The sequence below is a fragment of the Mesoplodon densirostris genome, chromosome 2 (genome assembly GCF_025265405.1).
Source record: "Mesoplodon densirostris isolate mMesDen1 chromosome 2, mMesDen1 primary haplotype, whole genome shotgun sequence".
Lineage (NCBI taxonomy): Eukaryota > Metazoa > Chordata > Mammalia > Artiodactyla > Ziphiidae > Mesoplodon > Mesoplodon densirostris.
Genome location: NC_082662.1, coordinates 183,497,589 through 183,569,677, shown reverse-complemented (window position 1 = coordinate 183,569,677; position 72,089 = coordinate 183,497,589).

Sequence of the window (72,089 nt, the reverse complement as noted above, 5' to 3'; positions counted from 1 at the left end):
AAAATGAATCTGTGAGATTCTGTTTGGTCTATCTGTTAGGTTTGAAAGGGATTTGCCCTCCATTAGTCCCTAAGTAAAGTGGCTTGTGTTGGAAGGCATATGCTTCCCAAAGGGTCAGACCCTCCACAGGGATTCCTTCCCCTACTTCTTTCCCTACCTCTACTGGAGATAACCTGTTTCTTGATTGCCCCACAAAGTTTCCAGGGAAAAAGCATCATGTACCCCACATTCGGCCAGTTAAAGCAAGAGTCATAAGCTTCCACAAGCACCTAGATTACTTGGAGACTGAGTTCTTACTGGTCAGGGACTACCTCTTCAAAGTCAACATTACCTAATATCTTTTTACTAATCATCTTTCAGTGTTTCTATAGAATGTGGATTGAGGAATGTGTATTCTGCTTTGTCTCTGAGTATATGCTTGCAGTTAGTACATTGCTCTTTGGTATAAAGATAATGAAGAACACCTTAGAAAGAGCCTCCTAATAGGCAATAAGAGGCCTAGTGTAAGGATGCTATTACACTCACTTCAGTGTTCTTTGTTAGAGTATTCTTTTAATAAGGTGCTTTTTAGTTTTGGAATTTGGAAATAATTTTCTTCCTTTGAAGATGTGATTTGAGATTTATTTCAAAGCCACTGTGAATCATGCATCTGAGCAAGATCTCCTTTTTATCTGACAGCTGGAAATCAGAATCCAGTTTGTAGATTCCCCCAATAGTGAGGATAAAGGATTTTATGATATGCATATTTATATCTGTCCCTTATTTGGCTATACTCAGCGGCCATGGCTCACGGGCCTAGCCGCTCCGCAGCATGTGGGATCTTCCTGGACAGGGGCACGAACCCATGTCCCCTGCATCGGCAGGCGGACTCTCAACTACTGCGCCACCAGGGAAGCCCTATTTTGTGTTTTTAAGCTGTCAATTTATTTTGAGAACAAAGTGTGATTTAACTTAAGGAATTAATAACTTTATAAAATTATTTTGATGCTTCATGTTTGTCACTTGCTAGTATCCCTGGTGTGGGAATGTGTGGGAATTTGTACCAAGCTCAAATTATTTCTTCCATAAATCCTAAAACCACTACTGTAATGCATGTACTATACCTGTTCTAGTATATGCATATTCTTTGTGCATATAGTACAGAGAACAAATAAGATCAGAAGCATATATACTCCAGCTACCTGTCACAGAACCACAGGTCTTTCTATTGAAGTTGGAACAAAACAAATATTTTTGGAGGGGAATAACAGCAGACAGCTAAGATAAGGTCTCACAAGGGGTATGTTTTATTGTGAACATTTTCAAGGAGCTGATTCCCAAACTTATTTGTACACAAAGGTTTCTTATTGTATCCAGAAGCAATTGAGTCAAGAGGACAAATTCACCTTAAAATATATAAAAGGACAAATGCATAAGCCAAAATGTAAATGTATTAAATATATAGTTGTCATACTGATTATAAATGTACTAACTTATAAATTTAAACAAAATAATTCTGGTAATCTTCTCAAGCTAAAAACGAATTAAATGCCTAAAAAAGTTTCCCTTATATTGTCAGCATCACTCTTTTTTTTTTTTTTTTTTTTTTTTTTTTTTGCGGTACGCGGGCCTCTCACTGTTGTGGCCTCTCCCGTTGCTGAGCACAGGCTCCGGATGCGCAGGCTCAGTGGCCATGGCTCATGGGCCTAGCCACTCCGTGGCATGTGGGATCTTCCCGGACCAGGGCTCGAACCTGCATCCCCTGCATTCGCAGGCAGATTCTTAACCACTGCACCACCAGGGAAGCCCTGTCAGCATCACTCTTGACATATAAATTTGACCTTCATCTTGAGTGTGCTGGTTTGTATTCATATAGGCCATAACATAACCTCTCTGAACATTTCCTGGATATTGTTCTCTGAGTAGCCTGGTTACTACCATTGACCTTATCTGGAGAGATTAAGACTGTTTGGTTACAAGTAAAGCCACTAGGGATATTTAAACAAAAAAGGAGGCGAGGGATAGATATGCTACTAGATTTCAGAAAAAAAATAAAACCAGGAAATACAGTTCTAGCTAGACCAGCTATACTAAAATTGAGATCTCATTTCCAAATTTTGCTAAAGAAGGGGTTCAGTGTCCATTTAGGTCACCTTAACTATGGGTAGGGAAGAGTCATGTGGTCCAAAGTGTAATCATATGGAGGATTAAAAAAAAATACTCATTCTTAGACTGTTTAATCAGAACAGTGGGGCTAGAGTTAAAAAGAGGTATGTCCAATATAAATGTTTGGAAATCATACTCATATTGGGGAAAACTGAACCTGTAAGAAGTCATGAGATGGTCATTGGAGATAAATATAATTGTAGGTAAATTAACATGTGATTTTTAATGTAAAACTAAGATTGATCTATAGTGCCTAGGAGTTTTAAAGTGAATTTTATTGAGATCTTATTTACATACGATAAAACATACCCATTTAAAATGTGAAACTAGTTTTAATAAATGTGACACCTGCTTCTACTGTGAATACATGTCCGTCATCCATTAAAAGTTCTTTCTTACAAACAGTAACCTCCTTCAAAACCTGGCATGAGGCAAGTTCTGACCTGCTTTCTTTTATTAAAATTTTGTTTTTCTTCTAGTACTTTATATCAACACTTTCATATACTATGCATTCTTTTGAGAGTCTGTATTTACTCAGTACAAATTTTTGACATTCATCCATGCTGATATATGGATCAGTAGTTTTTTCCTTAATTGCTGAGTAGTATCATCGTGTGGATGATACCAGAACTATTTATCCATTCTCCTATTGATAGGCGGTTTGGTTGTTTCTAGTTTTGAGTTACTCATGTTTTTGTAAAGTCTTTGTGTGGGCATATGTTTTTAATTCCCTGTGTTAATAACTAGGTGTCTTATGGTAAAAATAACTTTGTTTAAATATATAAGAAACTGATATACTATTTCACAAAGTGGCTGCCTTATTTTATATCCCACCAGCAAAGTGTGAGTATTATAGTTGCTGCGTATTCTCACCAATAATTCATATGGTCAGTTTTTTTTTAATTTTAGATACTGTGATGAGTGTCTAGTGATACTGCATTTTTATTTTATTTTTTTTGTTTTTTTTGCGCTACACGGGCCTCTCACTGTTGTGGCCTCTCCCGTTGCGGAGCACAGGCTCCGGATGCGCAGCCTCAGCAGCCATGGCTTATGGGCCTAGCTGCTCCACGGCATGTGGGATCTTCCTGGACCGGGGCATGAACCCATATCCCCTGCATCGGCAGGTGGACTCTCAACCACTGCACCACCAGGGAAGCCCCTGCATTATGATTTTAATGTACATTTCTTTAATAGATAATATTATCAGTCATACTTTAATGTGCTTATTGACCATTCATATGTTTTGTTTTTGAAATATCTGTTCAAATATTGTGTGCATTGACTTGTAAAAGTTATTTATGTATGAAGGATACATCTGTTTTGATAGATATATTTGAGTGAAGATTTCTATGGATCTTATTTGGCTTGTATTTTTATTTTCTTAGCAGTGTCTTTTAAAGACCAGAAGTGTTTGATTTTGATGAAGTCCTATTCATTATTTTTTTTATAATGATTCATCTTCTATGTGTGACATTTAAGAAATCATTTCCTATGCCTAAGATCTCAAATATTTTCTTCTATTATTTTTCTTTCCAGAACAGAGATTCTCAACCTCAGCCTCACTGACATTTTGGGCCAGATATTCTAAGTTGGATTTTCTCTAGACATTGTCAAATACCTGTCAGGGGGCAGGGGCACAATTGGCCCCTGTTGAGAACCACTGTCCTAGAAGTTCTACAGTTTTAGCTTTTTATTTAGGTCTGTGATCCATTTTGGGAGAATATCTGTGTTTAATTTCAAGATAAGGATTGAGGCCTCTTTTTTTCATATGGATAAACAGTTGTTTAGGAACTTTAAAACATGGAAAAGACTGTCCTTTACCATGGAATTGCCTTGGCACCCGTGTCAAAAAACAACTGACCATATACATGTGGATCTAATTCTGGATGCCCTGTTTTGTTCCATTGATACATATGTCTGTCTTTAACACCAGTACTACACTGGTTTGATTATTGTACTTTTAAAATGAGTTCAAATCAGGTGGTAAAAGTTTTCCAACTCTATTCTTCTTTTAAGAGTTGTTTTGGCTATTCTTGTTCTTTGCATTTTTATATGCACTTTAGAATCAGATTGTCAATTTATACTTCCTCCCCTCAAAAAAATCCCTGTTGGAATTATGCTCCACATTGCACTGAATCTATGGGTCAGCCTTGGGAGACTTGATACCTTAACAATATTTAGTCTTCCAATTCATGAACATGGTGTATTTCTCCATTTAATATAGGCTTTAAAATTTCTTTCTTCTAGCAATATTTCGTCGTTTTTTTTTTTTTTTTTTTTACAGATCTTGCACCTATGGTTAGCTGGTTAAATCTACTTGTAATTATTCCATGTTTTTGGCATTTTAAATTTCAACAGTTTTTGATTAATCTATAGAAATATAATTATTTTATGTATACTTCATAATTTTGAACCTCTTTAAATTCACATATTAGTTCTAGTAACTCTTTATAAATTCCTTAGGATGGTCTATCAGCACAGTCTTACCATATGCAAATAAAAACATTCTGCTTTCCTTTGTAGTCTGTATAGCTTTTGTTTCTTTTTCTTGCCTTATTGCAATGACTAGAATATCTATGGTGCATAGTTGTTTTTTTTTTCTTTTTTTTTTTTCCCAACTCAAACCTGAGTTCTTGAATACCAATCTAATTGACTGTTTTAGACTAAAGAAAATGGTCTGATGTGGATTTCCTAATAATACTCCTTTATGGCCTGCAATAAATGATAGCAATTTGATATGTAAAGAAGAAAGAACTTGCCCTTTCCTTCATTCATACACAATTGAATGGCCAGACAAAATATCTTAAGAAATATGTGGCTAGTCTTTTAGGTAAGAGGACAGGCTGTTGAGGCTCATTACTTAACTTTGGTGAAATTATACAGTAGTCTGCTATGAGACAAGGACCTTATTTGCCCTTTGTACCATTGTATCTTTGTTACTTAGAATAATGCTTGGCACAAATGGAAATTAAATAAATATTTGTTGACTAAAGCAATTACTAGGGTCTCTGAGTTGAACATCATTCAGAAAGAATGGGTAAGGATGTCTGACTTAAATATGCAGTCATTATTTCAACATAATTTTGTAAACAAATAAAAGGCACTGTAGTAGGTAAGTTCATTCTTAAAACAGTTCCATGACCACACAGGTACAAAGAGAGTACCCTTTATATATTCTTTCTGTGCGTTATATTTTAAAGCTGTGAAAATGTTTTAAAACATGAGAGGGCATGAGTGTAGAAAATTGATAGTCTCTAGACCGATTATGAAAGGGTTTCATAACTCAGCAGTGAGGCACAAGCTTAGCTGATAAGATAAACTAAAAAAGCTGGGAACTAAAGGTCAAACTGTTTAGGCAGAAATAGTCCCAAAGATGCAGGTTCCAGGAGGCCTTTGAACAGAACGCCACAGAGATATGAGAAGTTGAAAACGATGAAGATAAAAGTACTGCCCAAAGGAAGTGGAATAAATAAATGTGTACAGGGCTTCCCTGGTGGCGCAGTGGTTGAGAGTCCGCCTGCCGATGCAGGGGACACGGGTTCGTGCCCTGGTCTGGGAAGATCCCACATGCCGCGGAGCGGCTGGGCCCGTGAGCCATGGTTACTGAGCCTGCGCATCCGGAGCCTGTGCTCTGCAACGGGAGAGGCCACAACAGTTGAGAGGCCCGCGTACTGCAAAAAAAATAATAATAAATAAATAAAATAAAGAATAATAAAAAAAAATAAAAATAAAAAAATAAATGTGTACAATGAAGAACAGCAAGTCAGGAGAAATTTTTTGAACTGTGTTTAATCTGCTGTTTTATTTGTTGTTGACATGGGAGTATGTAAGAATGCTTTAGTATACTTACATATGGTGCTTTATAACAACTCATTATTTGGTTTATATAGATTTGTTATATTAATGCAGTGTAGGCCTTTTTGCCACATGATACTTTCTGTCTGTTCTACAGACCATTTGCTCACATTAAAAGAAGTTGATAAAATGAACTGTCATTAAAATAATAGATGTGCCATATTTGATGACTCTCTTCAAAATGTTGACAATTCTTCAAGCCTGGAATGGGTAAATGGAGATTCGTTGTACTTCTAACTTTTGTATATTTATACAAGTTTTCAAAATATTTAAAAATGATTCCCTGCAAGTCTTTCAATCATTCATTCTATAACTATTTAGGGAGTACCTGCTCTGTGACTCACTGGCACTAATATATGAAGTGGAGATAGAGCAGTGAACAAAACTGTCTTCTTTCATGAATCCATTCCCAGGGAAATAGACAACAGATACACAAATTAATATGGAATGTAAGGTTATACAGATGAGTGTTGAAAAAACATGAAGCATATGGGGCATAAAATAATACTGGACACTCTTAAATCAAATAAACTCTAATGAGATGATTTTGGTATAGCCACCTGGGAGATAGTTCAGCTATTTCTTAAAAACATAAACATAACTTTTATCACATGTTCTAGCGATTGCATTCCCTAATATTTACTCAAATGAGTTGAAAACTTGTGTCCACACAAAAACCTGCACACAGATATTAATAGCAGTTTTACTCATAGTTGCCAAAGCTTAGAAGCAGCTAGAATGTCCTGTAGTAGATGATGAACAAATTGTAATAGACTCATACAATGGAATATTATTCAGTGATAAAGAGAAATGAGCTGTCAAGCAACAAAAAGACATGGAGGAACCTTAAATGCATAGTACGAGGTGAAAGAAGCCAATCTAAAAAGGCTACATACTATATAATACCAACATATGTGAATCTGGAAAAGGCAAAACTCTGTAGATGGTAAATGATCAGTGGTTGCCAGGGGTTCAGGGTTGAATAGGTGGAGCACAGGAGGTTTTTAGGGCAGTGAAATTATTTTGTGTGATATTATAATGGTGGATATATGTCTTTATACATCTGTCAAAGCCCACAGAACATACAACACAAAGAATGATTCCTAGTGTAAACTGTGGACTTAATAATAATGTATCAGTATTGACTCATCCATTATAAAAGATGTACCACACTAATGCAAGGTAGTAATAAGGGGTGGGATGAGGGGGCACATGGGAACTCTATACATTCCAGTCTATTTTTTTGTAAAGCTAAAGTGCTCTGAAAGAGAAAGCCTGTTAATTTTTGTATGAGGCCATGAAATCATATACTCACCTGATTTAATATAGCCAGTATGTTCTCAGATTTAAAATAACTCACAAAGTCATTGCCAGAATTCAAAAAGATCTGCATGAGCCATCTCCTGGCTGTATCGGATACCATGTCCCACCTCTCCTTTTCTACCTCTCCTTGTTTTAATGCCTCTTAAGCCATACTGGCCTTTTTGCCTTTTCTAAACAAATCAACCCTGTGCTTCCTCAGGGCCTTTGTCTCTGCTACTCCTCCTACCTGGAATTCTCTTGTCTTTTTATTTGCATGAGCTTCTTTATTTCATGCATGCCTCCACCCCAAATCATCTCATTATAGTTTCCTTGATTTAAAAGAGCATCCAGTATCATTTTATCCGCCATCTGCTCCATGTCTTTTTCACTAGTATGTATGATATTATATTTCACATTAATTCACGTATGTATTGTCTATTTCCCTAAGAAGGGATTCATGACAGAAAACACTGTTTTGTTCACTGCTCTTTCTCCACTTCATAGAATAGTGACAGTCGGTCACATACCAGGTGCTCCCTTAGTGTTTGACACACCATAAGAGGTTTCAAAATTACCTATTATGCATTTTAAAAAGAGGACAGAAAGAAAAGGGAGCTAAGGAAAGGTGATCAAAAAGAGAGGTAGAGTAATAGTCTACATGCCTACCCCACATGCATTTCATTATGAAACATAGTGTTGCATTTTACTTTTAGGTCTATGTTGTATTTTTTTTTTAACATCTTTATTGGAGTATAATTGGTTACAATGCTGTGTCAGTTTCTGCTTTATAACAAAGTGAATCAATTATACATATACATATATCTCCATATCTCTTCCGTCTTGCGTCTCCCTCCCTCCCATCCTCCCTATCCCACCTCTCTAGGTGGTCAGAAAGCACCGAGCTGATCTCCCTGTGCTATATGGCTGCTTCCCACTAGCTGTCGGTTTTACATTTGAGTGTATATATGTCCATGCCACTATCTCCCTTCGTCCCAGCTTACCCTTCCCCCTCCCCATGTCCTCAAGTCCATTCCCTAGTAGGTCTACGTCTTTATTCCCGTCCTGCCCCTAAGTGATTCATGACCATTTTTTTTTTAGATTCCGTATATTGCATTAGCATACGGTATTTTTCTCTTTCTGACTTACTTCACTCTGTATGACAGACTCTAGATCCATCCACCTCACTACAAATAACTCAATTTCATTTCTTTTTAGGCTGAGTAATATTCCATTGTATATATGTGCCACATCTTCTTTATCTATTCATCTGTTGATGGACACTTAGGTTGCTTCCATGTCCTGGTTATTGTAAATAGAGCTGCAGTGAACATTTTGGTACATGACTCTTTTTGAATTATGGTTTTCTCAGGGTATATGCCCAGTAGTGGGATTGCTGGGTCGTATGGTAGTTCTATTTTCAGTTTTTTAAGGAACCTCCATACTGTTCCCCATAGTGGCTGTATCAATTTACATTCCCACCAACAGTGCAAGAGGGTTTCCTTTTCTCCACACCCTCTCCAGCATTTACTGTTTGTAGACTTTTTGATGATGGCCATTCTGACCAGTGTGAGCTGATATCTCATTGTAGTTTTGACTTGCATTTCTCTAATGATTAATGATGTTGAGCATTCTTTCATGTGTTTGTTGGCAATCTGTATATCTTCTTTGGAGAAATGTCTATTTAGGTCTTCAACCCATTTTTGGATTGGGTTGTTTGGTTTTTTGATATTGAGCTGCATGAGCTGCTTGTAAATTTTGGAGATTAATGCTTTGTCAGTTGCTTCATTTGCAAATATTTTCTTGCATTCTGAGGGTTGTCTTTTCATCTTGTTTATGGTGTCCTTTGCTGTGCAAAAGCTTTTAAGCTTCATTAGGTCCCATTTGTTTATTTTTGTTTTTATTTCCATTTCTCTAGGAGGTGGGTCAAAAAGGATCTTGCTGTGATTTATGTCAAACAGTGTTCTTCCTATGTTTTCCTCTAAGAGTTTGATAGTTTCTGGCCTTACATTTAGGTCTTTAATCCCTTTTGAGTTTATTTTTGTGTAGGGTGTTAGAGAGTGTTCTAATTTTATTCTTTTACATGTAGCTGTCCAGTTTGCCCAGCACCACTTATTGAAGATGCTGTCTTTTCTCCATTGTGTTTTGTTGCCTCCTTTATCAAAAATAAGGTGACTGGTCTTCCCTGGTGGCGCAGTTGTTGAGAGTCGGCCTGCTGATGCAGGGGACACGGGTTTGTGTCCCGGTTCAGGAAGATCCCACATGCCGCGGAGCGGCTGGGCCCGTGAGCCATGGCCGCTGATCCTGTGCGTCCAGAGCCTGTGCCCCGCAACGGGAGAGGCCACAACAGTGAAAGGCCCGCTTACCGCAAAAAAACCCAAAAAACAAAAAATAAGGTGACTGTGTGTGCGTGGGTTTATCTCTGGGCTTTCTATCCTGTTCCATTGATCTGTATTTCTGTTTTTGTGCCAGTACCATACTGTCTTGATTACTGTAGCTTTGTAGTATAATCTGAAGTCAGGGATCCTGATTCCTGCAGCTCTGTTTTTCTTTCTCAAGATTGCCTTGGCTATTTGGGGTCTTTTTTGTTTCCATACAAATTGTGAAATTTTTTGTTCTAGTTCTGTAAAAAATCCCATTGGTAATTTGATAGGGATTGCATTGAATCTGTAGGTTGCTTTGGGTAGTATACTCATTTTCACAATGTTGCTTCTTCCAATCCAAGAACATGGTATATCTTTCTATTTATTTTTATCATCTTTAATTTCTTTCATCACTGTCTTATAGTTTTCTGCATACAGGTCTTTTTTCTCCTAAGTATGTTTATTCCCAGGTATTTTATTCTTTTTGTTGCAATGGTAAATGGGAGTGTTTCCTTAATTTCACTGTCAGATTTTTCATCATTAGTTTATAGGAATGCAAGACATTTCTGTGCATTAATATTGTATCCTGCTACTTTACCAAATTAATTGATTAGCTCTGGTAGTTTTCTGGTAGCATCTTTAGGATTCTCTATGTATAGTATCATGTCATCTGCAAACAGTGACAGCTTTACTTCTTCTTTTCTGATTTGGAATCCTTTTATTTCTTTTTCTTCTGATTACTGTGGCTAAAATTTCCAAAACATTGTTGAATAATAGTGGTGAGAGTGGGCATCCTTTTCTTGTTCCTGATCTTAGAGGAAATGGTTTCAGTTTTTCACCATTGAGGATGATGTTGGCTGGGGGTGTGTCATATGTGGCCTTTATTATGTTGAAGTAAGTTGCCGCTATGCCTACTTTCTGGAGGGTTTTTATCATAAATGGCTGTTGAATTTTGTCAAAAGCTTTTTCCGCATCTATTGAGATGATCATATGGTTTTTCTCCTTCAGTTTGTTAAAATGGTGTATCACATTGATTGATTTGCATATATTGTAGAATCCTTGCATTCCTGGGATAAACCCCACTTGATCATAGTGTATGATCCTTTTAATGTGCTGTTGGATTCTGTTCGCTAGTATTTTGTTGAGGATTTTTGCATCTATGTTCATCAGTGATATTGGTCTGTAGTTTTCTTTTTTTGTGACATCTTTGTCTGGCTTTGGTATCAGGGTGTTGGTGGCCTCGTAGAATGAGCTGGGAGTGTTCCTCCCTCTGCTATATTTTGGAAGAGTTTGAGAAGGATGGGTGTTAGCTCTTCTCTAAATGTTTGATAGAATTTGCCTGTGAAGCCATCCTGTCCTGGGCTTTTGTTTGTTGGAAGATTTTTAATCACAATTTCAATTTCAGTGCTTGTGATTTGTCTGTTTATATTTTCTGCTTCTTCCTGGTTCAGTCTTGGAAGGTTGTGCATTTCTAAGAATTTGTCCATTTCTTCCAGGTTGTCCATTTTATTGGCATAGAGTTGCTTGTAGTAATCTCTCATGATCCTTTGTATTTCTGCAGTGTCAGTTGTTACTTCTCCTTTTTCAGTTCTAATTCTATTGATATGAGTCTTCTTCCTTTTTTTCTTGAGGAGTCTGGCTAATGGTTTAACAATTTTGTTTATCTTCTCAAAGAACAAGCTTTTAGTTTTATTGATCTCTGCTATTGTTTCCTTCATTTCTTTTTCATTTATTTTTGATCTGATCTTTATGATTTCCTTCCTTATGCTAACTTTGGGTTATTTTTGTTTTTCTTTCTCTAATTGCTTTAGGTGTAAGGTTAGATTTTTTATTTGAGGTGTTTCTTGTTTCTTGAGGTAGGATTGTATTACTAAAAACTTCCCTCTTAGAACTGCTTTTGCTGCATCCCATAGGTTTAGGGTCGTTGTGTTTTCATTGTCATTTGTTTCTAGATATTTTTTGATTTCCTCTTTGGTTTCTTTAGTGATCTCTTGGTTATTAAGTAGTTTATTGTTTAGCCTCCATGTGTTTGTGTTTTTTACGTTTTTTTCCCTGTAATTGCTTTCTAATCTCATAGCATTGTGGTCAGAAAAGATACTTGATACAATTTCAATTTTCTTAAATTTACCAAGGCTTGACTTGTGACTCATGATATGATCTATCCTGGAGAATTTTCCATGAGCACTTGAGAAGAAAATGTATTCTGTTGTTTTTGGAAGGAATGTCCTGTACATATCAGTTAAGTCCATCTTGTTTAATGTATCATTTAAAACTTGTTTTTCCTTATTTATTTTCATTTTGGATGATCTATCCATTGGTGAAAGTGGGGTGTTAAAGTCCCCTACTATGATTGTGTTACTGTCGATTTCCCCTTTTATGGCTGTTAGTATTTGCCTTATGTATTGAAGTGCTCCTGTGTTGGTTGCATAGATATTTACAATTGTTATATCTTCTTCTTGGCTTGATCCCTTGATCCTTATGTAGTGTCGTCCTTTGTCTCTTGTAATAGTCTTTATTTTAAAGTCTATTTTGTGTGATATGAGAATTGCTACTCCAGCTTGCTTTTGATTTCCATTTGCATGGAATATCTTTTTCCATCCCCTCACTTTCAGTCTGCATGTGTCCCTATGTCTGAAGTTGGTCTCTTATAGATAGCATATAAAAGGGTCTTGTTTTTGTATCCATTCAGTCAGTCTATGTTTTTTGGTTGGAGCATTTAGTCTATTTACATTTAAGGTAATTATCGATATGTGTGTTCTTATGACCATTTTCTTAAATGTTTTGTGTTTGTTATTGCAGGTCTTTTTCTTCTCTTTTGTTTCCTTCCTAGAGAAGTTCCTTTAGCATTTGTTGTAAGGGTGGTTTGGTGGTGCTGAATTCTCTTAGCTTTTGCTTGTCTGTAAAGGTTTTAATTTCTCTGTCGAATCTGAATGAGATTCTTGTTGGGTAGAGTAATCTTGGTTGTAGGTTTTTCCCTTTCATCCCTTTAAATATGTCCTGCCACTCCCTTCTGGCTTGCAGAGTTTCTACTGAAAGATCAGCTGTTAACCTTATGGGGATTCCCTTGTATGTTATTTGTTGTTTTTCCCTTGCTGCTTTTAATATTTTTTCTTTGTATTTAATTTTTGATAGTTTTAGTAATATGTATCTTGGTGTGTTTATCCTTGCATTTATCCTCTATGGGACTCTCTTGCTTCCTGTACTTGATTAACTATTTCCTTTCCCATATTAGGGAAAATTTCAACTATAATCTCTTCAAATATTTTCTCAGTCCCTTTTTTTTTCTCATCTTCTTCTGGGACCCCTGTAATTTGAATGTTGGTGCATTTAATGTTGTCCCAGAGGTCTCTGAGAATGTCCTCAATTCTTTTCATTCTTTTTTCTTTATTCTGCTCTGCAGTAGTTATTTCCAGTATTTTATTTTCCAGGTCACTTATGTGTTCTTTTGCCTCAGTTATTCTGCTATCGATTCCTTCTAGAGAATATTTAATTTCATTTATTGTGTTGTTCATCATTGTTTGTTTGCTCTTTAGTTCTTCTAGGTCCTTGTGAAACATTTCTTGTAGTTTCTCCATTCTGTTTCCAAGATTTTGGATCATCTTTACTATCATTATTCTGAATTATTTTTCAGGCATACTGCCAATTTCCTCTTCATTTGTTTGGTCTGGTGGGTTTTTACCTTGCTCCTTCATCTGATGTGTGTTTGTCTTCTTATTTTGCTTAACTTAATGTGTTTGGGCCCCCTTTCGCAGGCTGCAGGTTCGTAATTCCCGTTGTTTTTGGTGTCTGCCCCCAGTGGGTAAGGCTGTTTCAGTGAGTTGTATAGGCTTCCTGGTGGAGGGAACTGGTGCCTGTGTTCTGGTGGATGAGGCTGGATCTTATCTTTCTTGTGGGAAGGTCCACATCTGGTGGTGTGTTTTGGGGTTTCTGTGATTTTAGGCAGCCTCTCTGCTAGTGGATGGGGTTGTGTTCCTGTCTTGCTAGTTGTTTGTCATAGGGTGTCCAGCACTGTAGCTTGCTGGCAGTTTATTGGAGCTGGGTCTTGGTGTTGAGATGGAGATCTCTGGGAGATTTTCACAGTTTGATATTACTTGGAGCTGGGAGGTCTCTGGTGGACAATGTCCTGAACTCGGCTCTCTCACCTCAGAGGTAACAGGCTTGATGCCTGGGTGGAGCACCAAGACCCTGTTACCCACACAAAAAAAGACAAAAAGGAAAATATATATATATTGTTGCTCCCAAAGTCCTCCGCCTCAATTTGGGATGATTCGTTGTCTATTCAGATATTCCACAGATGCAGGTACATCAAGTTGATTGTGGAGATTTAATCCATTGCTTCTGAGGCTGCTGGGAGAGATTTCCCTTTCTCTTCTGTGTTTGCACAGCTCCCAGGGTTCAGCTTTGGATTTGGACCCGCCTCTGCGTGTAGGTCGCCTGAGGGCGTCTGTTCTTCTCTCAGACAGGATGGGGTTAAAGGAGCAGCTGATTTGGGGGCTCTGGCTCTCTCAGGCTGGGGGGAGGGAGGGGCACGGATGCGGGGCGAGCCTGCGGCGGCAGAGGCTGGCAGGACGTTGCACCAGCCCGAGGCGCGCTGTGAGCTCTCCAGGGGAAGTTGTCCCTGGATCCCGGGACCCTGGCAGTGGCGGGCTGCACAATCTCCGGAAGGGAGGTGTGGAGAGTGACCTGTGCTCGCACACAGGCTTCTTGGTGGCGGCAGCAGCAGCCTTAGCGTCTCATGCCCGTCTCTGGGGTCCGCGCTGATCGCCGCGGCTCACGCCCGTCTCTGGAGCTCCTTTAAGTGGTGCTCTTAATCCCCTCTCCTCGCACACCAGGAAACAACGAGGGAAGAAAAAGTCTCTTGTCTCTTCATCAGGTCCAGACCTTTTCCCCGACTCCCTCCCGGCCAGCCGTGGCGCACTAGCCCCCTGCAGGCTGTGTTCATGCAGCCAACCCCAGTCCTCTCCTTACGCTCCGACTGAAGCCCGAGCCTCAGCTCCTAGCCCCGCCTGCCCCGGCGGGTGAGCAGACAAGCCTCTCGGGCTGGTCAGTGCCGGTCGGCACCAATCCTCTGTGTGGGAATCTCTCCGCTTTGCCCTCCACACCCCTGTTGCTGTGCTCTCCTCCGCGGCTCCGAAGCTTCCCCCCGCCACCACCCGCAGTCTCTGCCCGCGAAGGGCCTTCCTAGTGTGTGGAAACCTTTCCTCCTTCAAGGCTCCCTCCCACTGGTGCAGGTCCCGTCCCTATCCTTTTGTCTCTGTTTATTCTTTTTTCTTTTTCCCTACCCAGGTACGTGGGGGAGTTTCTTGCCTTTTGGGAGGTCTGAGGTCTTCTGCCAGTGTTCAGTGCGTTCTGTAGGGGGTGTTCCACATGTAGATGTATTTCTGACGTATTTGTGGGGAGGAAGGTGATCTCCGTGTCTTACTCTTCAGCCATATTGAAGCTCCTCCTCCTATGTTGTATTTTGACTTAATCTTTGTAAAAGATGTTAGATCTCTGTCTAGATCTGCTTTCTTCAATAACTTTTAGCAGCTTTGTAACAAACATGTAGAGAAAGTATGTAGAATGGGAAGAACAGAAGCAGGGAAACCATTCTGGAGTCTTTTGAAGTCATCAATGAACAAGAAAATGAAGACTTGAGTAGAGGGCAATGGTGGACTTTATAAGAGGTTGTTGTATTTCAGATATTTTGAAGTTCGAGTCAGTAAGCTTTCATGTGGAATAGATACGGGAACTGAGTAAAAAGAACAGAAGAAAGTCAAAGTTCTGTGTCTGGGCAACTGTGTGAATAGTGGGGCTGTTATTCAAAATGGAGAGCACTGGACAAATAATGTTTTCTTGTGGAGAGGTGATGTCATAGAAATCAAGATCTTTTTTTTTTTTTTTTTTTTTTGTGGTACGCGGGCCTCTCACTGTTTTGGACTCTCCCGTCATGGAGCACAGGCTCCGGACGCGCAGGCCTAGTGGCCATGGCTCACGGGCCAAGCCGCTCCACGGCATATGGGATCCTCCCAGACCAGGGCACGAACCCGTGTCCCCTGCATCGGCAGGCAGACCCTCAACCACTGTGCCACCAGGGAAGCCCTGAAGATCAGTTTTGACATGTCATTTTTCAGGTTTCTATTTAAGTATCCAATTAGAAATGTCAGTGGTGAAATTGGCCTATGAGAGACCTCAGGGGAAAATATCAGTTTGGTAATTGTCAGTATGTAGGTGGTGTTTGAGGCCTAGAGACTAGGATGAATGTACCAACAGAGTGACTGCAGAAATAAAGAAAAAGAAATCCTGGAAGCCTGGGTGCACCAGCATTTAGAGTTCAGCTGAAAGTGGTGAATCTACAACTAGAGACTGAAAGACAGTTGCCAGAGCCTTAAGGGGAAATAGGAAGGGGAGTGGGGAATATGTTTTCAAGAAGAAGTGAACAACTGTGTCAAATCCTTTTGAATTGAGAAAAATAAAAACTGAGGACTGACCATCAGATTTGGCAGCATAAATATTGCTGGTGGCTCTCATGGGAGAAGCATTAGAGAGATGGGGATGATGTTGGAATAGGTTCAGGGGATAATGGGAGGGGTAACAGTGCAAAGAGTTGGTTTCCCAGAGCTCTTTCAGGGAGTTCTGGGGGCAGGGGGAAACAGGGTCAGGTATAGGAAATATTAGAGTCATTCACAGTTTTGGAACAACTGGATTTGCTCTTACTATAGAAAATACATTGAGACAAATTACCTCACATACTAACGTATCATAAAGTCACACACACACACACACACACACACACACACAAATTCTACTGCCTTCCTCTTGGTGCCCCCGCCCACCCCCGAGCCCCTGCGTTATCCCATAAAGTCATATTTCATTTGACTCCAGAAACAAATGAATTACCAACAGGTGAATTTTATTAGATACTGTTATCACATGGCAGCATTCGGCACTTCCAATGGATTGTACAGACTATCATCTCTTTTGTGCTCCTCTTAACTTTATAAATCTGTTCATATATTGTCCCTTATTCTGAATGGCACTTTTTATTTATACACACTTGTCTCTTGCTATAAAAGTATGTGGAAAGATTAAGTGGGAATATTTCTGGGACCTAAGACCCTAATATTTGAATCCTCTCCTGGAATGGTTGTCTGCCTGCAACTTGGGACTTTCTCCAGAGGGATATATGTACAGAGGACAAAGCTATACAAAGGGATGTGTTATTACTAGTGACTGTTTTGGCTCCACAGACCCCAAAGCAGTTTTCAGTTGAGCTCAGGGTTAGAAAGTGGCCCTAAGACCTAAAACTAAAATAGATCAAGCATTATCTTTTATGCTTTCTTTCTAATTTCTCACCCATATCTCGGCCTCTGTATCTTTCAATTCTGATTAGGAAAAAAGAGAGTTTGAGAAGACCACATCGAGGGGAAAACAAACAGAAGGAAGCCAAGGGCAAAAGAGTTTTGTCTTGTGTAGGCTTTTTAAAACTACAAGGCCCTTAACAATATAGTCTAGTTAATAGTCCTTAGACTTTACCAAGCCCAAACGCAAACTCCTTTCCTTCTTGGAGATGGTGGGTGATGGCAGGGAAGGAGCTGTGTGCTTTCTGTTGCCAGTAGCACCATGAAACTGTGAAGTACTCAAGAGCAGAGACCAAATCCTCATTGCTTCCCCAAAAGAATGGCACTTTCTATTCTGCTGTCTATAATTTCAGCAGATTAATGATCATATACAGGCATACCTTGTTTATTTGCACGTCACTTTACTGAGCTTTGCAGATACTGCTTTTTTTACAGATTGATGGTTTGTGGCAACCCTGTGTTTAGCAAGTCTATCAGCACCATTTTCCCAACAGCATTTGTTCACTTTGAGTCTCACGTTTTGTTAATTCTCCCAATATTTCAAACTTTTCTGTTATTATTATATTTTTTATTGTTTGTGAACAGTGATCTTTGATGTTACTATTGTAATTATTTTGGCATTATATAACAATAAAGTATTCTTTAAGGTATGTACTTTTTTTAGACATAATGCTATTTCACACTTAGTAGACTATAGTATAGTATAAGTATAACTTTTATCTGCACTGAGAAACCAAAACATTCATGTGACTGTTTTATTGCAGTATTTGTTTTATTGCAGTCTGGAACTGAACCTGTAATGTCTCCAGTCTGCCTGTTCATATTTTTAATTGATTAAAATTTCAAAAAAGGTATTTACCAATTAATTATGATTATTTTCTTTACATGAAGATATCTTATATCTTATATCTTATATAATCTTTTTTGGAAATACAAGGGTAGCATTTCAGAAATATATATTGTTATCAAGATCTTATGTCAGCACTTTCAGTTGGTTCTGTACATGAATGTTTTATTAGCATTGGAAAATTGGTATTCCATTATTCTTATTAAAAGCTGCTTTCAATTAAAAAATGAGACAAAAGTCTAGAGATGGGGTAAAATAAATCTTGGATTTCTTAAGTCTTTGATAGATTTCATTGTTAGTAATATCTACTTTTTATAAGTAGTTAATAGATTATTTTGACACTATATTCAAAATTTTGGTCTTAGTATATCTTTTAAGTGTTATGAAAGGCACTCATTTTAAGCATGTTGAGATGTATTTATAAACAATAAATTCAAATGTATTTATATCAACAATAATAATAGCATAATTTAAATCTCAGTGTTACTCTTTTTCTAACGGTTCCAGCCTCTTTGCCAAATATCAAGAAACATATGTGTGCATGTGTTTATGACTTGACCACAGATGTTTGGCCTGCACTTTGGCAAATGTGGATATTTATAAATAAATATTTTCAATTTGTATTTTGATGTAAAATATTGTTCCTCAGCTAGGATGTTGGAAATATGTATATAAGCCAAATATTGGAGATATATATATATATATATTTTTTAAATATAATATATATTTAAAATACACATATACCTGCACACATTATTTAGCTTACTAGTTTGCAAATTATTAAAAGATGTTTGTATCTATATTGATAAAATGGCCTTTAATTTTTATTGTTATGGTGTCTTTGATTAGTTCTGATCTTGAGTTATGTACAGCATGAGTTAGGGAATATTCCGTTTCTTCCTATTGATTGGAAGAGTTTATATAATATTGGAACAATCTGTTCTGTGAAAGTTTTTTAGAAGTAGATTGAAAGCCATATGTGCCTGCTGTTTTCTTTTTGGGAACATTTTTAACCAGTGCTTTATTTGCCTAGGCTCCTAATAATAGCTTTTATATCTTTGTGTATCTGAAGTAATGACCTGTCTTTCAATCCTCTTATTAGTTATACATACCTCTTTATTTTTCTCTTTTTAAATGGCAAGAAAGAAGAAGTATTATTTAGTAAATGACAGTGAAATTCACATTGCATCAAAGATATGTTGCCTCAAAAGAGGGGCAAATGGGGTCAGGCTGGGTGTATGCATTATTTCCCTTGGTACCAGGTCCCATTTCCAGTAATTTAAATGAGATTATCCACAAAATTGCCAGGTGCATAAATACACACTAAGTGTATATTATCAGGCACAAAACCAGCACAGTTCTGTCACTTATACAGGCAAAGTTTGGCATCCAGGTCTGGTGCATTGGTACCATGCAAACCTTTAATGTTTTTCTAATTTTAATTGTTTTTTTCTACTCTGACTGGAGGATTATTTAGAAGTGTGTTGTTTATTTTCCATACTTCGGTGACTTCTAGCTGTCTTTCTGTTACTGATCTGCTTTATTTCCACTTTGACCTTAGAACATATTCTTTATGATTTCAAAATTTATTGAATCTTGTGTTATGTTGTATGTATTGGTTATATATTGCTTTGTAGTGAATTACCTCAAAACTTGTTAGTTAAAACAGCACTTATTATTTCACAGCTTGTGTGGGTCAGGAATCTGGGCATGGTTTTACTGGGTTCTCTGGTTCTGAGTTTCTTCCAAGGCTGCAGTAATTTTAAAGCCCAAATGTGAGATATTGGGCAAATATTCTAAAATTTCTGAATATTAATTTTATCATCTTTATTAATCAAATATTATCACATATATGTTTTATTAATCAACTTGGACACTTGCTACATGATCATCAGTATGTTGTGTGATTAAATAATATACCACAGTTACCCTTCATTGAGTGCAGATTATAACATGCTTAATAAATAAGCTTACTGTGAAATGAAAATGAATAACATAATAGAGGTAAATACATATTAGTTTAAATCTTCTGACTCATTTGTAGATGGATCTTTAATGCTGAGAGATTTTTAAAGTTTCTTGCATTAAGAAAATCTGAATGCTTTTATTCTCAGCATTGACTTGGTTTCCTGTCTATGCTTTCTGTCATCTGCAGTAATCCACGGAGGTTGATTATGATTATATGGAAAAACAATTTTTCCCTAAATGGCCAGTGTGTTTATTTATATTTCACCATTTGTTTTTACTAAATTTACTAAATTTTTTTTAGAAATTTTTTTTAGTAAATTTTTTTAGTAAATTGTTTTTACTAAATTGTTTTTACTAAATTGTTTTTACTAAATTTACTAAATTTTACTAAATTTTATTATGATACATGACATGATATAAAGCATAACATTTGTTATATGAAAACTTGGGCTAGAGTTGCATCTCTACAATTTATGAAGTATATGAATATATTTTTTAAAAATGTCTTTTGAGCAACTATATATATCAGTGGAAAAATAGTGATGATGATGATGATGACGATGATGTTCAAGAAAAGCAACCATACTTGCTTGCAGAGAGTTACTGTGAGAATCACTTGAATTCATATACTTGAGAAGTGCTTTGCAGTGCATACATTATTGTTAGTAAATGAAGGGTAATTTATGGCACCAGTATATCTATAATATTGTAATGTTTTAGACATACTTATATAATCAGTGACTTCAAATGTCACTTACGTTTTGTTTAGTTCTTCCATTATTGGAGATTTACACAATTATGAAGCATCACTATATAGACATATCTCTGATGACCACCAAACTTACTGAAGCAGCCAAGTTAACCTAATATTTAGGCCAAGACCCCTTTACCTGTTTTCTTCCTCTCTTTCTGTCTTCTTTCTCTTCCTCCCTTTCTGTCCATGTCATTTCCATTACCAGTAGTCTTCTTGTTAAAATTGTCATATTTTATTACTTTTACTACAGTTTATCAGAATGATTTTAGCTTTGGTATCACTGGAAAGGAGCAAAGCAGCATTTACATAATGAACATTTTATTTGTCACCAGCCTACTTAAAGTCCTTTTGCTGAGGCTGTTCTTTCTGCTGTGAAATGTTTCTCCCTTTTCTTCTTTAATCAATTCCTATATAGCTTTTACAGATCAATTTATGTCTTACCCTCTCTTAAAAATTCATTCTATTAATAATTAATAATGATAACATTAAAATATAATTATTATAATTATATAATATATATGATGTGTATATTATACATAGAATATGATTATTATAGAATATGTAATCATTAGAATAAGGTAATCATTCTAAGTCACCATAATGTCTCTGTCTTCTGAAATCTGTAACATTTATTTAGATACTTCTTTGTGATATTTGCTTGTATTGCTATGTAAACTTGGAATCAGTTTTTCATGTTTTTTATCTCAAAGTAAGCTAAAACTGAAAAATAGTCACAGGTCTTTGTGTGTATATGTGTGTGTGTATCCAATTACATGTAAATTTATAGCACTACTTACCTGAATAGAATTTATTGAAAGATAGAAGACTGAAAATTTTTTTTTTTGTCTACTGAGTCATTTGGACACAATATGGAGCTTTAGATATATTAAGTTTTCAGTCCCTGTGTGGAAAAATAACTTCAGAAAAGACAAAGTGGAGAAGACATTGTATTAGTTTTTCACATAGTGGTGGCCATTCAATTGAGATAATTCATTTATGTTTAGACAGTAAAAATAAGCAGAGAATACTGTCATTTTCCAGTAATACATACTGCTTAGTTTTACATATGTCTCCAGAAGAATGAGAAAGTTGTGAATGTTTGTCAGCAGGTATCACTATAGGTTTTGAATTGTGTAGAGTAATTTATCTTGCTGTCATTTGATGCTTTAGTTCTATGAATCTGTAAAACAAATGTGTGAAAAAATAATGTGTAAAACAGACCAGGCTTGGAGTGCATTTTTCATGACCAAATACTGGATGTTTCCTTGTTAACCAGGGGAAAATATAAAACAAGCTCTAGATATTTCAGGAACAAAAATTCAGTAAGAGGAGCCATTGGTTTTGGAGCAGTCATTTCATGTCACATATTAATACTTAATATTTAGACACGGCAGGTTACTTGTTAATTGGTGTCACAAGCAGATAATCATATTTTACTGCTTTTTCATCTGTAGTATCATTTCCTCTACTACTGTCTTAGTTCTAGCTCTTAAGCATCTTTCACAAGCTCTCCTGAAATAGTCTTATAACTGGTTTCCCCCCTCTGGTTGAGCACTCCTACAGTCCACATCCCACATTGCTCCAGAATCAGCTTAGAAACTGAAATCTTATCATTTTACTCCTCTGATAAGCACTTCCAATAGTGTCCTGAACCTAGAGAATACATTTGAAACTCATTTTAATGACACTCAAAATATCTTGGGCTTCCCTGGTGGCGCAGTGGTTGAGAGTCCGCCTGCCGATGCAGGGGACACGGGTTCGTGCCCCAGTCCGGGAAGATCCCACATGCCGCGGAGTGGCTGGACCCGTGAGCCATGGCCGCTGAGCCTGCGTGTCCAGAGCCTGTGCTCCGCAACGGGAGAGGCCACAACAGTGAGAGGCCCGTGAACCGCAAAAAAAAAAAAAAAAAAAAAAAAAAATCTTTACGGTATAACCTCTCCCCTCCTCTCCAGGCATCATTCTCCATGTTTTTTCTCCTTCACTGTAAGTTCAACCCATGCTAAACCACCTAAGTATGCAATACTGTTTTATATTCCTGTGTCTTTGCTAAGCTTCTTTCCCCTCCGCCACTAGATGAATACATATTTATAGTTTAATATTTAGTTCAAGAACCATATCTGACAAGACTTTTTTTAATCTCTCAGGGTTCCCAGGTGGAAGTGACTGCTTACCACTGTGTGGCCCCCTTGTACTAGGTCCACATTTTTATTCACATAATAGTGAAATGTATTTATCTATGACTTGTCTGTTAGCCTACTCTGCACAAGTGGCCCTTTCAGAACAGGAACTATATGTTATCTATTTTGAGTGCTTAGCTTTTAACAACCATCGTTCAGTTGATATTCCTCATGTTATAAACCAGAAAGAAAGACAAACTCAACCTAAAATAATTTAAGTAGCAGAACTGTAGCTCTCAGCAGGAGTGAAATTCAGATCTAGGTGTACTTTGATCCAAAACTCACAGTCTTTGGAAATGCTGACATTTCAGTGTTTAGAACCTCAAAATACTAATAATTTTGAAAAAGAAAAAAATAATTAGGCACAGAAAATAAAGCACGGATTTTTATTTACCTTTTTCCATATTTCTCCCTCATTATTACAGTGCTTAGGAAGGGTATCTCTTTACACTGTTCCAGTCACAAAAACCTGTTCTCCAAGGACTCAGCTCTCTTAAGGCTGTTAATGCAAAATGCCAGGAAAAATGAAGTTCCTGCAGCCAGGCCAACCTGGTAAATGGAAAGATTTTGAAGAGAGCAGTGGCTGAAAATATAATACATATACTCTACAAGAATGACTTTTGTCTCCTGTTTTGCTGTCAAACTCCCAAGACCTGGACTGTAAGGCAGCATTCGCCTGCCTTCTTGCTTTGAACAGTTTAAGGCTGAGGAACGATGAAAACCCACTCCTATCTCTTATCTCCTACTTATGCTTTATACTTTGATCGATTGTTTCCAAGACAGCTTCATCAATTACTCCAGTGACCTTTTGCAATATGGCTTTGTCTCTCCTTCCAACAAGAGGAGGAGCCTATTTCTCCTTAAACCTGGCCTTGTGATTGAGTTTGGTCAACACAGTGCAGCAGAAGTGACAGCCAATCTGGGGACTAGGTTTTAAGAGATCTTATAGATTCCAGTTTGGGTCTGCCATGTGAGAAGGCTGATCCAGTCTACTGAAGGAGGAGAGACCCCCATGGGAGAGAAACAAGGTAGCTTGATGGCCAGTACCAGCTGCTAGACTTGGATTCAAAGCCATGGAGGATTGCTAGCCCAGGAGACCCTTTAGCTGAGTGTAGCACATAAGTGAGCCCAGATTAAACAAACAAAAAAATCCCAGCCAAATATAAAATCATGATAAAGAATAAATTGGTATGGAACTTCCCTGGTAGTCCAGCGGTTAAGACTTTGCCTTCCAATGCAGGGGGTGTGGGTTTGATCCCTGGTTGGGGAGCTAGGATCCTCATGCCTTGTGGCCAAAAAACCAAAACATAAAACAGAAGCAATATTGTAACAAATTCAATAAAGACTTAAGAAAAGAATAAATTGGTAGCTTAAGCTACCGAGTTTGGGATTGGTTGTTACCCAGAAAAAGATAGCTGAAACAGCTACTTCAGTTTCAGTGCCTAAGATAAATCAACGATTCTATACATAATAGATCAACGGGGGAAGACTGTGAGACATACTCTCCTAATGATGATTTTAAAACATTAACTTGCTTTCTCTCCTTGCCTTCCCATTTAGTCTTTAGGCAACCAAGCCCTTTCTCTTTCCTTCCTCTACTGTTAGAGCAGAAAAAACTATTTTGTATTTCAATGTGAAGATACTTCCTAGCCTTGGGATGAAATGTGTATTAAAAAGGGCCGTGGATGGAGCGTAGGGATGGGTGTGACTTCTCTGAGCCTGACAACCAGGATATAGAATAGAACTTTTCTTGCCTGCGCATAGACTTCACAACTTCCTTCCCCCTTAGTTTTCAACTCAAGAGACTTTGATGCTAGAACTCTAATACCTGATAACCAAATCATTTATAAACCAGACGCCATTGCCCTTCACTTGATTCCTCTTTGTTTCCTTCTCTGTGCATCCCCTCTCCTGAATATGAAGGTCATGTTTTGCTGGCTGGCCACAGTACTGAGCCACGCAGTGTAGGTCCTTTAGTCCTCACATCGACCACGGCTAACGCTTGGTAGACAACAGCAGTCAAACCACTCAAGCGGGGAAGGTGTAAAAGTAGGGTAGGGGAATGACATTTGTTACCTTTTCACATACATTGTTACAACTATATTTATTAAAGCTTTACAATGGAAAACACCGAGGCCAAGAAGTACTTTCTTAGACGTTGCCAGCTAGTACTTCTTAAATGTGAGGATCAAAACAAGTGTTTTGTTCTAAAACATTGTTGGAACTTCGGGCAGCGTTTGGAGGATGGAAGGAACGAAAAGTGCCCATGGAACTGACAGGGTATCTCGAGACTGAAAAATGAGGCAAGCAGCTCCATCTAATCAATGGATCGTTTGTTATAGGGTGACTCACTCACAGGGCGGGATTGGGCAGAACAACGACCTGGAAGCATTCACAGCTGCACTGCACACTGACAAGGGCCATTGAGACAATTTTATGGTTAACTTCGGCTATGGGGGTACATGCTTGGTACATGGGTGCCAGGCATACGTCAGCAAATATTTTCATCATTGTTTGGGGACTAATAGAGCATGGAGATCACCTGGTTCTAACGATTATTAAACAATATCTGTTAACTCAAAAGCCCTTGATGACAAAGAAGTGATTTACCACACAGTAAAGTCCTGTGTAGGGTCAGCAGAAGGACAGGAGGAACTGTATGGGCCCAAGATGGTGTCTGTTACACTATCAGCCATACAAGCATCATAACAACTCAGCCTGAGTTAACGTGTGGCAAAGGAATCCCAGATATTGAGCAGTTCTATCAGGACTTGCAACTATATTCCGTAAGTATTTATGTTAGAGTGTATGTAGTTACAGTGGAAGCTATTGCATGTCCCTGATCCCCCTTCAGAACCAAAACACTCATGTCTACGTCTACCAACAGTGTTGGCTGTAGATGTCTTACAGCTTGTAGATAGCTTATATCTCTGTGGCATTGCCTTTGGCCATAAGAAGCTACTTTACCCTAGATCACACTCCTTCCCTGAGGGCAGCCTATAACTAGTGAATGATCAGTGTTGAAGAACAAAGGCCCAGTGCCCCTTCCTCTATTCAGCACAACTCTCAAGGGTCATCCTGACTCTAGAGTTCCCACCATACTGGATTTCAACTTTTCCATCTGCCCAAACAGATGGGTGCTTTCCATCCGTTTTGGGAAGTTCTCAGCCATTCCTTTTTTTTTGAGTATCTTTCTCTTCTGTTTTGTCAATTTTTCCCCCTTTGAAAATCCATTATATCAGATTGTACTATGGTCATCATGTATATGACTGTTTTTCTTTTATTTTCTTTTACTTTTTTTTTCACCAAAATAATTATTGGCACACAGTATTTACCAAGACATCCATACTTTTACTTTCCAAAAGAATATTCACCAAAATAATTATTGGCACACAGTATTTACCAAGACATACATACGTTTAGTTTCCAAAAGATTATTCACCAAAAATTATGTGTTCTCCATAGCCAATTCCCTAGAGCCAATTCCCAATTATTACAGCAAATTAAACAAAAATTATTGATTGTAATTTTCAACTGTAAATCCGTGTTCCTTGAAGTATTACCAATGAAAAGTCTTTGAGATTTGGATCCAGAGAGGATTTCCCTTGATCATGTCAGGTGCCTAAGAGAAATTGTAACTTGAGATCACTTTAAAATATAAAGCATTGGCTTTGAGTGCTATGGGCCACTTGGACAGGCTGATTTCTGCTCCCATTCAAAACTAAAATGAGTATGTCAAGAGGTCTCAGAAGAGACATATTTTCCTTTTCTGTTCCTCCTAGAGCCAGAGATGGACACTAAATTTCTCCCATCATATATCTGTGGGAATAGAGAGTGATTCTAATTGCCCCATTGAATGATCTGGGGGTCTGATTCATGATTGGGGGGCGGGGTCTTGGCTTTGTGTGCTGGTCACCAACCCCAGCTCAGCCTCAGGTTTTGTCTCCTGTTGCTCAGAGAGAACCAGAGATGCAAGTCTTATAAATATATTTCACATGTCTGTTCATTGTGTCTTTCCTCTATGCTAGATTATGAGCCCCTTGAGAACAAGGGACAAGTCTTATTCACTTTATGTTTTAAGGGTTCAGTGTCAGCATACATTTAATATATGTTTACTGAATTGGAATAAATTATATTTTGATACAGCTTGACTTCTCAGGGGAGAACTTTTAACTTTCACCAGGGCAGATTTTGTTATTCCCTTTTGACGCCAGTAATATTGTAGGCGTTTGTCCATTGTAACATTTTAGATATGTCATTATAATTTTTTTTAAATGTGTACTTCCTCCACTGGATTGTGATATTTCTGAGGGAAGGAAATGTGTCATTTTTATATCTCCCTTAACACAATGTTTGACACACTATGAGGTTTCAAAATTATCCATTAAATGTACATATTTAAACAAGGAGACAGAAAGAAAAAGGAGCTAAGGAAAAGTGATTCAAGAGAGTGGTAGAGTAATAGTCTCCACACCTACCCCACATGTACTTCATCATGAAATATTTTTATGTTACTCTGACTCACATAAAGGCTGACCTTTAAGAGGTTTAGGTCTCTGAATACTCCAATTCCATGCCTTAGCCTGGTCAACAAAATAAATATTAGACTTACTGTCACTCAAAAATCTACTAATTGTAAGCCAGCCAAAGGGCCTATACTCCGATTATTTAGTAGTTAAAAATTTCTGAATACAATTCCTCCATCTCAAAATGAGCAACAGTGAATGTTACATGTTTAAAGGACCAAGTCATGAGATTGAACAGGACTGGAGTTCCTGAAACACTAGTTGGAGGAAAGAAATCTCCTCATCAGAAACACGCACAGTATGGCTGGAAAAGCTTACTTCAGTTGGGTGGGAACAATTTTGTAATTGGAGTTTGTTACAGCAGCTTGTTTGTTAGTACCTTACCTAATATAACTGATGATTAACTTTTAATAACTAATAACTACAGATTCTCCTATTTAGGTAAATTGTTCATGCAAGCTCACATGGCAATAATAAAAGTAAAATACGGGTTTCCCTGGTGGCGCAGTGGTTGAGAGTCCGCCTGCCGATGCAGGGGACACGGGTTCGTGCCCTAGTCCGGGAAGATTCCACATGCCGCGGAGCAGCTGGGCCCGTGAGCCGTGGCCGCTGAGCCTGCGCGTCCGGAGCCTGTGCTCCGCAACGGGAGAGGCCACAACAGTGAGAGGCCCGCGTACCGCAAAAAAAAAAAAAAAAAAAAAAAAGATAATTAAAAAGTAAAATACATTTTAATGGATAAGATAGAAATTGTAAAAATAACAATAAACACATATTCAAGTAAATTTTATATCACTTTCTAACATCTAAAATTTACCTTTTGAAATACTAATTTTATTGAGGTAATTACATCTGGAAGGGTATTTTGTCTAAACGTCTATAAAATAAGACAAGATTAATATTTAATCAAAATAAATCCATGTCCTCTGACTCCTAAATAGGACCCAAGAAAAATGTTAGCCTTGAGGCTAATGCTTTCATTTATGATTGATGCTCTTTCTGAGAAAAATAAAATACCTCTTGGCAGGCTTGTATACTTTCTTGTTTCTTTAAGATTAATTTATATACAATGCATGTCAGTTTGAAAGACTGATTCTTTGCAAAGGTAATTAACAGAGGAAATTTTTAAGCAAGAACTATACTGTAATTGCTTTTGTGTTCTTGCTTATTTTTTAGTCTGGAGATGAAAAACTCAAATGTTAGATAATGAATGTGTGTTACTAGCATCTAATTCTCAGGTGAATTTAGCTAAAGAGATTGATGTTAATGACGTCCTCTGAAGATTAATTGTTTCAGGATAGATGAATGAGTATTTTTAAAATCTCTTCCTCACTTTCCTGTTGCCATTTATGGTTGTAATAAGTTCACATTTTGTTACATGCTTGAAGATGCCATTTATTAATCAAAGCCTCAACAAAAACAGGGCTGAGATAAGTTTACTTGCTTGAAACAAATGTGGTTATTTTTTTTCCTATGCTAGCCAGGTCCACATCTGCACTTAAACTAGTATCCAACATTTTGGCAAGTGTTCTATTACTAAAGTACAAGCCACAGTATGTCACTCTTGTTTTTGAAGTCAGTGATCTAGTTGAATGTCACCTAAGGGGATACCAGAGGCATAGTGCTGCCTTTCACCAGAGAAACATTGCATTTTGCAAATGGTTTCTCAAGCCAGCATTCACTTTTATTTCCTGTATAAAATTATTATTTATGCTTTTCTTTTTTAATATTTAATAACTACAGTAGTTACAGGTAATAGTACTTTGTAAATATTAACAGATCCTATTTAGATAATAGAATTGTATTTTCCATTAAGCAGAACTGCATGAGAAATTGACATCATCCCTGTCAACTGACCACATATTAAATCAATGTCAAGAGATGAAAAACTGATTACTAACCATTTCTTGTGGTCAAGTCATTCATTTTATTTATTAATATGTAATTATCAATAAATGCATATTTACTAGTTTGGGTTAGTATGAAAGATAATCACATGTATTTATATTTAGTATATTTTAATATTATACATATACACATAATATATTGGTGAGCAATCAAGATTGTTAGAATGATTCAATTGTTATTAAAACTTTATCCATGATTTGGATTTTAAAATAGACTTTGAAAAAAATTGTTATTTGTTTAGCATGATGTCTAATAGAAAATGGTTGAATAGAAGGCGGCTTGCTAGTTAAATAGATTATTTTCAACATTGGTGGCACTAAGCATTTCTTCTGTAAGTTAAATCTATAAAGACTTTTCTAAAAAGTCAAATTAAAGTGAAATTATATAATAACAAAAGTGAACTTACATTTATATGATACATATTTAAGATTACATGACATAAAGCTGTTTCTGAAATTATAACATTATTTTATGGAAGGTTCAGGTGTGACTGATAAGGACAAGTGCCATCTCAAAGGATTCTTTTTAAATCTATGTAGGAAGATAGAAAATTAGTTTGACTATCAACATTATCGATATTGGTTCTCCAAAAATATTAGTACGTTCATCAATTAATTTGTAATTTATTAGAAAACATGTTCATAGTGGCAACTATGTTCTAGACATCTAACTACATATCCTATAACCATATTATGCTCTAATAAATCTTCTATATATTAATTATTTCATGTAGTCCATAAAAATGACTGAGTACTTATGATGTTAAATTCAAACGTGGAACACAAGTATTGTCCTCTGGGGATATTCATTCACTTTTCGTTTGAACTAATTAAACACCTACAGTATAACAGGACCCTGCTTATTTGCTCATATTACCAATATAAGGATGATTATGATGATAATGATAATGATTATGAAAAAATAACATTTACTAAGTGTAGATTCTAACTGAAGTAATATTAATCTCGTTCTAATAGAACAATCCAATGAGGTGTTTACTTTTTCTTTTTTTTTTGTAGTCAGACTCAGACAATTTATTTTACTGAATTTTAGATTCAAGTTCAAGTAAGCATTCTAGCAGGTAACAAGATTCAAACATCAGAGAAACATCTCTTCAAATCACAAGAAACCAAGCTCACACAGAGTCTATGGGCCATCAGATGAACTTTCATTTTATTCTCAACACCCATAAGTGTGGAGTGTGGCAACGTGAGGTTGCCAAATATAGAAAGTAATACGACACCACAACAATCCCCCGAAGATAATTATTCTTTGAATGGAAAGCATCATTTAAATAAAAAACATTTAAAGATGCTCCCTTAGTTTGTATAATTCCTAACCGTAAAATATAATCTTAGTAACAGAACAAAGAATTCTCCAAAAATATGGAATGCTTCACAATTATTATTCCTATTTTATACATGAGGAAGTTGAGATTTAGAGAATTTTAAGTACTTTTCCTGATATCACCTAGGTACAAATTGGCTGATAGGGATTCAGCTCATGACAGTCCGATGAGGGGGCATCTTAAATACTGAGCAAAAAAGGAATCCACAATGTCACAATCTAGTGGTGGGACCAGCTACATACACATAAATTATCATACTTATGATCACATTTCAGAAACAGTGGTGGAGGCCAGAAAACTGGGACAGTGGGGAAAGTTTCATAATGCAGAGGGAATATTTCCAAAAAAACAAGAATTAGCAAAACTTAAAAATCAAATGATCCAGAGTGAAAAGAGTCTTAGATAAATATTTCTAGTATATGAGGACAGATAAGTGGTCTCTTCAAGTGTGGCAATGAGGGCACTATTAGTAATAATACAGAAATCTGTTTTAGTAGAGGAAGGGAAAAATACCAGGTATGTATGAAATTAATGATTGATTGAAAGATGAGAAAGTAATGCTCTTAGGCATGTAGAGTTATTTCAAAACCATTGTGTAGAATGAGAAAAATATGACATGCACTTAAGAGGGATGTGAATTGATGTTCTAGTATGATATTATTTTAATATGTTCGTAAGAAGCTTTTCAAGCCCCAAATCTGGGGTTAGTCCTTGATTATTCCTCCTTCTTTACTCTGTGAACTTAATTTTATAGAGTATTTCAAGCCTATCACCTTTCACTTAATATAGCAATAACCTTCTCATCCCCCACTCCCTGTTTGTACAGCTTTATTTCTACACTGGAGCTAAAGTGACTTTATAAAGAAAAAAAAAGTGAGATCATGTTTCTCCATTGCTGAAAGCCATTATAAACCTTCTCACTGTAGAAATCCTTGCCAAACTCCTGACCGGGTCAGTCCTACATTACTCCTTCAATTTAATTTTGTACCATATGCCATTGACTTTCAGCTTTTTAAGATTCTAAAATATCCCAAGCTGTTCACTAACTTCAGGTCTTTGCACATGATCTTTCCTCTACCTGTAATCTTGTGCCCCATGCTGTTCTCATGGCTGGTTTCTCATCCGTCAAGTCAGCATAAATATTACTTTCTTCGTGGCACCTTCCCTGACACTCAAATTAGGTCTCTCTTGTTATTCTGCATCTTAGCAGTCGACTCTGTTTGCTTCTTTCATAGCCTTTCACATTTTATGACGTTTACTTGTGCATTGTCTTAATTTCCAGTTTTATGATGGCAGACATCCAGCTTCATTTGATGACACATCCAGCACCAAGCAGTCTTTCTGTCACATGGTTGGTGCTCAATTTATACTTCTTTAACAAATGTATAAATGATCGAGTGAATAAATGAGCCAATGGCTTGAAGATATTAAATAAAAGAAAAGAAATATTGCTGTAAATTAACTTCAGCAGTCTCAGGAGTTGTATGTATCGAGGGCTGTAGTTTATCTGTCTGGAAAGTGCATTGTTGGTACATTCGAAATTATGTTTCCTGTTCAGGTTGCCTGAGACAGGAGTGGCATGAGGCCTTTCTTTGTCACCAGCAATTTAGATCTAGACTGATAGCCAAGCTTTAGAGGATAACTTGGTATAGTAATATTAGAAGATTTTAAAAGCCACTGGAAACCTGTTCATTTTGTAATCCATAAAAAAAGTAGTCCTTTTAAAAAAGACTTTTCTTTGCATATTTCTAGCCATATAAATAGTTGACTTAGGAACATTAGAAATGTATGCTTATCTAGTCCAAAGAATACAGCAATGGTGTGCTCTCGTATAGCTAGGATCATTTTTTTTTCAAAGTTTCCCTAAATCAGGTAAATTTTTGATTTCTTAACATTAAAATTTTCATAAATTAGGAAGCTTTTTGCATGAATCACCTAAATAATCTCCTTTGCTGTAATTTAAACCAGTTTTCTCTTACAACAAAAGATAAAAACAATCCCGCTAAAAAAATAAACGGGTAGATTTTCAGAAAAAAATATACCTTAAAACATTCACAAAGTATTAAGGATTAAAAAAGTGAAACCTCTAGTTTCCCAGTCTCTATTCCAAAAGGCAGCCAAACTATTTTTACCCTTTCAGAGGTAAAAGCATTTAAAAGGATGCTTACTTTGTTGATCATGTTTTAATGACCTGTGAGTGGAGGTTTCAGGAATGTAGAAAATATGGGGTCTGAAATATTGTCATGTGGTCCATTTATTTGATATATACATAAAGGATACTTAAAGTTTATTTCCTGTTGACATGAAAATAGAAACAGAAAAAGTTCTTTTCGTGTTTGTAAGCACATTCACCAATATATACGCATCATCCAACATTTAGACAAATTACTTCTCTCACACAAAAATGTTTTAGAGGAAAAGAAGGAAGCAAACAAAAAAATGGCAATTTTACTAGTGACAATCTCTGTAAACCTATTATATACACATAAATGTGGGTAATATTTGTGTGAATATAAACAAGAATTCGATGGGAAACATACAAACACGCAGTTGAGTTTTATAATTAAGTGAATGATTATTTTTTAGATGACAAATTAATAAACAACCAGCATTATGTTTTGTGGGATTGTCACTTGTATTAAGAGGTCACCCAGTGAAAGCTGGGATAATGAGACATATAAACATAGAAGCAGCAGACATGCAATTAGTGCCAGCATGAAAAGTCAGAGTTTGACATTACAGAGTTTGGATAATAAATTTATTTTTCCTCATAAAGCCTACATGCACAGTGAAGTCAAAAAGCCTTTAAAAATGGCTGTAATTTTGTCTAGTTAAGGAAAAATAATGATTAAATTCACCGAAGGGTGTGTTATACTATTCCCAGTCATTGTTATATTTATTTTGATCATTACAATCTTGAAATTGTTTCGTCACACAAACATTAAAGTAGAGTCAAAAGTGTGTATAATGCTGATGAAATTATTCTAAAAGTCAAATATACACATTGAGTATCTTCCTGGATTAATTTATTTTCTCTTCTTTTAAATACTACTAATAATGATTTTGATCAAAGAAATGCTCAGAATATATTCAAGTAAAAAATGTTTTTTATGAAGACAAGCAATTACAAATACTCTATATTTCTGAAAAATATAAAAGATTCTTATTTTTGACACACTAATATGCTTCTAGAAACTAAATCAGGAGTTTCCAATTTTTTTGGCATTTTAACATCTTCCATGGCAATATGTAATCTACCAATACTCTAAAGATATTAAAAATAATTTGATTATTCTTAGATATAAATATTTTATTTAGAATACAAAATATTTTCATTGTTGGTTACTATTTTATTAAATTATATATAATTCATTCAATTGAATGAAATGCATGAATTGTTAGTCATATAAAACCAAACTTGGACTTTTTTTCATTTAATAACAATGGTGTGTGATAATTAAATGTTTAAGAAAATTATAATTTGTTTCTGAATTAATTTTTAATTGACATTTTGTGTCATGCTTGACTTCGGGACCAAAGGGATATTGAAAGATAGGAGAAAATTTTATTATGCTTGTTTGAGGAGGTCATTGAGAAGACGTGACACAGGTTGACCCTTAAGCTGGATGGGGCAATCTGAGGCTCATCACCCATCTCCTGTCCTGGGAATGTACATTCTTCCCACCATTCCTACACTAGGAGCTGTTCCAAGGACACATTCTTGAGAGAGCAAGGTGGTGTTGAGACAATCTGGATGGTTGATGTGACTGAACCCAGTTAAAGCCTCTATATAAAATTTTAAGATTGTCGTGGGCAGTTGCAAAGATCTACTCATCCAGTAGACACACATATAAGTTCCCCTGTTTATTAAACCTGTCACCTACCAATCTAGGGTGACCTCTTTCTTTTGTCTCTCCTTGCCTTCCGTGTAAGGGGCCCAGTTTCAGAATTTACCTCAGGAACTCCTGCAGTTGTGAACCAATGATGTTTTAAAACATAAGACAAAGACTGATTTCATTCTCTAATATTCATAATTGCATTTGCATTTTAAAAAATCAAATGTTTTATGTTAATATTTTGTATTCTAAGTAAGATAAGTTCCAGTTTATTTTAATATTTAAAAAGCCAAATTGGTTTTAATCATCACTATATTTACTCTTTTAAGCACTTATTATAGTATTGAAAAACCTTGAAGTTTTGGGTTTTTTAAAAATCAAATGTCAGTAGATGAAAGTATCTCAAGATTATTTGGAGGAAAAGTTGCAGAATTATTATCATTTTACTTTCCTCAATGTATTATGTTACGATAATAGAGTTTCCTATGTTTCCTTTTTTTTTTTTTTTTTGCGTTACACGGGCCTCCCACCCCTGCGGCCTCACCCATTGCAGAGCACAGGCTCCGGACGCGCAGGCCCAGCAGCCACGGCCCACGGGCCCAGCCGCTCCGTGGCACGCGGGATCCCCCCGCCCGGACCGGGGTACAAACCCACGTCCCCTGCATCGGCAGGCGGACTCCCAACCACTGCGCCACCAGGGAAGCCCTGTTTCCTATTTTTTTATCGATTATAATAATGACTAAGAATTTTGAGAATAAAAAAAATTTTTAAGACTTTTTTAAAATCTTCATTTAAGTTTATCTTACAATCAGAAATATAACAATCATAAGCATACATCTTAATACATTTTTAAAAGTCAAGCATACTCAGGTAGCCAACATTTGGAGCAAGAAACAGAATATATTAGGAATAAACAAACCTCTCTCATACTCCCTTCCGTTTATAGTCTATCCAATGTTAAACCAACTTTGCTTTCCTAGTGTAACTGCAGTTTAGTTATGGTGGGGGTTTTGTTGTTGTTTGTTTTTGTATATGCTGCTGGATGCACTTTCCTTAATTCCTGCGTAAAATGATTGAATCTTGTGTTCCTGAGTGAGATTGGCTTTGATATTTCCTTTTCTCATACTTTTTGTTCAATTCCAGGGCTAAGATTTTTCTAGTCTCATAAACTGAGTTAGGAACAGATTCCATTCTGCGGTCCTCTGAAAGTGTTTAAGATTAGAATTGTATGTTTTCAAAGTTTATTCTAATTTGCTAGTGAAACATCTGGCATAGGTGTTTTCATTTATTTCCCCATCGTATTGTGGATAATTTAAAACATAACAAAATCTACCAGTCTTTGAGACCGAGCAGGACCCTATGGTCCCTTCCCCCATATCCTCTGCCTGCCTTTTGTCTGTAAAAAATCTTTAGTCCAAGAATAAATTTAATCAGAGAAGTGAGAAAATGCGGAAATAAAGAAAAACAGTCAAGTAAGAGAAAATAATAACAGTTTAGCCATTAAACAAAATCAAGGACCTTTAGTTCCTCCTCAAACGCTATAGGTAATATTCTGAGCCATGTCCTTTGAGCTGTTTTGCAGAGACTGAAACCCCCGCCAGGTGGAAGAGGTTAACTGTCTGCTGCTCACAAGCACGGAGACCCCAGACCGGTTGGAACCTAAAGTTTGATGATCTTGACTCCTGATTACCTCACCACCAGCCTCTCAGAAGAATGTCCATGAGCGGATCACATACCCCCAAGCCCCCCTCCCTCACCCTGTCTTTAAAAACTTTTCCCTGAAAGCCTTCGGGGAATTTGGGTCTTTTAAGCACTAGCTGTCCTGGCCTCCTTGCTTGATGCCCTTCAGTGAACGCTGCACTTTCCTTCACCAGAGCCCAGTGTCAGTAGATTGGCTTTACAGCGCCTGGGCAAGCAGACCCAAGTTTGGTTCGGTAACATCTTCAGGTGAGAGCAGTTGACGTGCCACGATTTGGAATCATTAGCCTGGATCAGAATCACCTGAAGGGCTTGTTAAGTCCCAGCGTAATGGGCCTCACATGCAGAGCCTTTCAAAATAAATAGGTTGGGGGCGGAGCATTTGCGCTTCTAACAAGTTCCGGGAGGGAGGACGGTGCTGCCGGTGCCAGGACCACGCTTAGAGGAGAGCAGAGCAAGAGAGGTTAGTGCTTATAAAGATTTCTATATTATCCATCTTCAGCTACTAGCAACCTAGGAACAGTCTTGCTTTATGTATATCCCTACCCCGTCCTCCTAGCAAATTGTTTTGAAATGAATATCAGAAATTGTTATTTTGTTTGTAAATATATCAGTACTTATCTCTAAAATATAAGAACGTTATTTTCTTCATTGTTTTATGTTAATATATAGAAATGCGATTGATTTTTGTGTGTTTATCTTGTGTGACCTCACAGAGCTCGCTTACTTGTTCTTGTTTTTTTCTTTTGGTGATTACTTGGGTTGGTCTACATAGATAATCATGGACACCTGCAAAAAGAGAGTTTTATTTTTTCCTTTGCTATCTTTGTGGCTTTTATGTCTTTTCTTGCCTGTTGTAGTAGCTGGAACTTCCTGTAGTGAGGAGAATGAGAGTTGTGAGAGCACATCCTTGCCTTGTTTCCAGTTTTAGAGGGAAAGCTTTGTGTCTTTTGCTATTAAGTAGGATGTTGGTTTTAGAGGTTTTTTCTGTTTTTTGTAGATTTTCTTTACCAAGTTGAGGTAATTCCTCTGTAACTTTCTGAGAGTTTTTATCGTGTTGGATTTTCTCAAATAATTTTCTTTAGCATGTTGGAATCGTGGATTTAATTTGATTTTCAAATGTTAAATGAACTTTGCATAGTGGTTTTTTGCAGAGGGGTTTGTTTGTTTGTTTGTTTGTTTGTACTGTCTTTGGTGTCAGGATAATACTGGTCTCATAAAATGAGTTGGGAAAACTGCAAAGGAACCTTCAAATTGGGCCATGGAATGGTAATTAGTGACCGGAGAGCAATGTAAATGATTAGAACAAAACCTTCACTAAGCTTTGGAATTAACATGAGGTTGAATATTGTCAGTGTCAATATTATGAATATTATTTTTGTTAAAATGAGTCTAAGCTGGGACTGAGTGAGAGATTTTAGTAAATATAAGTGAGTTCGTGTTGAAGAGAAGCAGCCAGTAAAGATGGAGACTGTGGAGTAACCAGATTAAAGACAAGCACCTGGGAGTGCTAAGTGGAAAAGAACCAGATTTGTAGGTAGAAAGATGTTTGTGGTTTTTTTATTGGTGTTGTGGGTTTGGCCCACGCTGACTCAGGAGGGCCCACTGTTAAAATTTCAGGAAGTTTGCAAGACAGTTGACTTCACGTTGGTAGCTTAAAATTAACCAGAGTAGGAGTATTTACACTATGGAAATTGGAAAATAGTACAAATCAGGATTTGAACTTCCCGTCACTGCCAGAGCCTGTTTTAAATATTTCCCAACATATCTCTGATTAGAAGACTCAGCTGATGGAAACACTATCAAATTAGATAAAACATTTAACATGAAGTTGACAATTGTAATTGTCTCTATATGGTGGTAAACAAGTCTGTAAAATTTCACCTTTAAAAGCAACAAACTGATGTATATGTACCAAACACATGCCAACTGAGTACTGGGAGGCTTGGGGAACTGGTATAAATTTCAGTAACATTTAGATATGTGGTTTAGGATTTGATTTCTTTGTGAAAGCATCATAAGGAAACAGAGCTATATGTATATTTTTAAATGCAAAAACTGTGTTAGATGATGCAAAAGTTGGCTATATGATTGATGCCAGTGCTGCAAGTCAAGAGCCTAGATAAAATTGTTTAATACAGGGTAAGAAAGGAAAACAAATGTTGTATTTCTAAATAAAAATATTTTGTAATGTTATTTAAGATAGTTGTATATAATTGTGCTAACAATTATCAGTAGATTTTTATTTCGTAAGTTCCTCAGTGTTCATATATTCAAACTGATGCACAGACTTTAAAAAAAAATATTTTGATTTGGAAAATTAAGTATCACATTATTTTCAAGTTTCCTTTATAATTAGGAATGCATGCTGTATTGTACAAAAAGGATCATGAATAAATTGTATTTTTAAACCTGATAATTTTTTGCAAAATGGAAATATAAATCTTTGCCGGTTAAAGCATGAAGTTAGATTCTCAGACTTCCTGTAAATATTAATATGGTGATAGATTGATAGTTACCACAAATGCCATGGAAACATTGTTCATTTTGTTTGTAACAATTTGGAATCTTGGTTATTGGATAGAATATTTGGATGAAGTAAAATGTGGAAGATGGAGAACTACATTTTTGTTTGTACCTTCTAATCCTAGAAAAACAGAAACACATAAATGTATTATTTCTACTAAGCATGGCACTACATATAGATGGTGGTAGAAATTGCATGTAGCATTCACTAGATACTGGCTTAACAAGACATATTTTCTGCAAATTGTTTCTATTACAAAGCATTTAAAATAAAATTCCATTTTGGGTTGGCTTGATTCAATCTATATTGCTAATATCAAATCTGTGGAGCAATATAATGAACTCACGTAGCCAGTAGTTAGAGTGTTTTCTAAATGCCGTCAGTTTCTTTTTGTCAGTGCAGTGACCTGAGTTGTTTGACATCACTCTGTATGTTTTTTTCTAAGTAATATAAATTACCATTTAAAATAGACTGAGATATAATCAATCAGATTTAAAGAGCTGTTTCCTTAGCCTTCAGCCTTTATCCTCCAGGCAATATGCAAATGTTCAGCTGGCAAAAAGGCGGGCATTCTATCACTAACAATATTTTTTAGTATTTCAGCCACTCCAGAGATGATTAAAAAATCAAACTTCAGCTGGCATAGCTTTTTTCAGCTAACACTTTAAAAAACAATATGCTACAGGTGGAGCATATTTCGTAATCAAAAGTAGAAGGGTAATTTATTAATCAATTTTCTTATACAGTTAGCAATTTATATGGATCAACAGAATTCCTTATCCATCTGCAATGAATTTTGTGATGCTCAGGTTCCCTAGTCGGATGGTCCAAAGGATGCTATAGCCAAAACATTTTTTCCATATGTGCTAACTGATCAAAATCTGTAGAACTTTTTGCTTTCTACTTAACCCTATCAGTAAATCCTAAATACCTATCTCCTTATTTTAATATCTCTACCTTGATCATACTAGTTCTTTACAGGCAAAGATTCTTCCAAATGACAATCCATCCTCAATCCAAGTGACAAAAAGCAATGTTAAGAAAAATCTCTCCCTTACCAAAATATTTAAGAACTTGAAATACTTAAGAACCCATAATAATTAAGAAGGTAAAACCTACGGGTTAAACTGGTGCTCATGATATCAAACCCCACAAATCAACCCCCAAACTTAACAAATGATGATCAAACACCACCAAAAAGACCCCACAACCACCCCCGACCTCCACATCTGCTCATCCCTCAAACTGTGCAGCTGCTTTGAATTTGCTGCCCTACTGTCCATTTGACATCTTGCTGGCTTAAGATGTATGTTCTTAGAGAAGGGAATTGGTAGCATTTCCTTCTAGCCCCAACATAGAATAGGGTTTCTGGGGTCTTTATATCTTTCCTCGCTCTAATTTAGTATTCTCCTTTTCCCATTGGTCAAATTGAATGTTAGAATTTCAGTGATCTTTTAGCCCTCTTATCTCTTTCATCTCGGTGGCTTCAGTACACAGACCAGCAGAGAGTCGGTCCATTATACATCATCCTTTATCATATGCTCCTGTCATAAAAATCTATTTTCATGAATTACAAAGTAAATTATTAAAAGAGAAACTATGAAAAAAAACACAGAGGAAAGGAAATAAAAACAAAAAGTTCTCTTGAAAATCACAAGCAAATTCCTGAAATATATTTATTTCATGAATTGCTGGATCAAAGGATACGGGTAATTTAGAGTGTTCACACTATATTTCGAACTTAACTCCAGGAAGTGTATGCAATTTTGGACTCCCATTCTTAGTGTATGAGAACTTGTAGTACTATACTTCTTATGTCATAAATTGTATGGTGTAAAACCATGTTTACTTGTTTTTTAGTTTATGAAATGTATGTCTGGTAGGGTAAATAATGCCCCCCGAAGATGTCCACATCCTAATCCCCAGAACCTGTGAATTTGTTACCTTACATGGTAAACAGACCTTGCAGTGATTACAGGAAGGATCTTGTGATGGAAAAAATGTCCTGGATTATCCCAGTGGGTCTAAATATAATCACAGGGGCTCTCATAAAGAGTTAGGCAGGAGGGTCACAGACACAGAAAGCAGTATGATTTCTTCTCTCGTGAAGCAGAGAGGCGGAGAAGCGATGTAAGGATGGAAGCAGAGGTCAGATAAAAGAGAAGATGCTATCCCTCTGGCTTTAAAGATGGAGGAAGGGTATACAAACCAAGGAATGTGGGCAGCCTCTTGAAGCTGAAAAAGTGGAGGAAATGGTATTTCCTCTAGAGAATCTAGAAGGGAAAGGAGGCTTGCTAACCCCTTGATTTTTAGCCCTGAAACTGTTTTTGGACTTCTGACCTCCAGAGCTAAAAGATAAAATTGCTTTGTCTTAAGCTGCCGAGTTTGTGGTAATTAGTTTTAACAGACACAGGAAATTAATACAATATCATACGCACAAAAGTGTATACATACAGTCTGAGGGAAAACAACACTATTTACCTATCACCTGATTAAGAAATAGTATATTACCAATATTCTACTTGAAGTTCTTATTAGCCCTTCTCTACCTAGAAATTAACACTTCTCTAAGTCTTATTATTCATTTTTTCTTGTAATTTTAGCACACATGCTTAGATATAGGCATACCTTGTTTTATTGCACTTTGCTCTATTGTACTTCACAGGTATTGGAATGTTTACAAACTGGTTTGTGGCAACCCTGTGAAGCAACTCTGCACCATTTTTCCCTCACTTGGTGTCTCTGGGTCACATTTTGATAATTCTCACAAACATTTTCATTATTATATTTGTTATGGTAATTTGTGATAATGATCTTTGATGTTACTACTGTAATTGTTGTAGGGTCCCACAAGGCAAGGTCATATAAGACAGCAAACTTAATTGCTAAATGCTATGTGTGTTCTGACAGTTGCACTGACCTACTGTCGCATGTCTCTCTCCCTTGGGTCTCCCTATTCCCTGAGACACACAGTATTGAAATTAGGCCAGTTAATAACCCTACAACGGTCACTAGGTGTTCAAGTGAAAAGAGTCACACATCTCTCACTTTAAATCAAAAGCTAGAAATGGTTAAGCTTAGTGAGGAAGGCATGTTGAAAGCTGAGACGGGTCTAAAGCTAGGCCTCTTTCACATATAAAAATTTCTCATTTTTAATGCAATCAGTGTTTTAAATCTTCATGTTTAATCCTGGAGTAAACTTTTATATATGTTGTGATGAATAGATACAATTTGGTTTTTTTAATGGGAAAAGCCATATAAAGCATGAAGCTAATTTCATTGGAGTACTTGATTTTTACCCAGTTATCTGTAAAGACACCCAAGATCCCAAATATGCTCTGAATATTTTCTTGGCTCTTATTCTGTGCCACTACTGTCTGTCTACCCATGCACAGCTTCTTAACTGTCTTAAATAGTAGGGCTTATAACAGCCTTGATATCTGGTAGGGCAAGTGCCCCACTTGTTCAAAATTGTCCTGGCTCTTGTTTTTGGCCCATTCACTTAAAAGTAACAAGGTGGCTCTTGTAATATTGACAAGTCTTTTTTTTTTTTTTTTTTGCGGTACGCGGGCCTCTCACTGTTGTGGCCTCTCCCGTTGCAGAGCACAGGCTCCGGACGCGCAGGCTCAGCGGCCATGGATCACGGGCCCAGCCGCTCCGCGGCATGTGGGACCTTCCCGGACCGGGGCACGAACCCGTGTCCCTTGCATTGGCAGGCGGACTCTCAACCACTGCACCACCAGGGAACCCCTATTTCTATTTTTTTGTTTATACTTTTTTTTTCCAAGCAAAAATTTTAGCTTTTACACTTAGGTGTATTTTTACTCTCAAACAATGTAAGAAATTTACAATTCTTTAACACACCATTCATCACAAATTATATGATTATTTTGTTCAGTGTCCTTACCCTCTAAATTATCGTTATTACTATTTATTTTTATAATAATTATTTAGTGCAACCTGCATGTTTAATCTTATTCTTTTATCACCAGTATATCTTTGATTTCAGAGATTTCTGGGGACATTTTTCTTGAAGTTTTTATTTTAGAGTTGTCTTCCCTTCCCCTGGTTTTATTGAGGTATAGCTGACATATAACATTGTATTACTTAATGTATACAGCATAACTTTTTAATATGTATATATTGTGAAATGATTACCACAATTAGTTTACATCCATTACCTCACATAATTACATTTTTTCGTGGCTGTGTGGCAAGAACTTTTAAGATACACTCTCTTTGCAACCTTCAAATATACGATACTATATTAGTAACTCTAGTCACCATGATTGTCTTTAATGTGGGTCAATAGCAGTGTTATCCAATATGGTAGCCCCTAGCTATATGTGAGTGTTTGTGAGATAGGGCTAGGGTGACTGAGGAAATAAAGTATTAATTTCATTTAATTTAAACAGCTACGTGTTATTAGTGGCTACCATACTGGGCAATGCCAGGCTATTTTAATAGCGCTCTTTCATATTTTAGTCTTTTTATTGGCTTGTTTTTCTTTCTGTAACATTTTTATGAGATACTCTAATACACAGAAAACTATCCAGAGCTTTATAGTGAAAAACTGTATATTCTCTCCTAGATTCTATTAACATTTTCTGTACTTGTATAACCAGCTATCTATGTACCAATCCTCTAAATTCTAATACATTACAAAAGAGATTGCATATATCGGTAAATTTAGCCCTATTGTATTTAAAATTGGCCTCACAAGGCTATTCTGTCAGATTCTCTAATGTGCCAGATATTCTTACAAATAACACAAAAGATTTTCCTGACTCTAACCAAGCATTCATGTTACGGGTATAATTTACTTGAGTTCGAAGATTTTCATCATCACTGTATTTATTTCTAAACACTTCCTAATCTACTAAGGAGTATTATCTCAAGAGTGGTGGGGTTATTGTCTTAATAGAGATGACCTGATGTGTTTCTTGAGGAATGCATAAAAGTTAGATGAATCTTCTAGGACTGCATTAGACTCATTAAACACTTTTGGAAGTTCATCCATTTCAAATGAATTAGGTTACTCTTAATGGTGAAGTTAAGACCCATGGGTAATAACTCATAATTATTATTGTTTTTTTTATTACTAGGCCATAATTCTTGTTGATTTTTAAGTGGAATTGAATTATATTTTTCATTTCTATAGTAGTTTTTGCTCTGTACTTACAACATTAATTATAGTTTATTTGTGTGATTTCATTTGGTTATGTCTTAAGTTGTACTCATTAATTTTTTCAGAATTTATTTTGTAAATGAAAATATTTCAGAGTAGTTAACATTTATAATTCAAACCCTTATCCACTAATGAGAGTATTTTTTAAAGTTTTACTAAATATTTTTTGCTTCTGTGTTTGTAAGCTTTGCCTATTTTTCATTTCGTTAATTCTGTTCAATTTTCATGTATTAAGGTAACATTTACCAAACTGTGTTTTTGAAAAATTATTTCCAGTAGACGATGGTAGGTGCTCCTAGAAGAACCTATTCCATTGAAAATATGTTCTATGGACAGTTTTGTATATTTTCTTTTGGGAAGACAACAAAATACTCATTTTGAAAATGTATTACTAATGTTATTTATCGTAGGCCACCAACTTGAGAAACACAGCATTAAGGACTTTGATTTTTTTATCTGTCACTTATGTTTAACAAATTCTTTGCAAATGTTTAATGCACACAAAAAACTGCCAGGCTATTTATAAGTCTATTCTTTCATGTAATGATATGTCTGTCAGTGTATGTGTACTATCGTACTATTATTATTGTGGGTTTAAAACATTTTTAACTTTCTGTTTAGAAATAATTATATACTCAGTAGAATATGCAAAAAATAATACATAAATTTCTGTGTATTTTCACCCCAATGGTGACATCTTGCATAAATATAGTACAATGTCAAACTTTTCAGCCAGTATTCCTTCAAATATAATTTAACTCTTAAAAAACTCTTTCTCCTCTCCTTCTGAAACTCTGATAATACATATGTTAGGGTTTTTTCTTGTTATCCCATAGATCACTTAACTTATTGCTTTTATTACTCAATTTTCTCTTTTGTTCAGATTGGGTAATTTTTATCAATCTGTCTTTGAGTTCACTAATTCTTTCCTGTGTCATCTCCAATTTACTTTTGAGCCTATCTAGTGAGATTTTAAAAAATTCAGTCGTCTTATGTTTTAGTTCTATAAGTCCCCTTTGATTCTTTTTCATATCTCTGTCTGCTTTAAAATTCTTATCAGATAATTCCATCTGAGTTATCTCACTATTGACATCCTTTGATTGTTTTTCTCATTCAGGTTTTCCAGATTCTTGGTATGAGTGTGTTTTAGTTGTATAAAAAACACATTTGGGGTATTAACTTGGACATTTGGGGTATTAACTTGTGAGATTTACAATAATACTAGTTCTTAGCTGACAGTCACTATGTTTAGGTGTAGCACAAAGATCTGATTATTATCTCAGATTCTGGTTGGAGAATTGATGTTCAGCTCGCTCTGGGCCCCACTCACACCACCCAGTGGAGATGGAGCACTGCCTGATAGCTCAGCATTGTCCCTGAGAAGGGATAGAAGTTTGGCTCCCAACATTTTTATTATATGGCCTAAATATACCTCCGACTACTCATCTCAGTTAAAGCTCCCAGACCTCTTCATTTATTCCATGAATAAATCTGGTCACAATAATATGTTTCTGGGAAATTAAAATAATTACCTTCAGAACACATGAAAAGGGTTAGCTTATTAATTTGGTGTCCATATAGAAGCTTTACTTAGTTTCTTCTCTACCTTAACTCACTCTTTTTTGGAACCCAGTAAAATTCTCACTTATAATTTGGGCAGCTACAGTCTCTGGTTGTAATGAAGACAGAAAGCTAAATTTTAAAAATGTATAGAAATTCATACATTATGAATTAAATGATTAAATAATTAATTCATTTAATTATTTTATGTAGCATATTAAACTTAAGAAACAGAGATAAGAATGATTGAGTGCCTGCTATGTTTTATGTGTTTCATATTATAAATCAACAAGTAGGACATGTATCACCTATTTTAACCATGAAGAAAGTGCTCAGAAAATTGAAGTAATTTGTCTTAAATCAGACAGTTAATAACTGATGGGCTCTAAGTATGTTTCACCTCAAGACAATACAATAATTCCTCAAAAGTACTTTTCTGATTTTTAAGGAAGTGTTTTTTTTAATCAAAGTGTTACTAATTTTTAAGGATGTGAATGACCATTGGCAATCATTTTTTAATAGAATATACTTGAATTTTCAAAAGAAAAAGGCCTAGGTTGTGTTCCTGATCATTGTGGAACTTTGTATTTATGTTGAAAAATAAGAATTAGCAAAATATAATGTCTATATGGAAAATACACTTATTCAGAAAAAATGAACTTGTATTTAATTTGTCTTCATATAAACACCTCATATGAAATCAGATTGACCTGCATTGAGCATTATATGCATTTATGATTAAAAAATTAGGATCATTCATGTTCTGGAAGTAGCATTATTATATTCTATTATTAAATTATTGTAAAGAGATGCCTAGTTTGTAACTGCTTAACCGCCAATGTGACAGATATTTGAAGAGCTACGTTGCCAAATTCACTTTGTAATTTTAATTAACTTATTTGTCTGTAATTAAATTTGCTCTTATTATTTTTGATGGTTTAGCTCTACTAGAGAACTAGCTTTGTTGTGAAGATAATATTTTCATCAAATATGATCAGGTTCAACATGGAAAAGAGAGAGATTGAGTATTTTAAACATTATGAATAGGCTAAAAATATTGGAGATATTTTTTAAAGTTATGTTCATGTTATAAAAATGTTGAAAAGGATCTATAAATATTTGCCACCTAAGTATGTCAGTTTTATTGCATTTTTTGGGGAAGATTATATGCCATGAAATTAAGTAGCTCAGTGTGATACTTGGTACCTGTTCATTGTCAAAAGGTAAATTAATAATATAACTCAGTTTTTTAAGATTTTTGGGATTTTGGTAATTACTGAAAAGATACATATATGTAATTTTTAATTTCCTTTTCTTTAACCCAGCATTCTTCTTCAGTTTGTTCTTCCCATGTTGCCTTTTATGTGAAAATTTTTAATATTTCTCAGGATTAAGTTCATTATTTACTTACATTTTCTACCAAGTATCAGACTGATAAGCACTGTTCAGTAGTGTGTAGGTCTTCTTATGTTTGTTAGTCAGCTCAATTTCTCTAACTGTATCCTGGATCCAGACTTATTTGAATTTTTTTGTATGTGTTGCTGAAGGCATTGAGTAATTTTTCTAAAGTTAAATTTACTTTTTCAGTACAATTTAGTTTCCTTGCGTATCCTTAACAATTTGGGACTTAAATTCAAATTCCCAAATTATTTTCTGTTCTTGTAGATCATCATTTATTCTATCTAGCCTGGTTTTTATTCTATCCATGAACCTATAAATGTTTTCTTACACTATAAATAACTATGGTGGAAAGATTAAAGTAATGTTTGATACAACATTCTTTGGTTGAAATTGACAGTCCTTTTCTTTGTTCCCAATAGAAGTGAAATTTCTCCATATACCACATACTCCCAGAGGTTGAGGGGTTAACTAGAGATCATTTTTCAGTAAACTCTGAATTTCATCTGCTTTGTGGACACAGTAATATCTCAGATATTATAGAATAAGTTGAGACATTGGCTTCCAGGTGCCATTATGTTACACTACCTATCTGTTTCCCCTCTTTCCTTCATAGGAGGGCATTGTTTTTTTCTGTTCAATTCTAACTGTTTGCATCACAGGAAAGATAATTTTTTTAAAGCCTATGTTACTAGAGTCACTAGAGGACAATAATAAAGGCCATACTGTCCAATAATGTCCTACCATTGTATAAGATTACCATTGTTTTCCTACAACCTCATTTCATGGTAAATATCCCATAATCCTTTCTGGCTGAGGGTACTAGCCTGGATGTACCATTGGTGGTGGGTATGGTTCTCCACTGGTGTCATTATTTCATTCCTCGGTTAATTTAGCAATGTATTCTCCTTAGGCTGGTCTCCAGGTTCAGCTTGTCTCCATAAAATAGCTCCCTCTAGTGTTGCTTTTTGGGTTATTAAATATTTTGCCTCATTATGGCAGTCCTCTAGGAATATTTGTTCTGGTACCCCCAAACTGCTGTCATACCTACAACATGTTTACCAAAGTGGAACCACCTATATTGTTGCCATTACACATTGATGAAATATGTACAATGTTGGAAAATGATCTAAACTCTGAAGTATTTTTTTTAACCTTACTGAAGTATAGTTGATTTACAGTGTTGTGTTAATTTCTTCTGTACAGCAAAGTGACTCAGTTATACACATATATCAGGGGTCTCCAACCCCCTGTTAGGAACCAGGCGGTACAGCAGGAGGTGAGCAAGCAAAGCTTCATCTGTATTTACAGCTGCTCCCCATCGCTTGCATTACTGCCTGAGCTCCACCTCCTGTCAGATCAGCAGCAACACTGGATTCTCATGGGAGTGCGGACCCTACTGTGAACTGCACATGCAAGGAATCTAGGTTGCATGTTCCTGATGAGAATCTAATGCCTGATGATATGAGGTGGAGCTGAAGTGGTCCCATCACCCCTAGATGAGACCATCTAGTTGCAGGAAAACAAGCTCAGGGCTTACACTGATTCTGCATTATGGTGAGTTGTATAATTATTTCATTATATATTACAATGTAATAATAATAGAAATAAAGTGCACAATAAATGTAATGTGCTTGAATCATCCCGAAACCATCCCCCCATGCCCCTCCCCGTCCCTGGGAAAATTGACTTCTACGAAACTGGTCCCTGGTGCTAAAAAGGTTGGGGACCACTGACATATATTCTTTTTCATATTCTTTTCCATTATGGTTTGTCACAGGATATTGAATATAGTTTTCTGAACTATACAGTAGGACCTTGTTGTTTATCCATCCTCTATATAATAGTTTGCCTCTGCTACCTGCCCTCCTTCTTGGCAACCACCAGTCTGTTCTCTATGTCTGTGAGTCTGTTTTGTTTCGTAGATATGTTGATTTGTATTGTATTTTGGATACCACATATAAGTGATGTAGTATGATCTTTGTCTTTCTCTTTCTGACTTACTTCACTTAGTATGATAATCTCTAGGTCCATCCATGTTGCTGCAAATGGCATTATTTTGTTCTTTTTCATGGCTGAGTAATATTCCGTTGTATATATGTACCACATCTTCTTTATCCATTCATCTGTTGATGGACGTTTAGGTTGTTTCCATGTCTTGGCTATTGTGAATAGTGCTGCAATGAAGAGGGAGGTGCATATATCTTTTCAAGTTATAGTTTTGTCTAGATATATGCCCAGGAGTGGGATTGCTGGGTCATATGGTGGCTCTATTTTTAGTTTTTTGAGGAACCTCCATACTTTTTTCCATAGTGGCGGCACCAATTTACATTCCGACCAACAGTGTAAGAGGTGAACCCTGAAGTATTGAGTGTTCCATGAGACTGTCAATTGGTACATTAAACCTCCAAATATAGTTCAGTCTGGGAGTTGCATAATGTTTCCCACAGACTTTGTGCTAGAGGGGAACAATCTGTAATAGCAGGAATCAGGTATCAGTGAACCAGAGTTCTGCTTTGACTCAGCTGGGAGAGAATCGTAATCCTTGAAACACACAGTGGCCCATGTGGAAAGGACACTATTATTGTCCCCATGGGGAATAGAGCAGCCTGCTTATGTATACAGTGGACTTCCTATGGCCTTCTCCCTTAGTGTATTTTTTTTTCTTTTTGCTGCATTGGGTCTTTGTTGCTGTGCGCAGGCTTCCTCTAGTTGTGGCAGTCGGGGGCTGCTCTTTGTTGTGGTGTGTGGGCTTCTCATTGTGGTGGCTTCTCTTGTTGCAGAGCATGGGCTCTAGGCACGTGGGCTTCAATAGTGGCAACACATGGGCTCAGTAGTTGTGGCACATGGGCTCTGTAGTTGTGGCGCGTGGGCTCAGTAGTTGTGGCACGTGGGCTTAGTTGTTCCGTGGCATGTGGGATCTTCCCAGACTAGAGATTAAACCTGTGTCCCCTGCATTGGCAGGCAGATTCTTAACCACTGCACTACCAGGGAAGCCCCCCTTAGTGTATTCTTAAATGCACTATTTACCTGTTATTAGTAAACTTCACTGTACAGTCCTTACCCCAGTTGGATGTCTTCCAGTGTTACCCATGGGATAATTGATAACTTGGGCATTTGAATGAGAGGATGATGCCCCATGGTGGTGGAGACAGTTTCAACCTAAATCCAGTAACGTGCCACTGCTTGTTTTTCAATTGGGCTGTAACAAATACAGGACAGTCTCCTGCCTCAGGTATGTATTATAGGTATCAATGGTGATGTTTAAAATGTGATGTTTGATAACTGAGTAAACCAGTATTTTCCAAATGACCAAAGTACGATGTTACAAAGTCATACATGATAAAAGATCCATTAAAAGTGCAAGATAGGCAAATGGGTTTTAAAAGAGAATGAGAAGTTCATTGATGTGGTTTCAGAATCTGCATTTCAACTAAGTTTTAGGAAGCTACTATTTGGTTGTGCTGAGAATCAAAGAAAAATGTGCACAATTATCTGAAACTATTAAAGTATTCTTCTCTTTATCAGTAACAAATCTGGGGCTTCCCTGGTGGCGCAGTGGTTGAGAGTCCACCTGCCGATGCAGCGGATGCGGGTTCATGCCCCCGTCCGGGGGGATCCCACATGCCGCGGAGCGGCTGGGCCCGTGATCCATGGCCGCTGAGCCTGTGCGTCCGGAGCCTGTGCTCTGCAACGGGAGAGGCCACAACAGTGAGAGGCCCGCGTACTGCAAAACAAACAAACAAAAACAAATCTGTTTGAGACCATTTTATTCTTAAATCTCAGCAGAAATAATACCACAAGAGACTGAATGCATAATCAGGTGTGAGAGTTAACCTGCCTTCTATTAAGCCAAAAATTAAAGATATTTGCAAATATATAAGGTAATGCCACCATTCTCAACTAATTTATTCTTGAAAATAGTTACTTTTCACCAAATATGTTGTTTACTTTTCTTATATTTAGTCTGTTCCTGTATTGTAATTTCAACCACAGAAATTCAGCACATGCCGTTGTTTATGTTGTAAAAAATGTCATTAATAACTTCAGGGCTTTCTTTGTAGTTCAGGACTTTCAACTCTCATTCTTTATTCTATTTGGGAAGAACACGTAACATGAGATCTGCCCTCTTAACAAACTTTTAAGTGTACAATATATTACTGTTGACAGTAGGTACACTGTTGTGTAGCACATCTCTAGATCTTATTTATCTTATCTGAAACTTCATGCCTGTTGATTAACATTCCTCATTTTCCCTTCTTCTTAGCCCCTGGACACCACCATTTCACTCTTTGATTCTATGAATTTTATTTATCTTTTTAGATACCTTATAAAATGGAATCATGCAGTAATTATATTTCTGTAATGGGCTTATTTCACTTAGCATAATGTCCTCAAGATTCATGCCTGTTGTCACATATTGCAGAATTTCCTTTTTAAAAAGGTGGGATTGTATTCAGTTATATGTGTATATCACAATTCTTGATTCATTCATCCGTTGACAGTAATTTAGCTTGTTTCCACATCATGGCTATTGTGACACTACAATAAACATGGAAATGCTAATATCTTTTTGAGATACTAATTATATCTTCCTTTGGATGTATAACCATTGGGGGGATTGCTGGGTTATATGGTAGTTCTACTTTTAACTTTCTGAGTAGCCTTCATACTGTGATTCATAGTGGCTATACTCACATTCCTCCCAACAGAGTACAAGGGTTCCTTTTCTTCCACCCTGTTTCTAATACTTGTTATCTTTTGCTGTTTTATTTTTAATATAGCCATCCTGAAATATGTGAGGTGAGAGCTCCTTGTGGTTTTGATGGGCATTTCCCTGATGATTAGCGCCGATGAGTGTCTTTTAATATACCCGTTGGCCATTTGTCATCTTTGGGGAAATATCTATTCAAGTCATTAGCCCATTTTTTAATTGGGTTATTAGTATTTTTCACTGTTAAGTTGTAAGGGTTCTTTGTATATTTTGGAAGTTAACCCCTTATCCTATATATGGTTTGTAAACATTGTCTCCCATACCTCAGGTTGTTTTTTATCCAGTTGGTTGTATTCTGTACAGTAACTTTTTACTTTGATGTAGTCTCATTTGGTAAGTTTGTAGTCCCGGCTGCCTGTGCCGTCGGGTGTCACATTCATAAGATCATTGCCAATATCAATATACCATTTCTGTGTCAGTGATATTACACTCATTGTTTCTTGCTGGTATTCATAAAGCCAGATTAAAGTTACTTGTATGCCAGCCATGTTCTCACTACAGAATGCAGTGTTCCATTTGTGGGTGAGGCAGGTTTCCTAGGATAGATTCTACAAACCCTTGACTTTTCTCACTATAGCAAATTCGCTAGTATACTACCTGAAGCATCTGCTCACAGAAATTTAAAGCCAGGTGGAGGAATAGTTGCCAACACAAGTAACCACTGCATCTTGTGATACCTAAAATGCATGTCTTAGCCCTTGATCATTGCGTCTGAGCCTATTTCAATTGTGATTTACCAGTCTTCCACTGAAATTACGCTTTAAAATGTCTAAATTCCTTTCCTTTATGTAACTGTTGAATATTTAGTAGTCACTTGATTTGGTTAACCGATATCTGTATAGTCTTTTAGTAATCAGTAGCCTTAATTATATTACTTTTATGAGTGAACATAATATCTTTACAGGTAGTATGGCTAGAAGGGCTTCAAGTGACATGAAAACTTCACCTTTTCAGTTTTTCTCTTGCTACCTTGTTCTCCTCTTAAGGTCTCTTTCATCAGTACTTGTAGCAACAAATAGGGGAGGAAATTTTTCACTCACTTGCCTCTCTAACTTTGATGACCTATTAATACATTTAGCTAATCCTTTCAGATCCTAAATCTCTTTCCTCCATATTGCATTTGTAGCACTTGTCATAATTAGCCTCAAAGATTTGCCCTTTCATATAAAGTACAAATAGGTAGCCATCCTGGTGTCAACTCCTCTGTTTATTTTTCCATCTTCTATTTTAATTGCTAAAAAGTCTCTTAGTTATTAATACTTGTGCACATGAAAGGTAAGGCTCTCTATTAGAAAATCTTACCTGAAAGAGTAGCTACTTGCTTACCTCCACCCCTGCTGCTTTATTTTTCTCTGTAGCACTTAGCATGTTGTGTAGTTACTGATTCACTTGTCTGTTGCCTGTTTTGCCTCAAAAAAATACAAAATCTCTGAGGACAGAGGTTTAGCTTTGCTTCTGATACTCTATTGCAGATACTAGGCACTAGAATAAATATTTACAGATCAAATATTTGTTGAATAACAAAAATAACAAATATTGAATGCTTGCATGAATGCATGGATAAATGAGTAAGTAAATAAATAAATGATTTTTAGAAGTAGATTCAGATAATATTCTCAAACATTTTCCCACATAATTAGCTGAAAGGCAAATAATACAAGCCTGACTATTTTGCCTAAGTGTTTTCTCAGACACACTCAGAAAATAATTTGAAACTTCTCTTTATATAACATTTAATGCTATGCTAGTATTTATTTTAGAAGTTTGTTAAGCCTGTCAATCTGGATGAATGAATACACACACACCCCCAACCTTTTAGTGAGTTAACATAGATTCTTCTCTATTTTTCAAGATAAGTTTTTCTTAAAAAATCCACTGTACTTTTTTTCTGAAGTACTTATAAAAAATATATCTATAATGCACGAGCACAGAAAGAATTCTTTAGAATACCCAACAGGACAAACCATTAAAAATGAATCAACAAATGTGCCCGTATTAAAATTGAAACCTCCTGTATGTCAAACATCAATTAATAAGGGAAAAACTGCAAGCCACTCCCTGGGAGAAGATATTTTTAAACTTTATATAATGCTGCAATAATATTTATAATAGTGAGAAAAGTCAAAGCAACCTGTTTCTCAGTAGAGGAATGGATAAACTGGGGCTTATACAACACTACTGTTAAAAATAAAATTTAGCAAGATGTAAAAAAGTGTATAAATTTCAAAATAAAAGCTCAAAATAAGTTACAAAAGTACATGGATGTATGATACCACTTACGTAGTTTAAAATACAGAACAACAGCATATATTATATAAGCTTGTGTGGGAAAGCTGCATTATAGAGTAGCTATCTCTAGAGAGAAAAGGGAATACAGAATGGAGGTTTAAAAGTATCTGATTCTTTTTTTTTTTTTTAAGAAAGAACAAACTAGGAAATTTAACAAATATTATGTTTTTTGATGAGTGTGTGGGTGTATCTTTCTCTATCTCTGTCTCTCTCCCTGCCCCCAACCAACTTTGGAACAATCTCAACCTTAGAGAAAAGTACAGTTCATAAAACTTTTTTCTTTCCTAAACCATTTGGAAATAATGCGGCATCTACCATAATACTTTAGTATTTCATCCAAACACATTCTTCAATGTAATCATCAGAATGAGAAAATTAACATCAATACATCGATACTAATACTTAGAATCCACTGAAGTTTTAACAATTCCTCGTATTTGGTTGGACTCAAAAGAATCCAGTTTAGACTCTCAAATTGCACTTAATTGTTGTCTCTCTGTTTTCTTCAGTCTAGGTCATTTCTTCAGCTTTCCTTTACTCTCATGACCTTGACACTTTTGATGATTACAGGACAGCTATTTGCAGAGCGGTTGGGGAAATACAAATAAAAATAATCTCCTCCCAACCCAGAAAACCTGTCTATAAGGCTAGAAGAGAAAGAAAAAAGTTTGAGTTTTACTATTGAATAAGCATTAAACAAAAATGTGATGGGTGTCACGGGCAGTGCACTAAGAGATACCAAAGACAGTTCATCTCACCCTTTCACATAGGCAAGCAGATAGAACCCATCACATATATGTTCTCAAGGTAAATAATAACTAGTCCTCAAGTAAGAAGACTTGGCAACACCGTTTGTCACACGTAGTTCATCCCAGATTCACTTAGTTGTTGGGATAACCATCTGAATTTGCTTAAGTAGGCTTTATCCAAAGGAAAACAAACTCATTTTTAGTCAGGTGGTGGTTTTGCAGCTTGAGGCAAGGCTGGTCCAGAAGTCAGGTTTCTACCCTCCCATAGACACTGGGAGATAGGGAGTTATCTTCTTCTATGGTTACATTTCGGGTCCTTGAGAAAGATATTCCTGGCTCTGGGAAGCTGGCAGGAGGCTTATTTAGCTTTTTTAAAGATTTACATTTCAAAGAGACTGAGAACTAAGAATTACATATTTTTCTCAAGTAAATGCTCTAAGAAAAGGGAGGTAGTGGAAATCTCTTATTTTCAACAGGGAGATTTTTTTTCTTTTAGATTTGTATTTACACTTACAGTCCTCTTTTGTTACTATAATAAAATAGTAACATCACAAATTTCCAGTTAACTCCATTGCTGTTTTCATCTTTCTCTGGGCGAGTTGCAGTCCTCTAAATATCCAACAAGTCCATAGTAAAATACAAAGCAAAGCAATTTTGTCAGAATTATGACAAACAAACAGAATTATTAAATTTTTAAAAAGGTGGTATGTCATTTGCTTGGAGGAATGGCCTTTGAATAAATCATACCCATGGTGAATGGTTGAATCAGACTCTTGATTAGCAATGCACAAAAATTTTGCTTAGTGATTCATTAATTTTACAAATTGTTGTGATGTTTTTATTGCTCACATTTTTCAAATGATTCACTAAGCATCATTGTTCTTTATGAAGTTTTATGCAATCCAAGCCTATGGGGCAGCTTAACTCTAGAGTCTGATACTCTAAATTATTAATTAAGAGCTTTCCTCCTCCTGAATTTCATTCAGTGACATAACTACCATCACATGAATATGACAACTTAGGCTCTTTAGGAATTATTCTGTCTTCACAAATTTTTCCCAGATGTGAAAAGCAAAGATACCCATGGTCATCATCTAGTATCAGTCTTAAAGTAAGACACCCATCAAAAGGTACAGATTGCAATTCCAGCATTTAATGTATATGGATCTAATAAACATTAGGTCCACCCAATGAACCTTATTTTTTGTCTCAGGTGTAAATCAATTACCATATTATTATAACAGTCAACTAAATCTCCATGTGTTTATCTGTCTTTATTGGGATTGCCTGAGAACTCGCATCCCAAAGTTAATTGAGTGCCATTAGACCTGTCTACTGCAGTCTCTCTCTGTAAATGCCAGATTTCTGTGTGTCTGTTATTTAAATGTTTTTCTTATCTATACCATTCTTCTAATTAAACTAGTTAACAACATTTTTTTGTTGTTGAATTTAGAGTCTAAGTACCTCAGTGCTTATTAGTTACTTTCACTTTGTTATTACAAAAAATTACTAATGACGATGGTCCCATTTTTTTACTGTCACTAATCAGATTTCCGGATTTATAAGTCCAGAATCTGTTTATACTAGGAGTAGGATTTAGAGGTGATCAGAAATATGATTATGGGAACCATTATTTGGAGTACAGAAAGAAAGAGTAATGTAGCAAGTAACATGTTTGCTTTCTAGTAAAATGTGATTCTTAAAGTAGTTGAAAGGACCCTGCTGTGCATAGGACAACAAGACAGTCTATGATGATAGTAATAAGCTTTCTAGAATCCTACCTTCCAATTAAGTTGAGCACTGATATCAATTACTCAAAAAGCTGAAGTTTCAAATCCTTTGTGGGGACCATAGTCCAGTCCACCTCAGGAAGAATGGATCCAGCTGCTTGCTTTGCTGTGACGTTGACAGCCTCATGGGTGATAGCAACACTTGAAAGGGTCTCTCCTAGCATAGTGACAGCACATCTTTCCTGCAGAACAACTTTGTGAAGATGAAACCTCCTGCCAATAGAGGTGGAAGACTTCTTCCAGCCAATCTTGCTAGGTCATTATGATTTTGTATCTCTGAGTTTCCAGGGAAGAGAGAAGTGTTTTTAAGTATTGAACATGATTATGAGGGGATTCGGCTAAATGAATCCCAGGATGTTGTCTCAGACCCTAATTCACAGGCCTGCTAAACGTAAGTTCAAAATTCAGTGCTTGTTTGTAGTAGTGCTTCTAATTTTTTAAAACAAAACCAGTGGTAAAGCTCTAAGCCATTTTAGGCTGGTAGATTGCTAAATCATAGTCAATAAGGTGTTTTTTTTGTTTTGTTTTAAGAGGTTGGTTAACTTGCTCTGCCTGTCCAGAGGACGGATGATGATAGGGTGTTACGACAGCTTACAGGCATCTGCAAATATTTGCGTATTCCCAGAACAACAATAGAAATAAAAGGTCTTCCTCTGCTCTAGGCAATGTGCTCTGGAATCCCCAAAGTGGGAATTAGGTTTATTAAGAGAGTCTTTACTGCTGCCTAAACAGTTTTCCTTTACTGAAGACAGAAAGACTTCCGGCCATCCAGGCATTATACACACCATGGCTAGACAAAATCGCTTACCTTTTACAGTTGTGAGTTTTACGATACCCAGCTGCCAACAGGTCCCTGGTAAAGTTGTCCAGGTTACCGTAGGGGTAGCCTGTATCTACTTATGATCAACAGCACATCTCTTTACTACATTTAGAACAATCTTCTTGGTAGGTATAGTAAAAGCCTAGTGTCTTCAAACTCCCTCTTTTACTAAATGATTTTGTTGATGGCACAGCAATGCTAACCAAGCAGTTAGGGACTGCTGTATAGGAATTACTTTGTTAGGTAATTTCCACATTCTAAGCAGATTTCTTTTAGCCTTTCTCATAATCCACTTGTTTATTTTTTGTATGTGAAGTGTATTTCTGAAATTGAACCAACACTTTTTATTGTATTACAAATGGCGCTTCTAAATTTGGAGTCTGCTGTGTTTTAACAAAAGATTTTTCAGCTCTTCTGTTCTCAGTTCTTCATTTCAGCAGATGAATTACTCATATCTCATCAGGCACTTGTGAAGCCTCTGATAAATCAGCTATGATTTTTCCATGAGATATTTTGTTTACTATTAAAGTAAAAAATCCCCTATTAAATTGCTCTATTATATGAGAGATACCAAATATATATGTTATATATATATATATATATATATATATATATATATAATGTGTATATAACTTCATTTTAAGACCATAACCAATAATTGATGCTCTGGTAACTTCTATTAACCTGTCTCCAGGTTTATAAGTTACTGCAGCATAGGAAGCCTTAAGTTGGCTACTTTTATACTAAGAATATGACCCACTAGAAAACATTATTAAATATGCAGTATGAATAGGAATATTAGATAAATCAGGTACAGTTTCTCAAAAATTGCAATACCGAAGCTGGTGATGAGGTTATAGCTAATCTCACTTGTTCAAAAACTTCTTCACATCCTAGGGACCAAACCAAATGATCTGGAGAAGTGGGAGGAACTGATGGGGGAGGACAGGAAGAAGGCAGAACATCGGTCAGTTACAGAGAAAAACCTTGCAGACAAAGATACTGAAGTCAGAGTGGTAGAGTTAGGAGCTATAGGATTAATGGAACAGCAACCATTGGTCTGTCACCTTTCCCTGGCTCTTCAGTAAACATGTAGGAAAGGCTCTGTGTGTGTGTGTGTGTGTGTGTGTGTGTATGTGTATGTGTGTGTATGTATGTGTATAGAGCTGCATTTATTTCTATAGCTATGTATCTATATTACGATAATGAATTCACACTAACATCTCCAAATTCCAATCCAATAACACAGGGTACACTCTGATTCTTGCCCTTTCTGTATTTGTAACATTTATTTTTATACTTTGTAAGTTTTTAAAAATTGAGATATTTTTGACATATAACATGGTATTAGTTTTAGGTGTACAACATAATGATTTGATATATGTATATATTGCAAAACAATTACCACAATAAGTTAACATCTATCACCATGCATAGTTACAGATTTTTTTGTGTATGATAACTTTTAAGATCTGTATGCTCTTAGTGACTGTAACTTATTTTTTGATAGTGAGGAATCTGTATCCGTTTATCCTTCATATACGTCTTTATGTGATGAGACCTTCATATTTAACAAATCGTACTACCACTGCCGTGAACACCAACCCCTACCCCCAGCTATTGCACTGTATAGGATCCCTTCTTAAGCTGGGAGGGCACTGCCAACCCCCTATTTGGACATCCTCATACCTCTCAATTTCAAAACCATTTGTTGTGCCTTGCATGGGTCCTCCTTACCCAACTGAGGCTGCTAGACCCTTTACTGGAATGCCCTGCATATGGGGCATCCTCTCACCCAACTCAGGTTCTTATGTTCCAAGGGAAGGGAAGAGAAATTAAAATAGAAAGAGAAATATAAGATCCAACTACATTTAAAAAAAAACAACAAAAACTAGTTTCTTGTCATCATCCCTGTTCTGAGAGTCTCCAACCACTCTCAGATTCAGTAATTCACTAGAAGGACTCACAAGATTCAACATAGAGTTATATTTATGGTTATGATTTATTACAGGGAAATCTCGTCTGCCAGCTCATTACACATTTGGCCCCTGGGGTGTTTATTGGGGCTGGTCAGATAGGTAGCCTCTGTCTGGCACATACACGAATTCTAGACTCTGAGAAGGAAAACAGGTGTTAGCATAAAACGTACTGCTTGTAAAAAAAGAAAAAAAAATTTAAACACACTAAGCCACTCATCAATTCTGGGAATGATGAGAACACTTTTCAAACCCAAGCTGCAAGATGCTAGCCGAGGGCCAATGTTGCACGCAGGCCTCGGAAAGATAGCATTTAGACCTGCCTTCTGAGTAAACACTTTTCTGCACAGTCGTTGACCTTTATTTTCATTAGGTATAACTGACAGTTAAGTGCATAAATCTTAATTGACTTCATAAATTTTACATCTGTCTCGCTAATGAACTCCAACTGGATAAAAATATGGAATGTTCCTAGAACTCCCAAGTATAGCTACTCTTTGGAATTCCATCACTATATAAATTATAACTGGTTTTTGTTTCCTTGCAAATGAAATTATACAATATGTACTCCTTTTTAATTTTTTTCTTCAACATTATGACTGCAGTTCATCCATGTTGTTGTACATATCAGTAGTGTATTGTTATTGACATGTAGTATTCCATTAGATGAATACAACTACAATTTACGTACACATCCTACTATATTTAAGTTGTTTATTAAAAAAAAGTTCAAAACTTTTAAGAAAGCTGAACATATTTCTACAAGTCTTTGGACATAAGAGTTCTTTTGTTTCATTTTTTCTTATATACTCAGCAGTGGAATTGTAGGGTTATAAAATATATCTAAATAGTATAGTGCATGTCTAAACGGCATTTTTTTTTTAATATTCTGACAAGCTTTGCCTTCTGTTGAAGCATTTAATGGATACTTAATATAATTACTGTAAGAGTTGGCCTACTATCATGCTATTTTTTCCCTACTGGTCCCTTCTGCTTATTGTTTCTTTATTGTTCCTTTTTAATTTTCTTTTTGATTAACCAGTTATTTTTAGTACTGTCTTTTTATTTCTCCTGTTTTAGTTTCTTAGTTGTACTTTCCCCTAGTGTTCTTTGAGAGGTTTAAGTTTCATCCTGGCAGGCAGTTCAGTTACGTAGATCACCTTGTCCCTGTCAATATTAGTTACAGGCTTTGTTAAGGTTGGTCTATTTTGGTTTTTTCTTTACTCTTAGAGCATGACGCCTTCACACTGACATGATTCCTGTCCCTAAAACCTGGCCTTTCTGGGATCTCCGTTGAATTGTGTTCTCTACTATGTATCTTCACTCTGGCTGAACTTCAACTTCTGTCACACTGTGTAGCCTCTCAAGTCTGCGCTCAGATATTTGAGTTCCCATTCTGTGGTTCCCTCCTCTTGTAACTTGTCATCAAATCCGATCTCTTTTGCGTGTTCTTGTTTCCTCAGCCATGAGAGATTGATGCTCTGTTTTCTAAATCCCTCGGAAGCATGTTGAAAACTGCCTTCAGGAATAAATGCTGAGTGAAATGGGGCTCACCTCTGTTGCTTTCCTAGTCTTAGGATTACAGCCCTGTATAGGTTTCTTTTGGGTGTGTGAACAGTTGTTCCATATGTTTTGTCCTCCTATTAGAATTGATAGTGGTGGGGAAGCAGGTCTTATACTAATTTTATATCATAGCCAGAACTGGAAAAATGAAAGTAATTTCTATTACTGTAATAGACTTTTAAAAAAAAAATCTTTATTGGAATATAATTGCTTTACAATGGTGTGTTAGTTTCTGCTTTATAACAAAGTGAATCAGCTATACATATAGTGTAATAGATTTTTTAGTTAGTTCAAGACTTGGATATATGTCAATAGTTTTGGTGTTGTTCTGGTAGGAAATGAAGACAGTGTTTTGCCTTAGTTTCCTACCTGTGACGCAGGATGAGAAATTAAATGGCAGAAATAGTGTCTAAGAAATAATAGATTCAAGTAACTTTTAATAGCGGTCAACAGACCAGTGTACATCAAATATACTAAATTTGGCTATAAAAGGGGCAAAGGGACTAAAATTTTAAAATAACCTTTTCAGACCTTGCATTTGAAACACTTTTTAACTGGAAAAATTGGTGCCCAAAATGTTAAGTTTCTGATAGCTAAATATCTCAAATAACCCTTAAGTAATAGATTAATTCTCTGGAAGCTACTTAAACTTTGCAAGTATTAACACTAGAGATATACTTGTGATTTTAAACATTGCGTTGCCATTCACTCATGTTGGGATAATAAATACAAAGTCATAAAAATACTCCTGGGCATGTAAAGGGGACTGGGAAGTAGTAGCCTATCAATGACATTCCACTTAGCAAGTAAGTGCTTCGCAGCATTCAGCCTTTAGGTTTGCACCCTGAAATCCCTGGAGGAAGCTTGTTCATTTTTTTTTACAAGCTCTGTGAATTCAAAATACTGCCCCGAATCTACTTCCCTTTATGAGTCACCTGATAGTGCTTATTTTAACTTCTGGAGTCACATAAAGTGAATATGCCCTTCTTGTATTTAACATTTGTTTAGGAATATAGAAAATTCCTATTAGAGTCACTAATCCTCCTTCCTGCCTGATAAGCAGGACCTGTGTATCTCAATCCATCTTCGTTTATTGGGTTGATATTCTGTTGTCCTCCTGGTCTGTCTCCTTTGAACGAGCCTACTGTTTTTAGTATTCTTTCTTAATGTTTTACCCGGGTGTGGTCTGGGTAACACAGAGAACTTGAGGACATTTGCTTAGCTCTAGTTGAAGACTGCTTCTACTAATGGAATCTAATGTAATATACTGTAGAGTAGTTATATGGCATCATGTACTCATATTGTGCTTTTATTTAACCAGACATTTCATTAATGTTATGCTTACTACTGCTATGTTGTGACAACTGAGTGCTTTTTATGAATTTCTGTGTTTCATCTAGTTATTTTTGTTTCATTATTCCAGCTTCTGATTGCATTTCAAATCCTAATTGTTATGAAAATTTTCATCATCACCTCTTAAAATTCTGCTGACTTTCTATTGACTGCCAAGGTTTTTCCCGCCATGTTCTTCTAAAAATTATTAGTAAACTATTGTGTAACAGTAGTTCCAAAAGGAACCAATGGCAACCCACCAGACTTTTATTCATTAATATTAACGTCATTAACTAAAATAATAATAGCATGTTAAAAACTATTCAGCTCCAACTCTGTCAAGTATTTGTCCACATTCTATTCATTGAAGTTCAACAAAAAGCATTATCGAGTGAGTGACTTCTATATGTGTTGTGGTAGCAACTCTACAAAATGTATTATTGAATTTTATACACAACTTACTTGAAAGTAAGCTTATAGCTTCTCAGCTAATGAAGGTAGGAGCTGAAATTTGAATCTAATGTGCATTCTCTAATGCTCATGTATATATCATTATCTCAGATTACCTCCCACTAATCAAGGACTTTTGATTCTGATTCCTATCACCTCACCCAGGAGGTTTCCAACCTCCTAATAGCAACCAGAATTCCATGAACTATTTTGAAAGCCACTGATCTGTGCAGTATTCCTCAACAGATGACTAAATCATTCTTTCTTAATGTGTTTCCATGGAACACAAGTCTCAAAGATGGTTCATTAAAATTTCATTGTTTAAAAAAATTCAAGTGATAAATAAGTGGGCAGTCAACTAGTCCTATCTCCTCCTGTATGGGTTCTGAAACAATTGAGAATTAGACATGGGTGTGAAACAGAGACCAAAATACCTGCCTTGTAATTGGTAAACCTGCATGCAGAACATAGCTTAGACCTCAAGCCAAAATTATTCCTCCTACACTTTTAACCCTTAGCAGCTGCACAGGTGCAGGCAGCTTCCCTTATTAGGGTATAACCTGGTATGGAAAGCTTACTGTGCATGTGAGACTGGAGTGGACTTTAAGAATTCATTTGATCCATTCCTCTGAGAGAATAAATGCCGGTAAAGGGCTTGGCTATATTTGCTCAGTACCTTGTATATCACCAACTAAATAAGTAATTCTTTGGCAATGGACAGGATCAAGTAAGAGTAGAAGAGGCCTGAGAGTATTACTCGTCTCTCTTGGATACTAAAATAGAAGTCATCCTTTTTATAGAAAATGTGGGAATTGGCATAAAAAGCACCTTTTCTAACAAGTCATTAATGTTTTTTTTCCTAAAAGGCTGGGAAAAAACATTGAAAAAATACAAGTTAATATGCTTCTTCAGTGGCTTTCAATTCATGGTGGTGCTCTGGTTGAATTTCTTCCACAGGTACAGGAATCCATCCTACAGTGATTCTGCGTCATATTGTGACTGTGACAGTCCATACATGTCAATGAAAATGAATATTCATGTATATATCTGTGTCAAGTGTTGCCCATGCTGTTCCCTCTGCAGTATATTGCCTGGCCAACTTACCCTTTGTTTCAGTGTAAATATCACTTTTTTTAGGAAAACTTTTGTACTATTGCTTCACACCTTTTATAGAGAAACACTATAATTCTATAGAAATATGAACTGTGTTTTTTTCATATGAATTAACCAACAATCAGAGTGAAACTATGCCAGGCATAGGATTAGGCTTTGGTGACACAGTGTTGTTTAATATAGGTGCCTGAAGGTGTTTTTACAGTGTACAGCAAATTTCACTTTTTGGGGGGCTATATTTTGATTCATTTAACAAACACTATGTAGCAGTTACACAGTGTGCCAGGCACTGTTTTTATTTAAAGTATTAGCTCATAACAGTCCTGTGAAGTACAGGTACTCTTGGATATACCTTTGGAAAGCTGTATGCCCATTTTACAGATGAGGAATCTGAGGTGAGGTACCTACAGCTTAAGTATCTCCTCCCAGCTACTAAGTGTTAGAGTCAAGACCTGGACACAGGGTCTCTGGCTCCAGAGTTTAGACTTCCTACCACCAGACTTGGCACTTTGCTATAATCTGGAAACAAAAGGTCCTTTATTTTTACTTATGTGGGATCTAGTTATAAGAAAATTGCAAATAATAAAGCTTCTTGTACAAATAACTGAGATCCCAAGTTTATTAAAATATTATCAGTAAAGAGAAATAACCTGGAAGATACTACAAACTAGTTGTAGTACATTTTATAGCTATGAAAACTACTCCCATGAACTGCTGCTGTCAAAACAATAAGTTTGTATTTAAAACAGGGAACTGAAAGGTTGAATTTAGTAGTGAACATTTGAAAATTCAATTTAAGCAGAAAATACTTGTAGGATAGTAAGTCATGTTTAAGTTCTAAAGGAAAAAATAAAATCCAAGACCTTACCAATGGGAAAAAAATTAAAATAATAGAACTATATCTAAAGGCAGAGGAAAAGCCAGTCTCCATGTGAAAATGTTCCAATATGCTAATTATGCCTTGAAATGTGTACAGTGTGCTAACATATCCTCACAGACCAGGAGTCCCAAAATGAGAACCAAATGAAACCGTGATTGACTTTGCAATGAGTCACTACCTATTCTGATTTTCCTCTGTAAATGCAACTCATGTTGCACGATGGATATAACATAAATGAGTTTAAACATCACCACTTGACAGTGTACAGTTCCAAGTACTCTAATGCCTTTTCTGAATAGTAAAATATTGATCACTTAAAATTGTCAGTTATATGTTTTCAAACCAAACAGGAGAACTTATCGTACATTATTGGGAAAGCTGTATTACTGCAAAAATCACTTTAATAAAATGTTTATTATGTTTTCTCTTTTTCTGGACATGGGTGAATGCATTAGTTCAGTGGTTTTGGCGATGAGAGGTGTTCCAAATTATTTGTCTCTGATTCTTTCAGAGCTGGTTTGGATTAAAAAAAAAAATTAGGGCTTCCCTGGTGGCGCAGTGGTTGAGAGTCCGCCTGCCGATGCAGGGGATGCGGGTTCGTGCCCCGGTCTGGGAGGATCCCATATGCTGCGGAGCGGCTGGGCCCGTGAGCCATGGCCGCTGGGCCTGCGCGTCCGGGGCCTGTGCTCCGCAGCGGGAGAGGCCACAACAGTGAGAGGCCTGCATACAGCAAAAAAAAAAAAAAAAAAAAAAAAAAAAAAAAAAATTAAGTAAAGCTTAAGGTCGATACAGTCTTCTCCCCTTCCATAATGGCTTTCTCACAGTCCAGGCATCCACATTTTCAGGAGACTAATTAGAAAATTAGAGAAATTAATTTATACAGGTTTCAGACGTAATTATGGCTTCATGCCTATTTCTTAAAGAGTATTGGGTTTTTCACATGGAATTTGAATACTTTATCCCTTTTTGTTTTGCATGAATCAAATTTGAATGTACACAAAAATCATCGAGGAACTGTTTGTAAAATGTACAATCCAGAACATCTTCATCAGATAACTTGACTCAGTAGGTTGAGATGTGGCTTAAGGAAAGACATGCCTTCAAGTCATCCTATTGTACCTGGCCCAATAGCTACACTCCGAGAAAGATTATAGTAAATAAGGAGGACGTTTCTGGCATTATGGGAGGTGAGGGGTACAGATATTTTTGGTAGTTTTGGTTTAAGCATCTTCATTATCAAATTGATAAAAGAGAATGCCTTTTAATATTTCCACTAAGAGATACATTTAACCTTCATAGCATTTTTTATATAATTACAGAAGAGCAGCAGTATACAATTGGTTAAATCTGTTATGGCATAGGATTTCAAAATTGGATATAGAATAGGTGGCAGGATAAGAGACTATTGTTCTGCACTCGTGTACTTTAAAGGACAACATTTCATCTAGCGCTAAAAGTTGAATTCTATAAACTGTTCAGTGGAAACTTTGGAGTTTATTTTCCTATGACACTTTTCCACAACAGTTAAACATAAAAGCACATGTTATAAAACACATACAAGCAGATTTTAAAATATTTAGTGACAGAAATTTGCCAACATTAGTTTGTTTTCTCAAATGATAGTTCATCTTTACAAGTTGAGGTGCACCTTCTCAAGGGGTTGCCATGATAAGAGTGCTGCCCTTTTCAGTCTCGCAATCTTGATGTTGTTTCATCACTTTTAAGGTGAATTTTGTATGCCCCTACTTTGCACATAAATGAGAATGCAAAGCCCAGAGCTCTGCTTGGAGGTGAGTGAAAAAACAATAGACTTCATCTGATCTACATTTCAAATAGAGCATCGTCTTTGACATATTTGAAAACTTAATATCTCATATTTTACTTAAAAAAATAGACATTGTGTTCATTTTTGAACACCAAATATTTTACATACTTCTTTATAACACATTATAATAACAATACAAAAATGCAATTAAAAAGTACTGTAAAGACTATAGATATAGCCGAGATTTATCACTTACCTATTTTCCATTTGAGGATTTAGTTATTTTGAATATAAGTATCACAGAAGGTAGGCTTGATCCTGCTTAATTGCATGCTTTGCTTACTAAGTGCTCTCCTAAGTTACATTTGTGAGATGACTCTTGAAGAGTATTCCGAAAGTAATTTTTGTCATACAGTTGAAACAATTATTTTCCCTATGGGTGATACCCTTTGAATGCACTATCTGAAGGCAGAGTCTATTTCACTAGAACCAGCACATATTTTAAGTAAAATTATGCTTTTTAAAAAGTTGAATTTGACTGCCGGTGAGGGCCTGTTCTACGCTGAGTACTCGGCACCCCCAACCAAGAAGTAGGACCCTGACATTGAGGACTAGCAAGAAGTTTGATAGCTGTGGAGCTGGGTATTGCAGCTCTTGGATTTGCAGGTCGCTACACATTTGAGATCTGGAAACCTCTAGGACAAGTAATCATAGAAACTGCAAAGAAGATTTCAACTCCTCCGTGTGGCTGACAGGGTCTTGGTGCTCCAGGCAGATGTCAGGCCTGAGCCTCTGAGGTGGGAGAGCCGAGTTCAGGATATCGGACCACCAGAGACCCCCTGGCCCCATGTAATATCAGTTGGCGAGAGCTCTCCCAGAGATCTGAGTCTCAATGCTAAGACCCAGCTGAACTCAATGACCAGCAAGCTCCAGTGCTGGACACCCCATGCCAAACAACTAGCAAGACGGGAACACAACCTCACCCATTAGCAGAGAGGCTGCCAAAAATCATACTAAGTTCACAGACACCCCAAAACACACCACCAGACACAGCCCTGCCCACCAGAAAGACAAGATCCAGCCTTATCCACCAGAACACAGGCACCAGGAACCTACACCAGCCACTGAACCAATCTTACCCACTGGGGGCAGAAACCAAAAACAACGGGAACTATGAACTGCAGCCTGCGAAAAGGAGACCCCAAACACAGTAAGTTAAGCAGAATGAAAAGATGGAGAAATACGCAGAAGAAGGAGCAAGGTAAAAACCCACCTGTCCAGACAAATGAAGAGGATGTAGGCAGTCTACCTGAAAAAGAATTCAGAGTAATGATACTAAAGATGATCCAAAGTCTTGGAAATAGAATGGAGAAAATATAAGAAATGTTTAACAAGGTCCCAGAACTAAAGAGCAAATAATGAGGAACAGCACAATAAATGAAATTAAAATTTCTCTGGAAGGAATCAATAGCAGAATAACTGAGGCAGAAGAATGGTAAATGACCTGGAAAATAAAATAGTGGAAATAACTACCACAGAGCAGAATAAAGAAAAAGGAATGAAAAGAATTGAGGACAATCTCAGAGACCTCTGGGACAACATTAAACCAACAATCAAATTATAGTCGTCTAAGAAGAAGAAGAGAAAAAGAAAGGGACTGAGAAAATATTTGAAGAGATTATAGTTGAAAACTTTCCTAATATGAGACAGGAAATAGTCAATCAAGTCCAGGAAGCACAGAGAGTCCCATACAGGATAAATCTAAGGAGAAACATGCCAAGACACATTAATCAAACTATCAAAAATTAAATACAAAGAAAAAATATTAAAAGCAGCAAGGGAAAATCACAAAAGACGTAGAAGGGAATCCCCATAAGGTTAACAGCTGATCTTTCAGCAGAAACTCTGCAAGCCAGAAGCGAGTGGCAGGACATTTTTAAAGTGATGAAAGGGAACAACCTACAGCCAAGATTACTCTACCCAGCAAGCGTCTCATTCAGATTTGATGGAGAAATTAAAACCTTTACAGACAAGCAAAAGCTGAGAGAATTCAGCACCACCAAACCAGCTTTACAACAAATGCTAAAGGAACTTCTGTAGGCAAGAAACACAAGAGAAGGAAAAGACCTACAATAACAAACCCAAACCAATTAAGAAAATGGGAATAGGAACATACATATCGATAACTACCTTAAATGTAAATGGATTAAATGCTCCCACCAAAAGACACAGATTGGCTGACTGGATACAAAAACAAGACCCATATATATGCTGTCTACAAGAGACCCACTTCAGACCTAGGGACACATACAGACTGAAAATGAGGGGATGGAAAAAGATATTCCATGCAAATGGAAATCAAAAGAAAGCTGGAGTAGCAATTCATATCAGACAAAATAGACTGTAAAGACTACTACAAGAGACAAAGAATGACTACATAATGATCAAGGGATCGATCCAAGAAGAAGATATAATAATTGTAAATATTTATGCACCCAACATAGGAACACCTCAATACATAAGGCAATTGCTAAAAGCCATAAAAGGGGAAATCGACAGTAACACAATCATAGTAGGGGACTTTAACACCCCACTTTCACCAATGGATAGATCATCCAAAATGAAAATAAATAAGGAAACACAAGCTTTAAATGATACATTAAACAAGATGGACTTAATGGATATTTATAGGACATTCCATCCAAAAACAACAGAATACTTTCAAGTGCTCATGGAACATTCTCCAGGATAGATCATACCTTGGGTCACAAATTAAGCCTTGGTAAATTTAAGAAAATAGAAATTGTATCAAGTATCTTTTCCGACCACAGTGCTATGAGACTAGATAGCAAGTACAGGAAAAAAAAACTGTGAAAAATACAAACACATGGAGGCTACACAATATGCTACTAAATAACTAAGAGATCACCGAAGAAATCAAAGAGGAAATAAAAAAATACCCAGAAACAAATGACAGTACGATGGCCCAAAACCTATGGGATGCAGCAAAAGCAGTTCTAAGAGGGAAGTTTATAGCAATACAATCCTACCTCAAGAGACAAGAAACATTTCAAATAAACAACCTAAGCTTACACCTAAAAGGAATTAGAGAAAGAAGAACAAAAAAAACGCCAAAGTTAGCAGAAGGAAAGAAATCATAAAGATTAGATCAGAAATAAATGAAAAAGAAATGAAGGACACGATAGCAAAGATCAATAAAACTAAAAGCTGTTCTTTGAGAAGATAAACAAAATAGATAAACCATTAGCCAGACTCATTAAGAAAAGGAGAGGACTCAAATCAATAGAATTAGAAATGTGAAAGGAGGAATAATAACTGACACTGCAGAAATACAAAGGATCATGAGAGATTACTACAAGATACTCTATGCCAATAAAATGGACAACCTGGAAGAAATGGACAAATTCTTAGAAAAGCACAACCTTCTGAGACTGAATCAGGAAGACAGAGAAAATTTAAACAGACCAATCCCAAGCACTGAAATTGAGACTGTGGTTAAAAATCTTCCAACAAACAGAAGCCCAGGACCAGATGGATTCACAGGTGAATTCTATGAAACATTTAGAGAAGAGCTAACATCTATCCTTGTCAAACTCTTCCAAAATATAGCAGAGGGAGGAACACTCCCAAACTCATTCTACGAGGCCACCGTCAGCCTGATACCAAAACCAGGCAAAGATATTACAAAAAAAGAAAACTGTAGGCCATTATCACTGATGAACATAGATGCAAACATCCTCAACAAAATACTAGCAAACAGAATCCAACAGAACATTAAAAGTATCATATGCCATGATCAAGTGGGTTTTATCCCAGGAATGCAAGGATTCTTTAATATATGCAAGTCAATCAATGTGATACACCATATTAACAAACTGAAGAATAAAAACTACATGATCATCTCAATAGATGCAGTAAAAGCTTTTGACAAAATTCAACACGCATTTATGATAAAAACTCTCCAGGAAGTAGGCATAGAGGAAACTTACCTCAACATAATAAAGGGCATATATGAGAAACTCACAGCCAACATCATTATCAGTGGTGAAAAACTGAAACCATTTCCACCAGGATCAGGAACAAGACAAGGATGCCCACTCTCACCACTATTATTCAGCATAGTTTTGGAAGTTTTAGCCAAAGCAATCAGAGAGGAAAAAGAAATAAAAGGAATCCAAATTTGAAAAGAAGAAGACTGTCACTGTTTGTAGATGACATGATACTACACATAGAGAATCTAAAGATGTTACCAGAAAACTACTAGAGCTCATCAGTGAATTTGGTAAAGTAGCAAGATACAAAATTAGTGCCTAGAAATCTCATGCATTCCTATACACTAATGATGAAAAATCTGAAAGAGAAATTAAGGAAACACTTGCATTTACCACTGCAACAAAAAGAATAAAATACCTAGGAATGAGCCTACGTAAGGAGACAAAAGACCTGTATGCAAAACACTATAAGACACTGAAGAAAGAAATTAAAGATTTTACAAACAGATGAAGGGATATACCGTGTTTTTGGATTGGAAGAATCAACATTGTGAAAATGACTCTACTACCCAAAGGAATCTACAGATTCAGTGCGATCCCTTTCAGACTACCAATGGCATTTTTCAGAGAACTAGAAGAAAGAATTTCACAATTTGTTTGGAAACACAAAAGACCCCAAATAGCGAAGGCAATCTTGAGAGAGAAAAACTGAGCTGGAGGAATCAGGCTCCGTGGATTCACACTATATTACAAAGCTACAGTAATCAAGACAGTATGGTACTGGCACAAAAATAGATATATAGATCAATGGAACAGGATAGAAAGCCCAGACTTAAACCCATGCAAATATGGTTACCTTATCTTTGATAAAGGAGTCAAGACTATACAGTGGAGAAAAGACAGCATCTTCAATAATTGGTGCTAGGAAAACTGAACAGCTACATGTAAAAGAATGATTTTAGAACATTCCCTAACACCATATACAAAAATAAACTCAGAATGGATTTAAAGACCTAAATGTAAGGCCAGACACTATAACACTCTTAGAGGAAAACATAGGCAGAACACTCTATGACATACATCACATCAAGATCCTTTTTGACCCACCTCCTAGAGAAATGGAAATAAAAACAAAAATAAACAAATGAGACCTAATGAAACTTAAAAGTTTTTGCACAGCAAGGGAAACCATCAACAAGACAAAAAGACAACCCTCAGAATGAGAGAAAATATTTGCAAACGAAGCAACTGACAAAGGATTGATCTCCAAAATATACAAGCAACTCATGCAGCTCAATATCAAAAAAAAAACAAAACAAAACAAAACCCAATCCAAAATGGGCAGAAGACCTAAATAAACATTTCTCCAAAGAAGATATACAGATTGCCAACAAACGTTTGAAAAGATGCTCAACATCACTAATCATTAGAGAAATGCAAATCAAAACTACAGTGAGGTATCACCTCACACCAGTCAGAATGGCCATCATCAAAAAATCTACCAACAGTAGATGCTGGAGCAGGCGTGGAGAAGAGAGACCCCTCTTGCGCTGTTGCTGGGAATGTAAATTGATACAGCCACTATGGAGAACAGTATGGAGGTTCCCTATAAAACTAAAAATAGAACTACAGTATGACCCAGCAGTCATACTCATGGGCATATACCTTGAAAAAACCATAATTCGAAAAGAGTCATGTACCACAATGTTCATTGCAGCACTGTTTACAGTAGCTGGGACATGGAAGCAACCTAAGTGTCCATCAACAGATGAATGGATAAAGAAGCTGTGGCACATATATACAATGGAATATTACTCAGCCATAAAAAGAAACAAAACTGA